At 41.0% G+C, this 59,657-nt stretch overlaps 2 protein-coding genes across 2 annotated transcripts; both read left to right on the plus strand.

Annotated features, from left to right (window-relative positions):
• Positions 1 to 5,136: 5,136 nt before the first annotated feature.
• On the plus strand, positions 5,137 to 15,918 carry med1 (mediator complex subunit 1; the record flags this gene model as incomplete). The annotated part of the gene is made up of 16 exons (XM_079214285.1): positions 5,137 to 5,257; positions 6,574 to 6,680; positions 7,067 to 7,145; positions 7,508 to 7,562; positions 7,798 to 7,930; positions 8,099 to 8,127; positions 8,246 to 8,317; positions 8,428 to 8,502; positions 8,858 to 9,021; positions 9,168 to 9,279; positions 9,494 to 9,618; positions 9,706 to 9,833; positions 10,699 to 10,900; positions 11,072 to 11,167; positions 11,302 to 11,407; positions 11,487 to 15,918. The coding sequence occupies 16 exons, from the start codon at positions 5,137 to 5,139 to the stop codon at positions 15,352 to 15,354; spliced, it is 5,472 nt and encodes a 1,823-aa protein (XP_079070411.1). The 3' UTR covers positions 15,355 to 15,918.
• A 15,085-nt stretch (positions 15,919 to 31,003) lies between these two features.
• On the plus strand, positions 31,004 to 55,163 carry LOC306754152 (SH3 and cysteine-rich domain-containing protein 2-like; the record flags this gene model as incomplete). The annotated part of the gene is made up of 11 exons (XM_079238069.1): positions 31,004 to 31,087; positions 41,579 to 41,945; positions 43,570 to 43,664; positions 50,422 to 50,506; positions 50,692 to 50,804; positions 50,913 to 50,976; positions 51,456 to 51,511; positions 51,704 to 51,792; positions 53,550 to 53,601; positions 54,678 to 54,815; positions 55,065 to 55,163. The coding sequence occupies 11 exons, from the start codon at positions 31,004 to 31,006 to the stop codon at positions 55,161 to 55,163; spliced, it is 1,242 nt and encodes a 413-aa protein (XP_079094195.1).
• Between the last annotated feature and the right edge of the window lie 4,494 nt (positions 55,164 to 59,657).

A 59,657-nucleotide genomic window follows, 5' to 3' on the forward strand; every position in this document is an offset into this window, starting at 1 on the left:
ACCACATTTCACTTTCCAACCCATGCATACATCTGCAGGACTTCATACTCAAACTGCAAATGCCCAGACAAAAACAGGAAGGTTAACATTGTGCGTTAAGTAACCCAAACCGACTTGACATGCTGAAGCAGAAGAGGAACCCCACGACAGAAGGTCACTAAGCTTTGTTTGCCAAAATCCAAAAGATGTGTTAAACTTGTGTTTCTCACCACTTTAACATTGTTTTAAATGCAAGTAAACCTATACAGCACACACATTCAGAGAGGAAATGTCTAAACACAAGGTATCGGGGTTCTGAATAACCCAATTTAGGGCTAGAAACAAGTGGTTTGTATGGCCGATAATAAACAAATATGACAATTATAATAATAGGAGTTTCAATGCTTCTCCTATTAAGAGTAGAAGAGTGGAAAGGCAGAGAAAAGTATTAATGCATAGAATTAAAAAACAAAAAGAGACAACTGTATCATGCAACACAACATTGTATTGCTTCATCACAGACAGGGAGGTCTGTTTGTACAGAAGAAGAAACTTGTAGCCCAGCAAACCAATCACTAATGCGAAACAGTACTTTCTCAATTTATGTTTCTGCACAGTCTCAGATGAATGCTGAGGACAGAAAACAGGAAAGATGCCACCAAGGACGCATCAGATCATGACTTGGCAAACAACGGAAAATTGAAAGCCTGCAAATAAACCAGAGAAATAACAGATCATGTCCAAGTCTACATCAGGGCTTGATTGTGGAATACATTTTTGTAAGTATGTCTTGTGGAGCACATTTCTTGTCGTCTACAAAGCATATTAAGTGATAGCACAGATTAATTTCTCCCATGTGTTATTATGTGAAATCAGCTGTTTTAGATTGGTTTGGAATATTAACCTGACTGAAAATGTATGATAGGGAACATGAAAATATGACACTTTCATGAGCTAAATTGTAAAGACATTGTAGAAAGGCATTTGAAATGTCCATGTTTAATTCATAAAGCAATATTCTGAACATTTCTAATGCATTCGTTTGATAAAGAAGGTAAAAATGTGTATGATTATGGAGTAACATATTAAAGGGAATAAAGTGTAATATAATTGTCTCACTTGTCTCGCCCTGGTAATTATTTCTATCTCCATAAAACAAAAGTAGGTTTATTGTCCTGAGACTCAACTATTCCAAACTGGAACAGAAGAGGTATTGACAGCTTACAGGTTATTGATTCTCACACTTTTCTTCTGTTTTCTTTTAAGTGGCAGAATAAACATCCGGCTCTATATGTAGACTGAGGATTTATCTTGTTAAATATAACAGTGTAAACGGTAAACATGAGGTGTGTGTGTGTTTAGCACACAGTCACACAAACACACGTGGCATTCGGACCGCCATGTGGAGTGTGTGTATGCGAGAGGTGGCGTTGCTAGGAGCACCAGGTTGTGTGCAGACAGTGGCAACAGAGTAGAGACGGCAGCAGCAGCAGCCTGGCGGTGGAGAAGAAAGGAGTGGAGCAATGCCAAGAAGATTCCCCCTGAGAGACCGTAGGAAGGGGAGAAAGAGACAGACAGAGAGGGAGAGAAACATGGAGAGGGCACGCTGATATGATCATGGGTTCTGCACTGAACAATTTAGCAAGACAAACATCTGACGGGGGATATTTCTGTACTCAGTCTTGGATTCAACTCTGAAATAGTCATTAAAAAGCTCACTTCTTTCAGCTTGTAGGAATGAGAATATTTTGACATGGATGCAAGGAAATGGTGATGGTTGAACAGCAGGAGGGGGGAAATAGCTTACAAGGTTGACTGGAGGGATGAGAGAGAGAAAGAGAGCGATGGAGTCAGTCTGTTGGGGCTCATGTTTGCCGTCCCTCCTCGTGTCACCCATCCGTCAGATAAACTGTTAGCCTATTTCCAACCATCCCACGTCACTTCCTCACCTCTGCGTGTTACCCCGCTGCGCCTCTCCCTTGTTTTCTATTTGTTGTCTTCTTTTCTAATTTCTCTCTTCCTTCTTCCTCCTGCGCTCATCCTTCCCTTATTTTGTCTTTAAATGGGAAGTCGTGTGAACAGGCTATGCAAATGAGATGGTTATTACCCCACTGCTCATCAAGCCGCGCAGAGGAGACATTAATAGGCTGATGAATATGCATGTGAATTTGTTAATTAAGTTAATTATTCTGCTGAAAATGCATTCGTCTTCCAAGGACATCTTCCCCAGGATTTCAACCTGCTCCACTCATTAGTCATGCGATATTTCATACACAGAGTGAGAAAAGAGAGAGGGAGGCAGACAGTGGGAGGGAGAATGAAGGGGAGAGGAGACAATGCTGTTTTTGGAAAGTGGGTGCCATGAACAGTTGGCGTTGTAAAAGTATGGGGTAAAAATAATGCATCCTAATGTCATCAGTGCTCACAATGGGATGTGCAGTAACTAGCAAACCACATCCTGGTTTCCAAATATGGCACATTATTCCCTAAGAACTGGAGTTTATACTTTCAGAGTTTTCAGCATCTTTTTTGTGGTTGCTTCTACCTCACTGGTTACTTGTCCCTAATTGCTTATTAAAACCCTCTTAAATGAACTTTTTGTGCCAACTTTCCAACACATTAATTAATTGTTGTAGCCAATTAAGTGCCGTTGTGCAAATGAGCCTCATCACAAATGGTCCTATAGGGCCGACCCCTCCTTTTTCTCTCCCTCTCCCTCTGTCTCTTGCACTTCCCTCCCTCTATCACCCTCCCAGCTAGTCTTCCCAGCTGCCCATGCACGTCAAGGCACTTGGTGCCAAAGAAGCAGAAACTGTGTCCTGGTAATGCTTCACTGTTTTCTGGACCGTTTCCAGCCTTCAGGCTCACTGATCTCAAACTTGTATTAAAGGTGAAAAGCAAAAGGCTCAGTGTATTCCTTTTGTTTGGCACATTTATACAAGAGTCACTGAAATAAACAACGTCAAATATGTTATTTACATTGTCTGGTTATTTCCTCTGGTAGCCATGAATTATAAAGGAGGCATGCATGCATCAAATAGCCTGTTTTTATTTATTCACATCAGGTAAAATGTGAGTTCACCTCGAGAGATAGTGGAAAAGGAGGGTAGTCAACTTCAAAGCACTCAATAAGGTTGCCAAGCTGTTCACACATCTCCATCCCCTTGTGTTAAAGCTGGAACCATGTAGAGGAAATCAAATACATGTGTTTATAGAGATGTTATACTGCCATCTCCCTCAACACTATTTGATTTTGATAATACAAGGAAGTTTGGAACAAAGGATGATCAGATGTTTGTTGGTTCCTTGAGTATGAGTGAATCACAGTATGTAAGTGGGTATAATATATACATTATGCACCGCGTAGTGTGTGTGTGTGTGTGTGTGTGTGTGTGTGTGTTACTTCAAAGTTGTATACGTTTTAAGACAGGGCTTCTTGTATTGTGCGGCATTAGCCATTCACATTAGTTTGCCATTCGTACCAGGATACAATTCTGTTACATATTTGTGTAATATAAGAAAACCCTATCATGCGTAGGCTCCAGGTAACAATCAGCGTAATCACAGAATGTCATAGAGTATATGGCGCACATTTTAAAAGACAGATTGGCCTTATTTTGTTGAATTCTTTCCAAAGACCAGAGAGCACTTAGAATTTTGAGGTAACAGAGTAGGCAACTACCCTTTTTGATCGAAGTCACAATTCTTAAACAGCTTTTTTTTTATGAGAAGCTGTGGTATTTTTCAGCCTTTAGTTTAAATAACATCAAGATTTCTACATCATGATGTTAACAACATGAAGTGACACCTCTTTCAGAATAGGGGCTGAACTTTCTTTTCTTTTCCCCCATATCTGGCTCGGCCCACTCTACTTCCATTCGGAGGTGGCACTGATACACCCACCAGGAGGATTAGGGAAGGTGTAGCAACTGTGCCAGCCTTGCTCCCTGTGCCACCCCTTCCCTCGGCACAGAGGGGGGTCCCGCTTGGCATGGCAAGGTGAACTAGCCTCTGATTGATGGGCATGGTTTCAGCCCGCTACTGTGCTCCCCAAGGCCCGTGCCTCCCTTTCCTTTCTCCTACTGCTGTCTTGGCAGCGGTGCCCACCTCCTCTTCCATGCCAGGCAGCCAGCTAAAGCTCCTGGTGGGCACATCAATTACATCGCGGCACCTCCCCTCTTTTCTTATGTCTATCTGTGGGTCTGTCTACTGTCTCAGACGATGCCAATCTGGTTCCTCTCCATCCCCACTGCTGTCTATAGCTATCTGCTATGTGTGTGTGTGTGTGTGTTTGTGTTTTATACCCATGTTCACAAATATATCTTTGCATATATGCACAAATGCACATGTATTCATGCACACACTCCTGCTCCCTCTCTTAGGCAGGTCATAATGGTTGGTGGGAAAATCCTCCCCAGAGAGCACTCATTGCCACAGGCTCAGCTGTACAATAGGCTCAGGTGTGTGCATGTATGTGCATGTGGTTGCCGCATGGCTGCTTTTTGCCGTTTTAAATGTCTTTATCTACTGCTTAATTATCTATTGCTTCGTATGACTGCCATATAGAGGAGGTTATAAAAAGTAGAAATTGCAGGGGGGGAAAAGCAATCATCATGTGAAGTCTCTGCATTATTCTGTTTCTGAAGTCGATTAACATGAATATTTCAACCTTCCTTTGGATTTTGGCGGCTAGATGCTCTTGGCAAATCATGAATCATTTCCTCGTGGCGATTGTACGCCATCTGGAGTCTTCATCAGATCATTGCTTTTTATTTTAAGCAAGCAGTCAATTCAAGGGATTTGATTTGCTTTTAAAGGAATAAAGGCAACGGCACGTGTCTCCTTAAATTATATTGATGAATAATCAGAAATAATTGTTGAAACCTTATTGTATGGTGGAAACACGTGACATTGCCAATCGAAAACGTATATGTTTTCTATTTTTAAAGAAATTAGTAAAATAGCTCAATAAATAAACAAAAACATAATTCTGAATCCAACGCCAAACTCAACCTCTGGGACTGAAATTAAAGGTGAAAAAAAGAAAAGAAAGGGAAAAGACTTTGACACTCCTACGAGTATAGTATAGTACGGAAGCCCGTGTGGGGACGGTTGGGAAAAACCGAAGTGGGGAAACTGAACTGTTGTTGAGGCACAATGGCGGCGGGGCCTGGTGTTGTTATGCAGAGCGGGAGCCCCGCGAGAGAGCTTTCTCTCTCGGTTCAGCAAGGAGGGAATCAGACCCATGGCGACCGGGTCAAATCCGAAGAGGTGACAGGTAAAAAGTGCTTAAATTTGATCCGGCTGACTGTTTTTTTGTGTGATTATGATGTTCTGGCGTGTTGGGCAAGGCGACTCAAGCTAACGACGGCTAACGGCGAACGTAGCCGAGTATTTAACGTGAACGGTGCTTTTGATGTGTTTTTTTACGTACAGCTCTATGTGTATTTATGAAACAGTGAGGGTGACTCGCTAACCTAGCTAGTTGGTGGAGTTGACAGAGTGTCAGGTTTGGTAAAGTAACGTTAGCAGCTTCTTGTATTGAGCAGCTAGCTGGGTCACTAACACAGAAGTCTCCGAAAGTAGTTACTCTTTTGTCAAGTCCTTATTGTTGAACAATAATGCAAACTTCACCTGCTCTAAGCTACCCCAAATGAACTAACAAGCTGTAGCCCATTATGACGGGTAATAATAACAACACATGAGGATGTTTTTCGTTGACACCATGATGTATTTTTGACCAGACTGACAGATCCTAATGGTGTGATAGTTTTTTTCGATGTCACGTGACTCGAGTGATATGTTGGGTTTTGTTATTCTGGTTGTACTAATGGGACGTCCTATTGACGCCCACATTCATGTGAATTGCACCATTTGTGGGAAACTCAGAGAAACGCTGGTGCATTTGTTTTGCTTTAGCCCTCATGCAAAACAAAATTAGAAGTAAAAGCATGTTTTGGCTTATCATAGATACCTACTCCCTAAAACTGTGTAGTTTTCATTAATTCAACAGAGATTCATGCTCACAGTTCAATTGTTGCTTTGACCAAATTCTGTTATCATGAATTACAATTAACAGTATGCACAATCATGCAATGAATCCAACCTTCATGAAGATTTTGTAGTTCAGTTTTGGTTCACACTTTTTTGAGGTGGTGATTCAATTTAATGATGATTTTGGAATACGCTGCATGTTGCAAACCTAATAAACTGGCTACTGAGTGTATTTTGTCTACGATTGAATATAACAACACAAACAAAGGAAAGTGTGATGGATGAAGAATGCCCCACTTAATTACAATTATGTCGGTAAAGTCTAATTAGATCTTCTGTAGAGATGTTCGGAAGATGGTTAATTATTTTCCTGACATGATGTCTGTGTTCCGTTGTGCTTTATATTTGTTAAAAAAGCTAAGTGAAATGAACATTCTGAGAAATCTGCATTAAGCCCTGCATGCAGATCATGCCAATCTTTAGTTAGATGAGCTTTCTATAAAGGACAGAGGAGATGGAATCAGTGGGATGAGGCTGTGAATACTTGTGATTTTGTTTAACTGTTGTCTCGTATATATATATATATTGCATCTTTTTCAGAGTCAGAGAAACAGAGTCGGATGGCAGCTTTACTGGAGAAGCTTCATGGCAAACATAATGCTGCACGGCCATGGCAGGAGACCTGCAAGGTTGTGCGTCAGGCCATGGTGAGACGGAAACATATTTTTCTGAGATCTTGGCTTAAATTCACAAAGCACCCCTTTAAACTAGGTATCAGGATTCCATATTTTAATAAGTATTTTTTTTAAGACCATGCAATGAAGCCATAAAAGTAGCCCAATCGCAACTTTGACAATCCATCATCAGTACCCACAAGAGAGGCTCACTACCAACCTGCTCAATATACATTTGTAGCAATTAATCACACAAAAGTTTTATTTTTTTACTTAATTAGTGTACCCACTGGGCCTGTGAAACTATAGTGACATTTAAATCCCTGACCTATAATGCTGACTAAGAAAGTGAAAAACTAACTTGTCTTTCCTCAGCTGTATTAACTCATTCCTCTGTTTAACTCCACGCTGTGTCTCAGGAGAAACGCGGTGTGATGAATGCTGCAGGTCACCAGCTCCTGCTCACCTGCTTGGAGACCCTGCAGAGAGCGCTGAAAGGTGAGACTGTCAACTCAAAGGACAGAAACACAAGGGAGAGTAGGGCAAAAATGTTCATGACAATGCGTTACTTTTCATCATTAGACAAGGAAACACAACAGACTGTATGCAGATGAAAAAATTAACTGTTGAACGGTCCAGTAAATTTTAATGAAAAGGGTCAGTGGTACTGACGAGCTGTTTCAGGGCTAACTTATAATGTAACGGTATTTTCTTTAACTCAATCAGCATCAATTGAGTGCAGAAAGCCTCACTTTGGCTTTGAGTGTCAAGCATACAGGAACATTGTCATTAGACAGCAGGAACATAAGGCAACAATGTTATGACGGTCGTTCCCTGTTCTCCGTCTCCTTCTTTTTCAGTTTCATCTTTGCCGTCGATGACGGATCGTTTAGAATCCATCGCTCGGCAAAACCTGTGAGTTCTTTCCCCTTTTGCCAAGTACAGGACATATAGGCTGATAGTAGATTGTTGTCATTGTACTGGCTTCCTTATAATTGCCCGTTGTAGGCTCAGTCAGCAAGAATGATTACTAAACCCATTAAACAAAAGACTTAAGTAAAACTAGTCTCTCTCTCTCTCTCTCTCTCTCTCTCTCTCTCTCTCTCTCTCTCTCTCTCTCTTTTTCTCTTCTCTTCTCTTCTCTGAACAGGCTTGGCTCTCACCTCAGCCCATCAGGGACAGAGTGTTACATCACATCAGACATGTTTTATGTGGAGGTGCAGTTGGATACCAATGGCCAGCTAGTGGATGTCAAGGTGGCTCATCAGGGAGAAAACCCTACGGTCAGTTTACTGTAACTTCCAACGGATCCATAAAGCTCAGCCAAATAGTCAAGTTGGTCGATGTTTATTATAAATTATATATTTGCGTGTTACAATTTTTAATTTCATTCACACACCTTGATGAAGACATTGTCCTCACAATGTTTCATATTATTCTTGATTTCACAGAGTTGTCCTGAGCTGATTCAACATCTACGGTGAGTAGAAATCACACGTTTCACTGTAGGGTTTGGAGTGATGCAGCCACCTGTGAGAACTACTTGTATTTGTTTTTCAATAAGCTGTCTAAACCACCTCCTCTCAACATCTCATTAGGGAGAAGAACTTTGAAGAGTTTTCCAAACATCTGAAGGGACTTGTCGAACTATACAAGCTTCCTGGGGACAAGTAAGTAGACCTTTTAAAGGCACTTGTCTTATAAGAGACATATCCTCTATGATTATTTTTGTTTTCATGTCGGTTATATCTAATTATCTTTATTTATTTCTATTCCCCAGTAAACTGAAAACCAAGATGTATATAGCACTGCAGTCTTTGGAGCTTGATCTCACCAAGATGATGCACATGTTTAGGTAAGCATGTACAAAATAGCACAAAATGGCATTTTTGTTACCTTGTACATCATCCTTTGTATATTTGGGCTACCGGTGTTTAGCATATTAAACATACAGTATATAACCAATATCATTATATTATTCAAGCAGTATTGTGATTGATAGTCATGCAGGAGACGGAAACCTGTTCAGAGTGTTTAAGGTTGCATTTGCTGATTTTGGAGGCAATAGAATGTAATCTATGTAATATAACAACACCTGGTAAAATATTCACCTGCTCAACTTGTAGTATAAAGTAACAATTCTGAGCAAAAAGCCTAATTTGAGCATCTTATTTTGTAACGCAATAACCTTTGATTGATGTGTTTTCTAGGTTGGCTACCAATGCTACTACAGTGGAGACCATTCTTCATGGCAGCGTTGGCTTGCTAACAGCCAGGAGTGGTGGCCATCTTGTTTCTCTTCAGTGTTACCTGTCCCCTTATGACATATTTGAGGAGGGACCGAGCACACAGCTCAATTTACCAGACGGCAATGGTAAGTGCACAGAGAATGTGGGTGAATTCATAAATGTGCATAAGACACCAGCCAATAGCCAAGTGATTTGCTTAAGAATCGTAACTATCCTTGTGTGATCTCTGTCGATTTGTCTCCTTGTCTGGACTATTGGATAATATTTGTAGTTCCACGCTCTCTGGGTGTCGGTGTTTCTGTGACAATTGAGGGTACCTCAGCTGTCTACAAGCTTCCAATCGCCCCACTCATCACTGGATCCCACCCAGTGGATAACAAGGGGTAAGAATGTCTACCTCCCATTATCCGGAAGCTTGTGAAATCCTGCAATGAGCAACCTCTAAATCTGTCTAAGAATGAATGGCATGCAATGTATTAAACATGCACCACTCTTTGATATAATGAGGCAATCATCTTGTTTGTTTTAATGCCCCATTGAAGATCTAGTAGAGACTAGAGAAAGACAGCTGCTGAATTTATTTTTGTTGCCTTTTAGGACGCCTTCCTTTTCCACCGTGACCAACTCCAACTGTGTGGACTTGCCTGCTTGTTTTTTCCTCAAGATGAACCGCCCCATGCCTTTCTCGCTGTCCTTTATTCAGAGGCTTGAAAAGGCTACTTGTGCGTATTTTTAAGTCATAAATATGCACTTTAAGCACAATGCTCGTTTTGGTTTGATCATTTGGACTTTCCATTTTTTTTTCACAGCAATTCCAGTGTTTGAGAGCTCCCCCAGCCTCTCGCCTCTCTACCAGTTAATTGTCCAGAGCCAACACCAGCTCCTGGAGGACAGCAGCTCCACGCCAGCACCCTCACACAACATGCACTTCTACTCTGTGAGCAGACACACGCAATACCGCCACACACACACACACACACACACACACACACACACACACACACCATTAATATGATCTCTTTTTCCCTATTCATTCATTCTTTCTTTCTTCATCCAGCTTGTGCTTTACAGATGCATGGTATGGTTCTGTGGTTACAGACATATATAAGATGCCTCTGCTTGTTGTTTTGGTTGCTTGTATTTATTGTCACCTATTCTTTTGCCTTATTGTGAACCAATGTAAAATATTACAGAGCTGTTCTTACAATTATTATGACATCCTGCTGTCAGGATTACTTTCCCAGTATCTCTCTGTATACTGCCCCTTGTTCTGCCGGCACCAGCCAGGGCCGGAGGCAGTATGTTTTCGAATAGGCCATCCGTGCATCAGTCCGGTCCATTCTCGTGAACTCAGGAATGTCTTAGGTGGAATTTCTTCAAATTTGGCACAAACGTCCACCTAGACTCAAGGTTCAACTGAATGTGGTGGTCAAAGGTCACTGTGACCTCACAAACACAGATCCATTATGCTAATTATGACTGTCACACAAATGTCTAGTATTTGCAGTTTGGACAGACATGGAGGCGGTAAATGTAGTTTGACATGTTCTTAATAAAGGAATATCTTATCTTATTGATATCATCTCTTCTTACTTCTAAGAAAGTATTTAGTGAAATACAATTTCAATTATTGTAAATAGTGGTTTTAGATGGCGCTGTGCTACTCATTAACGACAGCTACATTCATTGTCTGTAGTTTGTAAAAGAGAATGTAGAATAAGTAAAAGTAAAGATATAGACAGCCATTACAGCACATTTTAGATTGTTTTTGTAAGAAATGTGCTTTCTTTGCGCTTTCCCAGTTGTTGCCAGATCAGCAGCACTGTTACTTCCTGAATGGCGATGCCCCGGTGCAAGACGGTCGTTCTCTTCAAGGAGCACTGGTGTCCAAGATCCCCTTCCGCCACCCAGCACAAGTAGCACTCTTGTTGGATATCATCCGACACCAGGCAGCCCATAACATCTTGGTTGGCAGCTGTGTGAAACAAACTTCCATCAAAGAAGGTAAATATCTGCCCCCCTTTTTATATGTACTGAATTTGGTCAATCAACAACATGTATTGTGTTTTGTGTCTTATGCAGCGTTCACACCAAAAACGAAGCACATTTTTCGGTTCGCTTTACGATGTAAAATCTCATTTGGTGAGTGATGAATTTTTGCTGTTGTTCCCTCAGACAGTGCAGGCCTGCTGCAGTTTGAAGTATGTCCTCTTACCGACTCAAGTTTCAGCGTCTCATTTCAGCATCCAGTCAATGAGTCATTAGTTTGTGGTAAGCATCACTTTAACCAAATCTCTAATCCAGCATATTATCGATGTAACTTTAACAATATCCTTGGGTGAAATACATTTTTTAGAATGTCAGTTTTGTGCTTATCTGAGTCCTACCTGACTTCCTTCCTCTAGTGGTGATGGAGGTGATTGACTCCAGACAAGTATCCTGCAAACTGTATAAAGGACTGTCAGATGCTCTGATCTGCACTGATGAATTTATCACCAAAGTGGTCCAGCGGTGAGTTTATAACCTCCTCCTGAATGCATAAATATTGATATCATGTTTTTTATGGTAATTTATTCCTTCCCTCTTGTAGATGCATGTCCATCCCTGTAACCATGCGGGCCATTCGGAGGAAAGCAGAGACCATCCAGGCAGACACTCCAGCCCTCTCATTAATTGCACAAACTGTCGAGATCATGGTGAAGAATAACCTGCCACCCTCCGGTAGTCCCACCTACAACATGGCAGCAGGTGAAGGAACTAACCCTATGGGCCAGCCTGGGCTCGCAGGGGGCAACACACCCACTGGAGCAGGACAACCTGGGGGACCTAGTTTTGGAGGTCCAATTAATTCTCCTTTTGGGGTTTCCCGGACAGAGAGGCAAGCCCAAGGAGGAGAATGTGTTGCCCAAGGAGGGGTGGCTGGCCAGCAACAGTCGCAGCAACAACAGCAGCCTGGTCAGGGCCATTTAGATGACTTCAACAAAGTCACACAGAATCCTATACTGACAAGTCTATTACAGATAACTGGAAGTGTGGGCTCTAGCCCCAGCTCCCAGAATGCACAAGCGCCCCACCAAACTCCTCCCCCAACATCCTCTCCTGCCAGCAACACCAAAAATCATCCTATGTTGATGAACTTGTTGAAAGACAACCCCACACAAGATTTTGCCGCTCTGTATAGTTCTAGTCCATTAGAGAGGCAGAATTCTTCATCTGGCTCCCCACGGACTGAAAGCATGAGTGGAACCTGCCCTGGAGGTAGCACAAAAGGGAAGAAGAAGCGCCCACGGGGGACAGAAAAGGGCGGCGTGATGCCTGGAACTGCCCCAGGTGGTGGGGTTGGCGGTTTAGGCATGAAACCAGGATCTTCGATGCCGCAGCATCACCTGCACCATCAAGTCTCGCATGAGGATGACTTCCACCGGGAGCTCCTCTCTATGGATGTGGACGCATCTCAAAATTCTATCTTTGATGTTAACCTGACTGGTGATGGCCTAGACACGCCCCACAGCATCACTCCAGCACCCAGCCAATGTGGAACTCCGCCCTCTGGTCCCAGTATGCCTTATTCGCAGTCTCATGTTCAGTCTCAGCAACAGCAACCACCAGGTGCTGTACCGCCTCGTATGGTCCGCCTCTCTAGCTCTGATAGCATTGGGCCTGATATCACAGAAATCTTGTCAGATTTGCCCGAGCAGACAGGCAAAGGCAGCAGTGGGAGCCATGGGCAGCACCCAATGGGCAATGGTGGGGAGGATGGAGGCCCCCTAGGTACCCCCATCCGTGACTCCTCCAGCTCAGGTCAGGGCAGTGCAGTGTTTGACTCCGCAGACATCTTCAACACCAACAGCAATGAGAATCCTTTTACTGATGCCGCTGACCTGATAGCTGAGGCAACTGCTGCCACCCCAAACAGTGATTCTTCTTCCACCAACTTCTTCCCAGATGCTGCTGACTTCAACCCAGACCTCTTGACCTCAGGCCATGGCTACTTTGATGACAGCTCTCCAAGCGCAGATGGAGACATGGACCTGGTCAAGGGTTTTGGGGGAAGTAGCCAGCAGAATACCCCATCAGGAACACCTCAGAATCCCACTCCACATAGGCAGGGCACCCCAGATCCATCAATGAAAGACCCTTTTGATATTGGGATCGTTTTTGGAGGCAACAGTGGTGGCGGTAAACCGCTTCTGGGACAAGCTCCTGATTTGGGAGACACACATGGCGGAGGCTCCCAGAGCCCCCTCATTATGGGCCTTGCAGCGGCATGTGCAGAATTTAAAAGTGCAGAACCCAAAATGAAACAGCAACAGGGACCCATGCGACCAAAAGATGAAAATGTGGGTAGTGGAGGGAGCAGTTCTGGGATGGGGAGCAGTTCAACGGAAGGCAAACAGGTCAAACGTAGCAGGACCCCATCAAGTGAGGGAAAGTCTAAAGAAAAGCCTCCCAAACGCAAAAAGATGGACACAGATGGGAAGTCCCCCTCGCACAGCTCAGGGGGACGCCCATACACGCCTCCTAGTGGTGGTTCAGGCTCAGGGGGAAGTATAAGTGGAGGAGGCTCCAAGTCTCCTGGTAGTTCTGGGCGTTCGCAAACTCCTCCCGGTGGTGCCACACCTCCAATTCCCAAAATCACAATTCAGATCGCAAAAGGGACCATAACTGGGGGGAAAACATCATCCCATAGTGGATACACCTCCAGCAGCTCAGCCACAAGCAGCACAGGTGGAGCTGGGGGAACCAGTAGCAGCAAAAGCCATCATTCTCACTCATCTTCATCTGGAAAGATCAAGTCCAAAGAAGGCTCCACGACACAAGGCAACAGCTCCAAGCCAGGGACCACAGGAATAGGAAGTGGAGGTGGGTCATCCCTGTCTAAAGGCTCCTCTCAAGGAATGGGTGTTGGCAAACCAGGATCCTCCCCAATCACCAAACATGGGCTGTCTGGGCCTGGAGGTAGTGGAAGTGGAATTGGAAGTGGTAGTAAAATGAAGCCTCAGGGGGGTAAGCCTCCTGGATCTCTTATGAATCCCAACATAAAGCCCAACATCTCCCCTTCTCACTCCCGCTCCAGTAGCTCTGGTGACAAATTGTCCTCCCCTATGAAAATGCAGCAGTCCCAGGTTCCAGGAACACCTCCTTCTTCCAAGGCCAAATCGCCAATGGGCTCTGGAGGTGGTAGCTCTGGGCTGTCCAAGTCTTCTGGTGGAGGCATGAGCTCCCAGAAGCCAATGGGTGGTAGCTCTTCTGGTTCCACATCCTCCTCGTCATCCTCAAGCTCGTCCTCTGGTTCCATGGCCTTCTCAGGAGGCTCTCAATCTCAGTATGGGGGGGGAGGAGCTGGAGGGGGAGGGACAGGTGGAGGAGGTGGAGGAGGTGGAGGAGGTGGAGGCGTAGGCGGAGGTGGAGGTGGAGGAAGCAGTGGTGGAGGGTCTGGTCAGAACAATGCAAACAACCCCAACGCCAAAGGGAAGTCTCCCAGTCGAAACAAGAAACCCTCTCTTACAGCAGTCATAGACAAACTGAAAAGTGTAGGTGGAGGGGGAGTGGGGGAGGATGGTTGTGAGGTAGGGCCACCAGCAGGGGGAACTGGTTCGGGATCTGTTCCTGGTGGTGGTGGTGGTCATGGAAATGTTCCCAGTAGTGGACCTCCAAACTTGGGCCCTTCCAAGCATGGATCGTTGTCCCAAAGTGGGGAGTATAAGCGGGAAAAACCGGATAAAGAGGCAAAAGCAAAAGTGTCTGTTTCTGGTGGGAATAGTGGGGATAAAAAGCTGATGGACCCAAAAACAGGAGGTGGGAGTGCAACCGGCTTGGCCAAAATCATCATTAGCAAACCTGATGGTGGCTCACCAAGCATCAAGGCCAAAGTGACCCTTCAGAAAGCAGGGGAAGGGTCTGGTGACCCCATGCGTCCACAAATTTCTAGTCTCAAAGCATCCCCCCTTTTCAGTGGCTCTACTCCCAAGCATGATCGCTCCTCCCCGAGCCACAGTCGCTCGCCCGGATACACCCCACTCAACCACGACAGCGAGAGCGAGTCAGGCAGCAGCTCGGTGGCCGAGAAGTCCCACCAGAACAGCCCCAGCTCGGACGACGACCAGACCGTTCGCCCGCTTCCCCCCCAGGACTACATGAGCGCCATCCCTCTCAGCACGGGGGAGAAGCACAAGAAGCACAAGAAGGAGAAGAAGAAGCAGAAGGAGAGGGAACGGGAACGGGAGAGGGACAGAGACCGAGAACGGGACAGGGACAAAGAGAAGAAGAAGTCCTCTATGTCCATGGGGCCGTCCTCTCATCCAATAAAAGCAGACAGTTGGTCCCGGTCACCCATCGCCGCCTCAGACTCATCTTTGTCCATGCTGGGTTCAGAGCGGCCATCCCGGCCCAGTCCAATGTATATGAGGAATGAAGATGACGACCTCATGGACTCAGCCCTCACTGGCAACCTTTAATAATTTTTGTTCTCACGTTTTTTGACACGTGCCTTTTAACATACAAATGAAACTTCTATTTATTTAACTCGAGCCACACATTGGAACTGGATTCAAGACTATTGTGGCTGATGAGTGATCATTGTCCTGTTTAAGCTGCATTTTAATGTTTATATTTTACTGTTTCAGTATCAGTGTATGATATCTGGCGATTGGATGCCAGTTTTAGATGAAAGTGGTGATTCAAATATAGAAATACTTCCTCAAGCTTCATTAAGGAAATGGATTTAATGGATTTTATTTTCAGAGAAATTGACTTTTCTTTTTCTTGTAATGTTTCTTTTCACATTTAATGCATTTCGCAGCAGTTCATAAGTCATTGTTGTTCAAACGGATTGCCACTAAATAAGTATGTCTCCTGGTAAAAACTAAGTATTGTAAAGCAAGAAGGATACAGTGTTCAGTTGCCCTGTTTTTCAACTGGGATTTTTTTAGATTTTGATACATTTTAAACAGTTAGTGGAGGTAAATAAGACTGCAACTGATGACAATGGTGTTGATGATGATAATTCCTGTAAAAGTTTTGGAAGATTGAAATAAACATTTCAGTTCTGGAAAAAAATTCAGTCACATTTCTGTGTTTTGAATTGTATGTGGTAGGATGTAGTTCATATGTTGTAACACATCAATGTGTCCGTATTCATTTGAATTGAAAGGAATCTAAATAATACAGTTATACATTTTTTTTATATCTCAACCATCTTTATATTTCTTGAATGAATGGGTAGAGATAAAATAGGTATTTTACTTTTTCCTTGCGCAAGAGTCCACAGCTCAACCAACAAGCTACACTAGATGGCAGCAGTGTACCAGACTGTTCAATTAGTGTTAGCAACATCATGTTACTTTGTAATGAGTTACAGCCCCAGAGGTAATGCTTAGAGGTTAAATTAAATGCCACGCCTTTATTCACATGTATTACAGATGAAGATATGTGAAATCACGCTGCCAAGTAGAGATAAAAAACGCAAAAGATGCACAAAACAAATCACTTAGGATATTCACACGGAATTATATCATCTAATAAAACAAAAGATGAATTATTAAACAATACCAATGCATCTTCCAGAGGACTTCTCTGTTACAGATACAAAAAGGTAAACTAAATATCTGAATGAAACTTAAAAGCACACATTAAAAATACTGCTAGAAATCTGATGATTTTTGTGAGTTACACAGTGTTTGCAATTGTTCAAACACAATTTCTGAAACTGGTCCTCTTTGTTGAAACTACACACAAATACAAAAATTACCAAATATCTGACATCTTTTTAAAATTACATTTTTGCATCACAACTCTACACGTAAACATGAAATCGATCATTCTGTCCACATGCCAATTAAACGCTGTTGTGCTAAATATATAACACTTATCTCTATTATCTAGAGTCTTTGTCAATTGCATTTGTTGCATTTATGCTAAACTCATAACATTATCTATCAGACACAAAGTTCAGCAAAATAAATAATGTAAAGTGAAAAGTATACAATTTAAAATGTAATTCATAGAATAGAATAAAATATCCAGTGAAGTGCTTTGTAGTAGCGTTTAAATGGTGATTTGTTGATGAATTTACAGTCTTTTTGAAGAGATATTTTGTGTTCGCTCCTTGTCACAATCCACTTATTATAGAGCATTGGTTATGAAACTTGTGACCCTTTACAATAAATAACGTCGTAGTGAACCGCATATTTTGAGTTTTTACCATGCATTCTATGGATAATGTTTAGTGGTAAACTCATCCAATTATTCTTAAAATTAACTGGTACATCTTTTCTGCTTTCTTATTATGTTAATCATTTTGGCACCCTTCAGATTTCTCAACCTCCAGGTTTAGAATGATTGGTTTACAAGTGGCAATACAATGCCAGCATGTAATATAGTAGTAAATCAATAGAACATATTCCTGCATAGGCAAAAAAAAGAAGATAAAGTCCCCCTTCATGTCCCAGGTGACAGCATGTGAAACCAAACATGACTCTTCGGCTTCCAGTCAGATATTCTGACCCATCGCCTCACTTTTCCCCAGATTTGCTGACTGGCCTGTTTTTCTTCGTCTTTTTCTTCCAGAGGCCCTGCTAAACTGCTTAGCTGACACAATTAAATGGAGTCTCTGTATATTGAAAAGAATATTTGATTACGGAGTCTTAAAAAAAAAGTGGCGCTCAGCTCAAATGGCACAAGTGCATCATTAACCGATATAGGCTGCAGCTTGCATGGGTCCGAAGCATCCAGCTGAAGGGCCCCTGAGGGAGGCCCTCCAACCCTTTGTACTGTATATATGTACTCACTTGCCCCAATGACAGATGCTGAACAATGTTCGGTTCAGCTAAATACTACACGACATCACTGCAGGAAGTTGCTTGAATGTCATAACCTCCATTGTGGTTTAACCCAGACGTTGGCATGCGCCATATCAACATTAAAGTAAGCATCTGTTATTTTATACCAGTCATATAGACATTGTGCATAACAACATTGTTAAAAAAAATGTTTTCCTATAATCATCACATTGTAATTATATATGAGAGCACTTTACAAGAAGGCTGCCATCCTTCTCGAAACATCCACATCATAGTTGAAATCCGAAACCCTACAAACCTTCTGCCCATCGTGTTCACAGCAATAAACTTTAAAAAGCCAATCAGAGGCAGAGTAGGGTGCTTTTTCTCAGAATCCATCAAACCACTGTGAATAAGGCGCTACCATGTTATCATGGTGGCTGCGTATATCCCCCCCTCTGCTGACGCCAGTGGTGGATTGGCCATAGGGAGTACCGGTCAGTAATGGGCAGGCAGTGGCTGACCTTTTTTTTTTTTTTGTATGTAAAGACGCATAAGAGGCCCAGTGGCCCTATGATAGGCCCAGCAGTCCCGCTCACGCATTTTCCAGACCCCCCCCCCCTCGTCCAATCACCTTTAATGATGAGCTAATGACACATCATTAACAATCTGTGAGAGAGAAGAGAAAGCAAACATGGAGAAAAAACGAAAAGGCGGTGCAGAAAAACTGAGGGAAAAGAAGAAAAAAAACTCTCGCAACTGATGCTGCTAAGAGCAGAAATATAATAAACATGTTTGCTGCTGCGGGGGCCGGCGGCGGGTCCCTCTCAGGTGTCGTCGGACAGTGAAAGTGAGGCTCCCGCTGCCATGGTGGCACAGTGTCATGAAGGGGAGCTCCTAATGAGGACCAAGACACGTCTGGTATGAACTATATATATATATATATATATATATATATATATATATATATATATATATATATATATATTCACTTTACTGGTGAACTGCAGTATTACAACTGTTAAAGCATTGAGAACGCGCTCTTGCACCCGACATGTGTATATTTTCCACACGTAACATCAACATTGGTTAGCGTCAACAAGCACGTATCATTGTACTTTCTGCCTTCAAAGTAAAAGCACTTCCTGTTTCCATGCTCTTCACAATAAGAGTAAATAATGTAATAAAACAAGTTACAACATACAGGAGGGGGAGGAGGAGATTGGTGGTGGTGATGGCAGGTGAGTGAGCTAGCTAACATGTTGATGTTGTGGATAAACACTCATTCACTAAATGTTCAGAAACGTTGTCTATGGACTTTACTTGACATAATAGACAGCGTGTGGTGTAAATCTAGTTCTAAAATGTTGGAAAATTATATACTATCCTAATTAATTAACCACTATTTTTCTACTGTTGTGTACTGGTTTTCTTGACATTGCCTTCACTTCCTCATTGTTTGTTGAAATGAAAACTGAAATGAAACTTCACTTTTACTGTCTTAAACATTTAAGGTGTATTAACATTGTGGATAAACTGAGAGCACTGTAGTTGTTCAATAATACAATTAATCCTAAAAAAAACTCCTTTCCTAATAATTGTGCAGTGTATTTATTTTACTACCACATATTATTTATCAAATTTCAATTTTTTTTCTCAGTTTTTTTTAGTCTCCCTAAATCTCAGAATTACTGTTGTCTTAATACGCCTGACTTGAGCCTTTAAATTAGTTATTGTATTAGCTTGATTTGTTCCATGACTTGTTGTCTGTGCAGGTTTACATACACATGATCAATACATGTCTTTATGATGATCACATTGCATCATGTCATTTATTTGACAAGGATTTTGCTTGTTAGACTGTAGGTAGATTTAATGTAGTTATTGAATACAAGTCAAACCAAGAGTGAGATCAATTAGTTAATGAGCCAATACAGTGTTAATATTTGAATGGGCCCCGGGACACTTTGTACTTGAAAAGTTGGGCCCCGAGGTCAAAAAGGTTAAGAACCCCTGGATTAGAGTATTTAAGTGGTAATCCTTCCATTTTCTAGAAAACTTAAAAACTTTATTAAACCAAATAAAGAAATATTCTATTTATTCATTATTATTATTATTATTATTATTATTATTATTATTATTATTATGCATTATTTGTTGTTGCTATTTACTGATGTTCTCTGCTATTTACTGATTTCCCCTGCTACCACATCCTCGGTTTCTCCTAACTTCCAACATCAGAGGTTTGCAATAAACAGGAAGCCCTTTACAGATGTTCCTGCTGGCGGACAACCCGGCTCTAAAATGGTGAATGAAATGATCCAACACAGCAACTCGCAGTAAGATCTAAATTCCAAACTGAATCAATAATTCACACGAGGGTTTGGATTTGTCAGCTTCATTCAGTCACGTTAGCAGCAGAGTGTTAGCTGAAAAGGCCTTGGAGTGGAACAAAGTATGCAAGACGAATGTAGGCGCTCCCAACATTTCTCAATGCAATTGCTCCCATTTGTATACTATATGGCTCGACTGGAGACGTAGAATATCCTTTGGTATATTTCAACATTTTAATTTCTCACAGAAGACATGTCACAGTAGGAAAAGCACATGTGTAAAGAATAAGATTATTAACAATTGAGCTCCATTTACCTGCTTCAGTTTCAGGGTCTTGGTATTGTGCAGGCTGGCAGAATGGAGCCATCGTTAATCTTATTATTAGCAACACCTGTGCTATTCCGACTGACTGGTTCAGACCTATCGAGTACAAACTTTCTCCCACGGTGGTTTCTTTTTACTTCCACACTTAAATACTACCAAGCACTTCATTACAATCAATGTACTCATTTCTGGCAAGCCTTTCCAACCAATTTGTCAAATGCCAGGAAAATAAAAGAAAGCCTGAGACTGCAAGCTCTGCTCCTCGTTTCTCCCTTCTGTAGCTCCTTGACTCTCAATTCACTGTCAACCTTTTCAAACTGCTGAGCCGCGCTTTTCTTCAGCATTGCTAATTTCTCTATTGTCGACACTGCCACTCAAACTTTCTGCTTGGCTTTACGTTCAATCTTACTGCTTGAAATATATCCACATCATTCCTTTTTTTCTCCCCTCATCCTTTTCATCCCGCGCAGACTCTTTCATCGTTCCTCAAACACAAGCCTGAGGCCGACTGCAGGTCCCTGTGATGTTACTGAGTAGTTTCCGATTTGCTCGGCTGACATAGGCTATACACAAAAGTCCTCTATTTTAAATCCTGGTATTTTCATTGATAGTCACTTTCTCGCAAATGCTCTAAGTAAAAAATATTTAAAGTTCTGAAAGCTGTCAACATTTCTAGACTGTCCATCTTGCTGTATAATTCCACTTTAACATATATTTTAAGCCATGATACCAGTATTGCTCTGCAATGTTTATTTTGGCAGCTATTTAACATTTCACATTTTAGCAATTTTTATGACTATGATGAAGATTTCAGTCCAGTTTTAGTCGTCAAAAAGTAATTTCAGCTTTTTTGCTTCCTCTACTATCTATATCCTAGACCTCCAGTTTCGCCCCACAGATAACTATTCTTTATTTATTTTTTATTTTTTTGTTGGCCAAGATAAGAAGCAGCTATGCTCATGTTTCCCTCGATAGTTTGTGTTACAATCTCATCAGGTTTCCCATCACTATGGTGTGCAAATGTATTACATTTCAGTCACGTGAGCCACACAAATTGCCATCTCCCCTTCAGCACATAAGGAAGGTTTGCAGTTTGTGACTGTTGATGAGCCGTATAGCATCGAAATAACCTCCCAGCTTATCCTCTAGATAAGCAAGCAAGGGAGGCAGCCATTTGCCAGTTAGTTAAGCTTTATAGCTGCTCACAAGGAGGGAAATGGGAGAGAGGGAAGTGGTGAAAGAAGAGGAAGTAATAATAAAGGAGGCAAAGGGAGGAGGCGAGAAGAGAGCATAGATGTATTTTCAGCCGGAGAGTGCTACATCCTTAACTAAGGATAGTATTACAGCAAGAAACTCCAGCTATGCTCTCTGGAGTAAGGCAGCAGCTTACATCATGAAGGCAGTGCAACATTTTATCTTTGCTGTCTGAGCAAATTGAGTCTTAAACTGAATATCAATTTCCTGGTTTTACTCAACATTAATAGAAAAGCAATGGTGTCACTGTCCCGCTAATTTGTATTTTTGTGTGCCTGCTCATGTAGATCAGCATCAAGCACTGAATAATAATTGTTCTGACAATAAATAGAATCACAGCTGAATAAACTGAGACTGAAATTTAATTTAACACACATTTAAATGTACAAGTTCCTGCAACTGAACTATGAACAGTGTGAATTAATGTGTTTGATGGCACAGAATTTATTCCTCAGATGGAAATGATCGTCGCAGTGTAGTTTTAAAATCACATTTTACCTTCACATTCTTTGTGGGATCAGTTTATGGTTTAATGGCTTTGCAGATCTATTTAATGCAGTGCTGAGGCAAGTTTCCATAACTGTATCAAACTCTAGAGTAATGCTGAGGCAATCTGAAGTAAGTGGCTGTAAAACTGTATTGCTTGCAAAACATCAGCAAAACTGAAGGAAGTGAAGGTACACCTAAGTTCATGGCTGTGTGTGTTGAAACTGAGCGTTTCACTGTAGTTGTTAGTTGGCTGCTACTTCTATTGCATTGTTAATGGGAAATATTTCTACTTTGCAGGGCTATGGTACGTTTTCAGCACCACGGAGAGATCCACACCACTTACTTACTGTTAGCTATTATGACAATATACAGTAAATTGAATAAGTAATATTCATTATAAACATTTGCTTGTATAATATAAGATTATCGCTCACAATACATTACATAAACAAACAATTCCAACTGGAAATGTTGAGCTTGAACCTTTCTCCCTGCCTTTGGAAATAGCACTTTTCATCACAAGGTCCACTTACTTGGCTTTTTCAGGGCTTTCGGTGATATCTCAAGGCCTTCACCAGTGAAAATAATTTGATCAAACTGATAAGCAAATTACATCTGCTCCATCTTAGACCTTGTGATAAAAAAAGAAGTTTAGTCAAACAATATAAAATAGTTTTTTAGTCCTGTTAGGTAGTTTTATTCACCTCTTGTTTTTTTTCCTCCCTGGATGAGCTACTTGATAAATCCCTGGCATGAGTAGCAAAAGGTCAAGAGGAAATGCCATCATTCTCCTCTCATTTCTAAGCAGGAAATTAGTAGTAGTAGGTAGTTTAAACTGACTGGCTATAGTATCTGTGCTAGACTGGGTAATTGGGCCTGTGTCCTCCACTCGTGTCTCCTGTCAGTAGCTGTTTTTCAGCACAATGATGTGTCTGTAAGGTTATCTGTAGTGCTCATTAAAAAGAAATGAAAGTCTATTGTCCCAATAGTTCCTTTGCGGCTGGGGGCGTGAGTCAGCAAATGGCAGTGCCAACCCCTTTTGGCATGTCCAACACAAACCCCAATGTCCTTCTGGCCACATGCCCATCCTCTCTGCCTACCGCTCCCTCTTTCCATCTCTTGCCTCTCTCATAGATTCCCTGCTGCTGATAAGACATCTTTTGACGATGTCGCCGGAGAAACATCACCGTTTTACTCCTGTAGACACTCACAGAGATGTTCTGTGCTCCAGGTTTATATAAACTTTATTTTTCTTTATACTATGATGTCTATTACAGTACTTTTAGTTGTGCCGTAACACTTAATATCTTATAATGTAGTGCTATTAACGTAAATTGATTTAATTCTTTCCTGCACTAATCATTTCTGTGAGTCACATCCCCGCTATGATGTGAATGTTACAATATGTGTCGGAATTTCAGCCAATTAACTATAATACTAACTATTAAACTATAACTATGATTAACTCTTTGAGCATGAAGTGACCCTGTAGGCCGGTGACGACCTCTGTTTGTCTGTGTTGTACTGGTTCTAGGAACCCCAAATTAATCTCAAAAGTAGTGTTTATTTATATCAAATTAATCAGCAAATTCCTAAAAAGAAAAAAAAAATATTTTGACCTTAACTATGATATTGTTCTTTTATATCCCGGCGTAAGACTTCTTTGTTTTGCACCTTTTAATTATTTTTTTTTTCTTTAATTAATATTGTTGCATTGCACTGTAACTGTGCTGAAATCAGCTTTCATTCTAGCTTTTTTAAATATTGTATTTTGTTTTACTCTTATAAATCTTTTTTTCTTCTTTTTCTTTTAATAATGGCTTGTATTTCTTTAAAAACATTCCTGCCTTTTGAACTCACATGTTGTTGACAGGTGCTTTACAAATATATAGTTTTTAAGGGGAAATATATGTATCTTTTCTAAATCGTGTTTTTTATCACCAGGCAGCCGGGGTCTTACATTCATTTCACTACAATATAGAAACAATTTCATTGTGATTTAGATTAGGAGAGCGAGAGAGAAAAAGAAAGAGAGAGAGAGAGAGAGAGAGAGATTTTGAACACACACACACACACACACACACACACACACACACACGCACACACACACACACACACACACACACACACACACACACACACACACACACACACACACACACACACACAGACGCCACTTGCTACAGCAGGTCTGCCTCTGGAGCTAAATATAGCTGTCACGTTTGTTAAGCAAGTTATTTAAAAATTGGTTCTACGAGTGAATCTGGCAAATCTGCAATGGGAAAAAGCAAATTTCCCTCTGAAATGTAGCAGAGTAACACAAACTGGAAAGACCCAACTAAAGTACTCCACAACTGTATTCAAGCAAGTACAGTGGACATTTGTTTCCACCTGTTCATGACATTAACATTTTTGCTTTTTTCCAAGTAGCTTCCTTAGCTAGCCGTTTGTTCGCTACCTGACTCTTTTTGTTAGCGTAATGGAGCGGCCACGGTCGGGCCGTCTGTCCACCACATGAGTCCAGACTGAAATATCTCAACAACTGCCACATTTCATAATTCTGGTTCCCAGAGGATGAACCTGAATTACTTTGGTGATCTTTGACTTTTCCTTTAACACTCCTATGAGGTTTTGTTTTCCTTGAAATATTTCAACAAATGGTGCATGGAGCAACAACTTTCCTCTCTCCTGCCTCTTCCTCGCCGGCGCCCCCAGCAGGTCAGATCTCTCGACCACATACTAGCTACGCAAATGTCAGTGTTTATTTGCAAATGTTAGCATGGTATCACGCTAAACTGAGATGGTGATCATAATCGCCTCAACATTAAATCGGCTTAACATCAGAATGTTAGCCCTGTTGTTGTGACGTTAGCATTCAGCTCAAATGCTTGTGAAGCTACACCTCCAGAGGGTTTTGTTTTAATGAAAGACTAAACCCAAGGCACAGTTTCCCCTGACACAGTAACCTACATTTTGTTGGGATGAATCTACATTATGATGTTGTTTAGTGTTACATGCTGTTAAACTGACATAAAGCAGCAATACTAAGATACCTCTCCAGATAGAAGCAGTCTCTCGACTAATTTGGCCCACATGAGGGGAAGTGTATCTTCTATACAGAGAACCCATTGGTAAACCACATTATATTCATCTTTGATTGCTCACTGAGCGTGTCAGTATCCATGTTATTGTGTGAGGCAGCACGTAATATGTTTTCTAGCTGTAATCAGGTCTGAATCATTTTTGATACAATCAGGATAAGGTTAGACATTTAATTTCTTGTTGTTATTAAGTTATAATCATTTTATTTTCTTATAATGAGGTTAACGTCTGAGTTGTGATCGCTTCACCTGCCACTGCGTCTCACTGTTTACATTTGCCTCATAACACAAACACACACACATTAGACTGAATCTTTTAATTTATCTCACAGTCGGACACAAGCATCTGTTGAGCACATGTAACACTCATACCTTGTATTCCATTCCTGCGTATTCACAGCATTTTTGTTTTTCCTGCGGGAACTGTCGCTTGTGGTCTTACGATGCCTATTCTTGTGATGCATATTACATAATTTAGCCTGTTTGTCAGATGTTGCTTTCTATATATGGTTGGTTAGGAAAACATAATGTGATTCTTTTTAATAAAATCAGGATTTCACACCTCAAGAACGTCCTCTGTTTGGTCTAACCTTCTCTTCTTTCTCTTGCACCAAACTCTCTCCTAACGTCTTATTTTTTTGACGCCCTGAAAGCTCTGCTCGCTCAGTTATTTTGTAATCGCTCACACTTCTTTATATTTAATAATTCACAGTTAACCTGGTGGGAAAAAAAAATCTTACAGCAGCTATGCAATTGGTTCTCACGTTGTCATCAGATTCTGACATAGTGTAAAATTTCTCATTCTTTTTATGAAAAGAGACACACGAACGTCTGAATTTTAAAAAGCAACATAGATCCAACACATAAACGCAGAAAGAACTGGGCCATGTATTCCACAAGGAGAGGGCTCACCGTGAAAAACTCTTCAAAGTGATAAATAAAAAAACAAGGCAGCTTCGCACATGAGCAAACGTTTGCTCATGAAAGAGATTTGTCTCCTATCAGAAATTAGTAGGTTAACGTTTGACCCAGATACAGCTGGGATCTGTGCATTTGCATTGCATCAAAGACTTTAAATTTCTCATTTAAATAGAAAATGATCTTTAAAATAACACACTTGTTTCACCTCTTGGGCTTCCAGCTTCAAGCAAGACTGAGTGACTTGTAGCTTTTGTTTGTCATTGTGAGACAACAAGGATGAGTAGTTGTTCTTTATTTCCCCCTGAATATTCAGATTCTCTCCAATCTTAAATTCATGATGCCCTTGAAACCTACTCTCCAACACAACTACAACTCCAACATACACTCCAGCAGCACACATTTAATCACTTTCTTTGTTCATATTTCCATCACAAACTAGCTACAACCAGAGAATTGCATGCAGATGTGTCCAGATTCCAGTCATAAAGTTCAAATCACGATGGCTTCGACAGTTCTGAGTCTCAGTTGGGAGGCAAGAGATTTGCATCCTAAACCTTGCTGCTCACCACAAGATAACATGTGGCAACTGTCCGCAGTGACATCCCCGATTTTGCACATACCAGCTCACACTCTCCGAGATCTTGAAAATCTATAGTTTGGGCCAACTCAGGATTAAATTCACAATCTGAATCATGCAGTGTGTCTCAGATTTTTACTGGCATGTGGGAAATGTGGGTGCTGAGAGCGTCTGGCAGACATGGCCAAGAGTGGAAGGAATCTGATGGAATTTAGTTGCTAAATCACATGCTTAGTTTGATCTTTAAATGACCTCAGCATTGATTTAGCGTTGCACTGGATAGTGTTAAACAATCAATGCGGCGGGACCAGATATAGTGTCTTTTATATACCATGCAATCTTCTTCTTTGTCAAAATGCTGTCTACATGACCTACATTACCCACAATGCAATTCAACAGACAACAGTTTGGTCAGAGATTCCTGTGAGTTATGCTAAATGGACTAATGTAGGGCCAAGCTGCTAGCCTCAAACAGAGATAAGGAGTGGGCTTCAGAGGTTTGAGAAGCTCACATCGACTTGTGGTCCTCAAGTTGACTCAAGTGACATCACTTGAGGCAATTGATCAGATTTGACGGAGTTCCTTTTCTCAGATATGCAGTGGTACTACCCTTTAACTTCCACACCAACCAACTCCCTACAATGACTGCAACTACTGCCAGACATGTTACATAAACTTATAATCTCCTATAATTGTATTCTATCTGGTTAGTAATGTAACAGATATTAGTTTGAGTGTTTAATGAATCCTTTGTATCACATACATATTAGATTATTCTGTTCAATGAAGCCTGAGGACACACCTAAAGGGCCAAGACTGTGAGTGCATTAAGTGATGTAAGTGAGGATGATAATGACCTGATTAATATTTTAAATTATTATTAATTGTTCTGAATTGTGACATTTTTATTTTTTAAATTTCAATATATATAGAACAAATCCATCCATCTATCCATGCGACCTTTATGGCCACTGATACTGTTCATTGTTTGACCTGTTCAATGAGCCAGAGCTTCCACCATTACTGTAAAATATGAATTATGTATTCACTACTATACACTTTATTCCCACATTTCTTACCTTTAACTTGACCACTACATTGCATTATCTTTTAATGTTATGCTGTTGATTTTCCCTCAAACATCTAGTATATTTACTTTGACAAGGTCAGCTGCTGACAAATGCATTAATTACCCACATTCATTCTGTGGAGTAATTGTGTAATGAAATCTGTTGGCACCATGCAGGGAAGCTCCCCGAGCCCTGGATTACATGTGTGCAAACTTCATTTACTTTCCTGCACTTCCTTTTGAAGTTGGGGATAAGATGATAAAGAGATAATGTGCATTACAGAGGTCATTCCCCAGTATAATGTTCTTATTATGGCCAAGATGTCCCTTTCAGTGGAGTGTCTGTGCATATGATGAGGAAGAATAAAGCTTTTGGATTGTGCTGGTGCATGAGAACAATTTACCAAAGTTACTCAAGGGATGTTATGGTTTGTTTTAAATAATAGTTTCATGATAATATTCAACCATACCTGTATGCATCATCAATGTGTATGCAGTTACAGCATAGATTTTACAAAACAACCCACATCTAAAACAGTCAGCATCTCTAGTGCTTCCCCTTCTTTTACTGTGGAGATGGATCTGTATTGAATGGTGGCCAAGCAGCACCACATGGGAACCTGTCAGACTCCAGATAAACCACAAACCAAGCAGAGCCGAACCAAAGCAATAACTAAAATCTCTGGCCACCCTGCGCTGAGAAACAGCTGACGTCAGCTGTCTCACCAGACCGCCTGCTGCTATATGGCTCCTTTTCCTCTGGAAATAGATGAGATACAAAGTTGGCATACATGACGAGCAAACAAGATGGAGAGTGTATTGACAGATTTGAAGAGTGCAGAGCTGAAAAGAAGAGAGGACAGATATGCGGGAAGCAGAGAGTGAATTTTAGGTAACAGATATGCAAATGCAGTCAGACACCTGGTCACCCGTGTTGTGTATACTGCCCTTCAAAGAGAGTCCGATGTGGTGTAAAATGTGTGTGTGTGTGTGTGTGTGTGTGTGTGTGTGTGTGTGTGTGTGTGTGTGTGTGTGTGTGTGTGTGTGTGTGTGTGAGTGAGTGAGTGTAAAAGAGACAGAGAGAGAGAGAGTGAGTGGATGGAGGGTAGTTTATTGTAACTAGAGCGAAAAAAAGTTCCCCCGAGCAGTAAATAAAAGATGATACTACAAAATGGATACCAGCTAGAGCTCCGACATGACAAGGGAGAAAAAGATATGACTGTTTTTATTCTTTCATCTGTTTTCCATGTGTTTTGCCATGAAAGATTGATGCTGTTTTTGATGTTCTTCAGGGACCAACCGTTATGAAACTTGCATACATAAGACACAAATAGCCATTGGGCTCCTCTCCTCACACACACACACACACACACACACACACACACACACACACACACACACACACACACACACACACACACACACACACACACACACACTCAAAACATTATATGGTGGCTGCATATATGCAGTAAGGTCACACCCTCATCAGTTCAGTTCCCCAATTGTATTGTAAAGCTGATAGTTCTGTCTCTGACACACACAATTACACTGAGAAGCCCTTCAGAGGTCCTTATCAGCGGTTTCACGCATTTATGATAAAATAATAGGGTCTTTCATTACCAGCCACAGTATTATTTCAATGATGGAGAATGGCGGGGGCTTGTCAACCTGCTCAAGGTTGGCCATGATTGTTTCAGACAACTGCTTCTAAAAAAAACTGGGACATGGTGTATAGACCCACTCTGCCTCTGAGAGAATACCTCACTAAACAGAAAAAGAAAGATGTGTTCGCTTACAGACAGACAGACAGACAGACAGACAGACAGACAGACACGACAGACAGATAGATGCTGTGTTTTGCCCGTGCTCACGGATAAACTGGTGAGTTTGAGTATATTAATGATATCCAGTGCTGAAGGCAACATTTTAATGGCTATTCACTTATCCAGCTAGGGTTGGGGTTATTATCATGCACACATGCCTATGCTTGGGTGAGAAGCAAAAAAAAAATAGTAGTCAGCGCCATTTCTTTCTTCCAAGTTGTATCTATATTTAGCCCGTACTCTTGGAATACAGCACATACTGTAGACAAAGAAATGCACAGTGTCTCGATTAAAAATAAACATACTCTGGTGAGTATGAAACCACACAGTTTTATGACGGGAAGACTTACAAATAGTCACATGCAGAGGCAGGCAGGCAGAGAGGAGCTGTCCTTAGTGCTGAAACAGCCACCTATGCTTGTCGACTGGTGCTTTCTTCCTCTGGTCGTCTGTGGCTCTCAACAATTGTGCTACACATCAGCATTGCTTGCCTGATAAGTTGTACAGTCTGCTTTTACCTACTTTAAATCAATTTCAGCATGAGCTAAAAAGAGCATTAGCAGCTATTTCCTATGTGTTTTGAGTATTTGATTTACTGCTCTATTCACAATAGTTTGGGATTGTATTTCATTTTGCTAGTAGTTTGGTTTGTTGCTGTTTGTTCAGCAGAACTTTTATCTCAGGTTTCTATATGCAAGGACGGGACCAGCATGATGAGGGTAAATATTTTATATTTTTTCTAGTTTATAGTTTTTTGCACTATTGTTTTCATGCTTGTCAATGACAAGGGGAAATTTGGTCAAACATATTGGTATGAAAGTAAATTATGTAATTGTATACTGGAAAGTAAAAGGATAGCTTTTACAAAGCTGTATCCCAAAAAGTTAAAAAGACGTAGAATTAAATCTTAAATCTTGTATCACCTACTTCTCCAAACGTCATCATCCATGAGCCAATAAGGACGCGCCCCACCGGTCCCACGAGCGGATTTTGAGACGTCTCGACCAATCAGAACGAGCCAGGCGTTTCGTCACGGCGAAATCAAAGTTGTTGTAAGAACGCGTGCGTGCGCGAGCGGGGAGGAAAACTAGCCGGTGGATGGAAGAAGCGCGAGACAGCGAGGAGAAGTGGACAAACCGGCACCGACTACCGGCTCGGCTACCGGATATTTCCTCACAGCAATTAACTTACATCTCCATCGGTCTTTTCTGCACACATTTCGACTCCTACGCACGAAATAAGGAGCACCTTTTCGTCGGAGCGTCGTATCGTTCCGATGAAAGATTACTTGACAGTTCAAACTACAGCTCTACCTCTCCGGACTGTGGCGATGCTGAACCCTCTGCGTGCATAATTCCCTCCAATCCTCTGTCACCGTGGACTTATCCGTTTGGTTCGGTTTTGCTGTTGAAGGAGCTTTTGCTGAACCGATATGACGGAAATCAGCGAAAAGGAGAACGAACCACAACACCTTCACCGACCTCACGCGACCGTGCCCAGCCAACCCGAGTCAAAGGTAACGACACACCTGTGTAATCAGCATGTTTATAGGCTAACGCGCGTTTGTCTCGAAAGTTACTGCTGTCTTTACCTTCAACGGATTTGTATGGCATTGTTTGACTGAGGTGGTTTCTGTCTTACGAGGCTAATTCTGTAGTGGTTGCATAACAACTCTAAGCCGCTGTAATAGCAGCTTTAATGCTTGTAATATACCTGACCTCAGAGTTAGCAGAGGGCATAGATTACCTTACATGAGAGTGTGTGTAATGAATATGCATGCATGCAAATATTAAGGACTCCACTTCAAGAAACTTGAGCTACAATGATGTAATGAACACAGGTTAAGTCTGTGTTAATTACATAGTGTTGCTGTTGGGCTTCAGATCAATATAAAGGAAGCGATCCATAATGTTGTGTACATGCAGTAATGGAGATACTGCGTCCAAGCACATGAGTCTCTACCTTTTTTGGGGGGGGCTAACATCTTTTCTCTTGCAAAACACATGGCACCGTCACAGGTACCAGGATGGCAAACATAGAAGAGGCATTGACAGATTCAACTGCTTTAAGGCTGCAGGTTCCCTATTAACTTCACATTATCTGTCACCTATTCGTTGTTTCCTGTGCTGTCCATGCTGAAATACAATCCGCCACCAGATTAGCTGAAGGAGTATGCAATTCATAACCATCTTGCATCTTGAGTTCATCTTTCACTCCTCATCCCTATGGTCAGAGATGGGAAAGAAAGCCTTCATGTGTTCTGCTCCAGCCACATGAATCTGGAATATTTGGCATAATTTGGGACCATTGACATTCTTTGTTGAATCCATGTTACTCCTCTCTGTTGTCAGCTTACTTGCAGTCTTTTTTTAGTGCCGTTACCTGTCTTGTTCTTTCTATTTCTGTTTGTATTTGCAGCTTGTTTCTGCTGCTGTTGTGGCCCTCTTGCAAAATAAGTTTCCAATGTCAATGGGACTAATGCCAGATGGTTTAAAACTAGATTTTGACTATCCTCAAGAAGGTGCCCCAAGATTAGTAAAGCATGATCCACCTGAAGGCATTCATCATGATATCAGGTGTGCATATTACCGTCCACATTTTTAATTGAATTAGCACAAAACCAGGAAACAGCTTTCCCAAACTCTTGGCCCCCAGGGCAGTCTTCTTCTTTGTTGGTAAGAGTATAATATCCGCTATAAATCTTATCTTCAGTATTTCTTTAAAAAAGAGATGGACTCATTGTTGCTGCTTGATCTTTCTTGACAAAAAAGTGCGGCTGAACGTCAAACTGAGACAATTAATGCTCACTTACTGACCTGACCTTAATCTCCCGCTTCACATTTATTTTTTAACATTGTCAAATGAGCTTCAAGAACGACCCTAATTGCAGCGGCAATCGCCACAACAAATCACATTAAGGTTGGCTTTTGTTGGTCGTCACGACAGGGACCCGAAACAAGCCCGGCTGGACGGGCCTCTTGCTTTTTCTATTTTACTACAGACAAACACAATGGATGGTGGTCGTCGAGGTGCTGCATGGATTTACGAGCCAATCAGCTAGCACATGTTTGCTGTGTCTTGCTGGGGGCTCGGTCATAATTCACACAAATGGTCGACCGGACGAAACCAAACGGGGAGGAAGCAATCCTTCGAGCTGCGTCAGCCGTGTAGCTCTGTGTTTGCAGAGCCCCTGCTGGCAGCCGCGACCGCTCCACATCCCGCCGAAGAAGAATGAGGAGGGAAAAAAAAGAAGATTAAATGTGTGTTACAACTGCGGGGTCTCTTTTAAGAGTAGTCTGCTCGAGGGTATCTCTAGAGCTTTACTTGTTTCTTCCTGTCACTCTCAATCCTCTCACTTCTGCGTACAGTGCTATATGCATTTCATAACTATTTCAATACGCTGATTTCCCTCTTTTGCATTCATGTCTGTCTCCCTTCCCAGTTCTTCTTACCACCTCTCTCTGCAGTCTTTCTCATCTCTTCATCAGCTCTCTCTACTTCATCTCTCACTCTCCATTCCCTCTCCGCGCCGCCCCTCGGCTCTCAGAGTGTTTATTACAGTGATAAGTGGGCCTACCAGCTTTCTAGAGTGCTTCTAATAGATGCTGTGACAGAGAATGAATAGTTATTCCACCTCATACACCTACGGGCAAGGTGATGGTATTGTTATTATTATTCCTCTCTAATCACTTGGAGAGCATGCCATTCAATTGTTTCACATATAGTGGTTCGGTAAGTACAATAAAGTAGAAGGCGTGTTTGGAAAGACAAAGCAATGGTGAAAGGAATACTTCACCCACAAAATGATCATGTGTATGTCAGTTACTCACTCCGTTACCTTGAACTCTTGCCTGCGCGGTGAACAGGGAATCAAAGAACGGAGAAAAGTCTGTAAATGGGGGCTGCGTTTAACAACTGCAAAACCTCATCAAGACATCTGTTTACAAACTCTCATACAACCATGTATGCATTTAAATAGTAAGAGTTTAGCAACAATGCATGTGTTTGGGAAGTAGTGAGCATACGCTGCATCAATGAGACTTGGCTTGCACTGCACAAGTTTTTAAACGGATGTTTTCGGTGTCTTCTCATCAAGACTTACCTTCGTTTTTTCATTCTTCGTTCGCTATGGAGTCATGCGGGGAAAACAAATGTTTCCTCAAGAAGCCGAGGTAGCATTTAACCTGTCACATGACCCATTAAAAGGCAAATTGTCATGTTGTATGGATTAAATAAAGAACATATAATGAGTTCATTATTGAGCTTTGGAGGTGATGAGAATCAGATTGTTATCTTTGGACAGTCAGGCTAGCTGTTTCCCCCTGTTTCCAGTCTTTATGCTAAGCTAAGCTAACCGGCTGCAGCTTCATATTTACCATACTAACATAAGAGTGATATTTATCTTCTGATCTACCTGTCGTCATGAAAACAAATATTTCCCAAAATGTGGAACTATACTTCAAACTGTATGTTTATTGGTGGAGGAAATGAGAGCTGTGCACAGAATCAGCCGCCACATGAAGTTTGATATTCACAGACAGTCTGCGTTAATGCTGATAATATATGGTGGTGCTGTGCTCTGGTCCGCAGGGCCTCCACACAGCCCGTCGCCTTCTCAGACAACACAAAGACGTTTTTATAAGGGAAAATTATGGCAACTGCTTCTCTCTGACTTTGCCCTTCACACTCACTTCCTCAGGGCTCCTCCTTTCTGCTGTTCTTCTCACTAACTTTCTTATCAGCCCCTTTTTCTCCTCTCTTCGTCTAATGAATTCATGTCTCCCCATTTTGAGTATGTATTTCCTTTCTCTGTCCTATTAACTGCGCTTGAGAGGATAAAAGTGGTTTAACAATAGGATAGCCAGCCTGAGGTCCTGCCAGGAACGAGACAAATGTAAAGAAAGAGGAGAAGGCTGAAGAACAGGTGTGAGGAGGAAAGCAGGGAGGTGGAGATAAGAAACTGTAAAAGAGCAAATAATGCCAAATTAATACCAGAAAAGCAGAAGCGAGAGACAGTGAAGACATGTCTTTTCTTTTTTTTGCATGAAACAAGACAAGGGTGGCCAGTTCAGTCAGTTAAAGCCAACTACAGTACACATATTGTTTGATTAATACTCCTTTAATTCTCAAAAGGACTTTTCATAAATGTGCAAACATGAAAACAATCAAATTTCAATTTGTTATTTCTTCAGTTCATGAAACGCATCATTAAACACAAACATGTCGCTATAAATTGGGGAATGATATCGTTGTATTTAATTAGTTTTGGACACGTTTTGACTTTGGAGACATTTCATTTCCTCTTGGTTAACTTCTGAGGTCGTCTGTCAGAAGGTATCTAAACTTCTTTAATGAGCTTTTCTGATGTGTGCCACCATGCGTCCGCGCCATTCATAGGATTTGACTGTGCCGATGACATTTCTGAACAAAACGTGTTCTGCCTCCTTGTGTTTGTTTCCTCCGTATCGCCGTTAGCAGGAGGATACATCACTCACTCCTGACAGATCATGATATGTTTCTGATTCTCCTGCCAGAATGATTGACTTGTGCCGCTGACCTTTGAAACAAACTATAGTCTGCACAGAAAACAGATGAAGGGTTACAGAGTGACAGACACAATGAAGGATATTCAGAAAGACAGAAAACAAACAAAGAATAGGATACAATACTGTCGCTATGAATGAATGCAAACCAACTTTTCCAACGTTGTGCTTGTGTATCCAGCACTGTTTGGAATTGTGATGACGTCATTGAATTGCTGTCCTTGATTGAGTCCTAAAATGCTGCTGATCCAGCAGAATCCCATGTGCAGTGTCGGGGTTAGAGCGGAGTCATTTGGGAATACATATGGCTTTTATCGAGTCCTTTTGTCTAAAGTATGACCTTAGGTTGGTGCTTTAGGGACAGTGGACTTTCGGACTTAGTTTTGTCCCCTGAAAAATACTTTTTTTTTTTAATGATAGTTCTGATCTCCAGCTCCAAATGGCCGACCATGAGAAAAACGGTGAAAAGTACACATGTAGCTGCAAGACCTTTTGAATATTTAATGAATCAGCAAATAATCATTGAGCTTGTGTTGCTTAGCAACTATGATGTCACTTTATTATCAACTCTTCAAGAGCGTACTGCAAGTAAGTTACTGGCTTGAAATAGCATTGAATTATTAAAGTACAAAAAAAGACATACGTACTCTCCTCTGTGGTTTGTCATTTGAAGATCTATCCCTGAATCTCGCCTTTTACATCTGTCCCTCATTTAACTGAAATAAAGATTTCTGAATGTAGAAGTCAATTGCGAAGTGTTTGCTTTAAATATGAATTTAATGATCTTGTCCTGATGTAGATGTAAATTAATATAGAAAAACAAGACGATATTGTCCACTTGCATTACTGTATGGTAGCAGTTATAGGGCTGAGAAGGCAGCTTACATTAAAAACCGACATCAGTAACCAATCTTTTACTTTTAATCTGTGTTAAATGCGAGACAGTAAAACATTATAAGACAGTATAAACATCCCAATGAGTACTGTTCCTTAACCATTGTGTTGAAATCAAAGAGCCTTTGTGGCAGTCACCTAATGCTAACTGCAAAAGCTCTGTGTGCAGTTAAGCCCTTTAAACGGATGAATGAGGAAATGCAAGCTTCTTTTGCTGCCCACTCGGGGAGGCAGCTTGTGAGCTGGAAAAGTATTTGCAAGCAAGAGTCTCATGCATCACGAGGAAACAGCCCTCCAAACTATGGACAGGGTTGTGGGAGCCACACAAAGAGCTCTGAATGTGCCAATAAGAGGAGGGTAAGAGAATAATTGACCTTGATTCCCATCTTTTCCTTTTACTTAAGATAGTATAGCAGATCAGTGGTGTAATAGATCACAGAGACACCTCTGATGCTTTAGGTTCATTTTAGGTTCCCTTTGCCATCTGGAAAATGCTTAAAATGAAAGCCTTATTTTAGCTTGTCCTTCCGTCTGTGAGATTGTAATTGCCTCAATCTATATTCTCTTGAGTAATAAAGTTTTTATGTGTGTAATTTGGAAAGTAATGCAGTGGATATCAAATGAGCCATATGTCAGATCAGATCAACCTCCCGAGCGTTTTAAAACTTGTATACAAAAGTAATGTCATTACATCTGAATGTGATTATTTAAAAAATACTTGACAGAAATACTAAGGGCTTCACCTCTCATACACATGCTTGTTGTATGGTGTGAACCCCCCCAAAATAAATACATCCCTCATCGACATTGATAGAGGAAATATCTGTTTTGTCAGTTCTGCACAGTTCTAGGAAGTTTTCACGTTATTACAAACCCTACATTGCAGCTTGTGCTGTGAGGCATTGCAACTTTCCATTTGCACAAAAGCTTTTGCCTAATGAGGTCTCCTTTCATTTAAAGCTTGGGTCACTGCAGGAAGAATGCCAAACTTAATCAGTTTCCTGTGTGTCCAGTAATACTTTTTAATACCATGAGCAGCTAGAGATGTCCTGTGAAAATCATTGCAGTGGGCATGTTATGTGCAAGAGTTGGCTGGCCTTAGGGAGCAATTTGCCGTCTTCCTACTGCAGCTAATAGTTGAACAATTACTATTCCACACAGAGACAGGTGGAAACTGGTGCATTAGCTCATATTTCAATACTGTCATATAAACTGCTCAGTTAGGTACTAGTACACCAAACCAACATTTAGAAACATGTTGGAATAGCATGCACAAAACACTGTACATATTTTACTAATATTGTCAAAATAAGAGTAATTCATTCTGGATCATACAATGTATTTGAATGTATTCATATTTCTTCAATGAATAGACTGTTACAGCTCTCAAAAATGCAGTATACTGATGTAATGGTTGTGCATATTAAGGCACAATAGCCGCTTTGGCTCTGCTCATGGATGTCACTGGTGTAAGATCAAGGCTAAAACAAGCATTCTTATTCAAACCAGGCTCATATACCTAATATAATAAGTGGTTATATGTATTTTTATTGAGTTTTATGTATCTGTACAATGCACTGATACCGTGAGTAGATCAGACCGCCAAGAGGACATGCGCCCACTGTTTGGCAGCTGAAACTGCTGGCAGATATTAAGCGACAGGATTGTGTTTGTTTTATTTGTATTTCTGTAAAGAAAACTGTAATTACAGTCCAACAATACACCATGGATAGTCTGATACCATGTATCACAGCAGGATTGATTATAGATTGATCATAAGATGGAAGCCATTGTGTTCAGAAAGACTGCAGTCAAACGTTTAGACTGTATGTGTTTTTAAGACATAACCTCAAAGCATTTTGTCAACATGTAGAACTATAATCAGGGATATTCGTTTAAAAAAGCATGGGAGATGGAACTGTATTGTAGTGGCAGCAGGATGACTTTTTTTGTCTTCCATGGCATCTTGTGTGAACACCCACCCCCCACTGCTTAATCATTAATATATCCAGGCATTCCACACAACAGTCTATTTATAGAAATCTTCACCAAACATCCCTGTGCTCTGTGCTCATTTTCAATCGGCTGAAGAACAAGGCTGAGATGTCTGCTCTATCTCCACTGTACCATTTGTCTGTCAGAGGGGTGATAGAGAAAGGCCCTGGTGTTTGGGGCTTTCAAAGACGAGAGGGCTGGATGGCAATGGTGAAGTATTTTCAGTCCATCTCTTCTCTCACTAAGCCTTTTTCTTCTTCAGTTTTACTTATTTTTTGCCTCACAATCTTTGAGTGCCCTCATACTTTTTTCTTTTATTCTTCGCTTCCTCCTCTCTCTCTCATACACCAGTCTGCTCTAGTACGCCATACTACGTTCACTGTGATGAGCTAATTGCCGTCAGTAGTGATGGGTCTCTAGTTCTGTGATCCATAAATAGACTTTTCAAAACCTTACAGAGAGATACAAGAGGGCCATGGAGAAATATAGAGATTTGCATTCATTAGCGCGTTGCTTTTGATTTCTGTTCCGTTTTCAGCCGACGATGTTAAGGATATAAGAAAAAAAAAACACCAGAAGCTGTAGTAGCATACATTATAACACAAAGCCACACATATAATATGAGCAAGAATAATAGGAGATAATCAAGATAGTGGTGTGGGTGATGCCCTGCAGCTCCCAAATTTGAGAAACTCGGCAAGCTACAATAATGATTTTGTCGTATTAGTACTTGTACTGTGTACTTGGTAGAGACACTTGCTAATGCACTGGGTAGCACAGCGCTTCAAACTATGACGGTTCATGTTCTGTACTTTTGCATCAATGTCATATGCAAAGAGGCGTGACAAAGCATTAGTATTTGATGCCCTGGAAATGAGACCAGGCTGAGATTAGATGTGATGGATGATTTATGGATTTATTTAGTACTTCTCTAAACAAGCTTGCCTAACTTTGTTGAAGACCCCAGGTTAAACCCTGATTTTATGATCAGATCCCTTTAACAGGCAGTGTAGGCTCTTTTGGCACGTACTGGCTTAACCAATCAGAATGAGCCCACCACACCTCCTATAGAATTATCTTTAAAGTATACTCTATGGCTATGCTGTAATACCCCAAACCATAGTTGACCGTTTGGAGCTGGCTGGAGGACAACGCTTATGAAGAACTGACCGTGGTCCTGAATGTGAAACCACTACTGTGCATGCCCCTAAGTGCATGCAAATTAAGTATGTGGAACCTGCACATTAGAACAGACTTTTGTGATTGTTGAGCAATTCATTTTGCAAAACCAAGGACATTAACAGCCGCTTCTTCTTTGAGAAGAGTGTGGAACCTGGCTGCAGGGATTTGCTCCCATTCAGGCTTATAGATAGTGTTTCAGTTTTTGGAAGGGTTTTATCTCATGACTCTATTTAGGCCAGTTGGACCTCAACTTGTGCATCAGGGCATTGTCATTTCAAACAGAAAAAATACTTTTAACAAGTTAGAAGCACACATGTGTCCAGAATGTTGTATTCTGTAGTGTAATATTTCCCATAATTTAAAGTAAGGGGCTAACCAAAAGTACACAAATGAACCAGGATGTCCACTCACTTCTGGCCATTCAGTGTAATTCATCTTGGCTAATGTCAAACTGTGAAGGTGCCCAGAGTGGCAATTACAATACATTGCATCTTTGTACATTTTGATCATAAAACTCTTTTTCTAGACTATTTTCTGTGACGGTATCTTAGATTAACCTTTATAGGACAGGATCAATGGGATAGCGTACATACAGCAATATATCCAAATGATGAACTGTATAAAACTGCACACGTACATTTTATTTGTTCCATACGTATGTATTACTCTTTTCAGTGCAGGTTTGTGGCTACGATATTGATTGGAAGGTAAACTGAGTAGCCGATTCCTATTTTCTTGATTAGTCAATGTTCTAAAATTACTTAAATACATGTGGCATTAAACAAGCTTTTGTTCTTCTTTATCTTCAGATGAGTCCTCTGTGTTTTTTTAATCTTAGTCAAAGCTCAGGGAGGTATATTCAGCTATTGATTATCAGTCATGTGTTGCCTACTCTGTGCCTCAATAAATTGTTCCCTTCCGCCTAAAACTGGAGCAAAGACTGGCCTTCACCACAGAGAAGATTAACAAAGTCAGACAAGTTAAAAAGCTAAGAGAGAGGAACATCCATTACTGAATGGGCCACCAGTCGAGCCAAGAAAAGGCCATTAAGGAAAGCATGGACTCAGCTCCCTTTAGAAAACATTTATGAGAGGCTCTCGCTAATGGGTCAACAGAGAGGACTCTTTCATCACTCAAACTAATTGGCATCTGAGAATCTGTAGCTTAAGGAAGAAAAAGAGGAATGTGCTCAATGCTATTGATCAGATGGGTTTTACGATGGCTTTCAGAGGTACAATGGGCAATGGGGATGCTACCTTTTGTAGCAGAGGGAACATTCCTACAAGCAAAAATCTGTTAACACCACTAAAAAGACAACCAACTCCATAATTAAATAAAACTTTGTATAAGTTTGAAGTCAGACGCAGGTCTCTGCTTATCAACCCAGTCGCTAACACAGACAGCTAATGAGCTCTGTGTAATTTGAGGAGGTGCTCTTCAGTCTCAGGGACTTATGACATCCTCGTCCTCCAGGCAACTCTCTCCACAGCAGGTATTACTTCCATTTATTGAATCCCATCGCTCCTAGGTCCCCGTAACTGTTTGTCATTATCAGTTCCACTTTATTGTAGCCAAAAGCACTGGATAGCAAACATGCGAGAAATTGAGGCCGGCAGAGTGAAAGATAAACACAGTGTTTGCCGTGCATCACTGACTGCTTCAAATACGAAGGTGCAGGCCGCTCAATAAAACTAATCAAACGTGAATTTTAAGGGCTATTGACGCGTGTGGATTCGCAGGGGATGGCAAATTTGTGATCTAAGGAAAGAGGTGAAAAAGCTGGAGATGGATGGCCGGAAGCCAGCCTGGCATGGAAAGGACAGTCAGAGGGTAGAGCTGACAGACCGTTAGTTAACAGATTTCTCAAATACTGCACATTCCCTCGAGCTGTAAACTTAATTTTCTGGCATTTCAAAAGCCACTTCTATGGTTCCTAGTTTAAAATGTCACCCTTTGCTGTATATCATGTCACATTTAAAAGGAAGGATGGTTCTCAAGTTGTATTCAATATTCACTTTAAGACCTTAAAGCTCCTGGACAATTATTTTTCTATAACATGAAATAGTCATAAGACAATCTAATTCAAAGTTAGAGGGTTGTGTTGGTGGGGCTTGTCACATTTTGATTAAATGTTGACAAAAACACATACCTATATTTTGCATGTGAAAACCTTTAACTTTGGTATAGGTTTATGTGCAATTAATTTGTTCACAGCGACTAGCTGATTGATAAAATAGGTTATTTGAGACTTTCAGACTGTTTGAGTGCTTACTGAGGTTGGCTCTCTTACTTCCTTCAGTGGAAACACATTTATATTTAAACCAGTTGTAATTTTACATATTCTTCAAGGTCACCAGTCATGTGTTCTTGTTGTTTTCTTTCTTGTCTTCCAGTTACAGCGGTTGAAGCGCTCCCTGTCCTTCAAATCAGTCATGCGCAGCAAGAGTGTGGACAACTTTTTCCAGCGCAGTAACGGCGAATCCCGCTCTCACTCGGCCCTGATCACCTCACCTCCACCCCCGCCATCTCCTCCCCCCGTGTCAGAGTCCCCTCTGGCCTATGAACGCTCTCCGTCACATTCCCCGTCTACCAGTCCGAACCCCTCACTGTCGTCACGCTCACCTTCCATTAGTCCCTCAAAATCAATGAATTTCAAAACCCAGCCAAAGTCTCAGGCCCAGCCGGTCAAGACCCACTGTTTCCAAGAGCACGTCTTCCGGAGGCCGGCCAGCTGCCAGCGATGCAAACACATGATCCAAGGTAGGTCAGTTGTGCCGGTTATTTTCATCACTGCCATGGAGAAAATAATGTTACCAAAACGCTCGTACTGTAAGCTGGTCAGTGGATTTTTGCTAAATGCCAGGTCATAATTTTTTAGGCAAGAATATTCTTTTTTTTTTTCCATGGTGTTTAGTCAAACTACGGTCTAGCTTAATTATTGTGCTCCTCACCCATGAGAAAATATATCAGTTAAAAATAGGCTTGAGGGAACATCAGCTTTAAAGGGAGCTGCAGATATTTCATGTTTATGCACTGAAGTTTTGTCTAGTGGGAATTATGCTTAATCCTGCTCCCAGAATAATGAAACCAGTTTTGTTTGTGGTTCTAAAATGATTGAAGAGCGTTACTTTGGGTCTATGGCTCTATTTCTTTAGCATAAAATTGTCCCAATGGAAATTATTGAAAGCAAGCACTGTGGTCAATCATGTTTACATGCCTCCCCGGGGGAGTTGTATCTCCTTTTCTTACAATTTGGCAAGCTGACATGTTTCAGCCGTTCATGAAAACCAAGTCAGTTGGTAAAAAAAAAAAAAACTTGCTGTGGATCAGGATCAATTTAGGATTGATAAGTGTTTACAGGTGTAACAGGCCGGTACAGAGGACACACAGAAGGTAGGGCAGTGCAGCAATCACAGGCAGAGTCAGTTCTGCAGGTTTTAAAGAATTTTAATTAAACAAACACAAAAGAACTGAAAATATAGCTCAGTCCAGAGCTCTATCAATAAACTACTCAAACTACAGTATCTCAGCCAGGCCACTAGCCGACTTACCGGCTCAAGCCTCTCTTCTCCTCTCGTCGCATGGTCCCCTCCTTGGCTTTTGTTAACCTCCCTGACGGGGAGATCAGGATCAGGTGTGTCTCGTCCCACGCCTGATCTCAATGCTGTCCTGACGAGTGGGTGGAGCCTTCTGGCTGGACTGTAGATGCCACTTCCCCTCAGGCCCTTACAAGGGGACACATTTGTTAACTCTAAATGCTTAATTACTTGCAGAGCTGATCTTCACAATTCAATCAAGACCAGCGCTTACTGTGCTTTCATTGTTTTAGCTCAAATGCTTGAGATGAGACTAATTATTGAAATTAGGAAATTATTAAACAGATACATTTAACATACTGTACTTTACTGTGTAACATACAGGCCAGTCCACTAGAAACAATTGCATGCGTAACATGAAACATGCAAGTGTCAAAACTGATAGTTAGACAGTCTGCTTTAGTTATGAATTTGCAAACATGTGAGGCAAAAATCTGGTGTGCATAGTTTGCTAAAATAAACTCAGAACAATTAAAATTCAGTTACAAAGCATCTCTGGAGAGTCTTTTTAATTGTTTGAAGCGCCTACAATTGCAATTCCTTTACAACATAAAAACTAGAAAACAGTCACAAAGCTAGAAAATGTGATTTATTAAAAACCATTGATGAAATACTGGCAGAAAATGCAGCATTTCCCTCACTAATTATACAAAAGATAAAACCACTCTGGACAGATAACGCTGAGCGACAACAAATAAACAACGTTTTGCTTAATATAAATATAATATATAAATATTGACAGCTGTCTTCAGTCTACTAAGATGTGTTGAATTGTCTTGGCTCTACAGGAAACTCCAAGCAGGGGCTGCGTTGTAAAGCCTGTAAGCTGGCGACCCACCTCTGGTGCTCGTCGGAGCTCTCTAAGCAGCCCTGTAATGGCAAGGTAAGAACACCTCAGACAGACTTTCCATTAAGTCCCACTCCCGCTATGCGCCTCTATGAAGCTAGTAGTCATACTTTACGGCCCGCATAAAATACATAGTAACACTCAAGTGAACCTGGCAGCGATGGGACGCCCAGAGATGTGGTCTTCCAGCGTTAATGGGGGTGTGAAACTCTGAGATGCTCTTCCAAAATCTTCCAAAAGTTGCTGCATGCTCATTGAGAGAGCAGGGAATTCTGTATAACATATTGCTATTATATTATTATTAGTCTTGATAATATTTTATCACATTGTAGTCATCATAATGATTAACCTCAAATCAGAATCAGAACCATTCACTGATCATTCATTGTTTGGAACTTGTTTTTAATTTTTTTCCTCATGATATTGAAGTTCTTAGTTGCCTTATTTAAAAATGATAATGTTTTGGTATCATAGTTTCCTTGTATTTTCTCATTCTCCTGTCACCTATCCCTGAATTGTGAAAGGCAATGCCACCCTTGAAGGGACAACTCTCATTAGCATAACATTCTTAACCAGGGGTCAGGGCAGCTGTGTTAATTAAATTCAATGTACCCTTGTTGCCCTCATTTGGTACAGTTATCTCCCAGTAGCCAGGCTTACGACGGGCAAAACATGTCCTCACATAGTTAATCACATTTTTATATTTTGTGTATTTGTTTGTCAAATGTGCTGGAAATGCTCGAGTTCTCTGTTGACAAGAGACTAACCCAGAATGTATTGTGTCAGCAGAATTAAACAGCATCTGGATGCTGTAAGTGTCTGTTGGCATAGCTTTTAGTCCCGGTAATATGCTTAGCCTCAAAGCCCTCGTCTTGTGAGGAGAGGATAAAGCCAACCAGCAGAGACAAAAATGTAGAGGTTATAAATGGAATGTGGGTTGACCAGGGCTTTCAAAGCTAGACTGAGGCGCTGCTAAATGTGTGAAAGGGCAGCAGTTGGATCATCTCCCAACTATAAATGCTGAGGAGCATGACACTGATAAAGTTTCAGTGGCCAGGTCCCATCATTTGTTTTCACTCAGCCTTTTTGTCCTTCGTGCCGCGTGTGCTGCTCTTCTCACATAACGCCATCCAATCTTCCTCTCTCTTGTCTGGGTGCTACATTTCCTTCCTCCCCTCTCAACTCTGTTGGAAAATCAATATCTCCCTGTACCAGCTGGTCTGGCTAATTCAGTGTGAAATTCAGTGTGTTTGGGAACGCACACAATCCCTCGAGGATATGACACGGCCAGCTCTCGCCAAGCCTTCCGCGGTGTCCTTTTCGATGACTGCACACTCATCAAAGCAAGGATTAGGCATTTTACGAACGCTGGATGGAGTGCGAAGCCCCTTCTTATGCGCCTACGTAACTTAAGGTCCGGGGTTCACTGACTCAGCCGAGGTGCGTCATCCAGCTTTTGTATGCAAAAAGGTTGCTTGTGAAATGTTTACCTGTAATTGCTTGCAGTCATTTGTATTTTATTTATGTGTTAACCTTCATCATACAAATTTTAATGAAATGGAAATGTAGGAAACGGAATGTTTTGAGCAACAATAGCATGTAGAAGAAATGTTTTAAATGAGTTGGAAGTCCTGTGATTGGAGGGAAAACTTGTTTTTCTGAGTAGAAATGCAGTCAGACTCGAGGACAGACGCAGCAGTGATGGAGTCACTGCAGGGAGAAGAGAGTTCATTAGAGAGCAGGAGGAGCAGGCCATCCTAGCGTGACTAAACTTGAATACATTACATCAGTGCATTCATTGAAGGTGACTTAGTAATTAAGTACACTTTTCAGGTATTTGTATTCGTCTTATGTAATACTTCTACTTCATTACGTCTCAGAGGGAGCTCTTTTTAATATACTGAGCTACACTTAATTTAGCACACATTGCAAAAATCGACCAACTTGTCGATTTGAGTCCCAGATTAACCCAGAAGTCTAAGATAACTTCAACCTGTTTGAATAGAAGTCACCTTGTGTCATGAAAATGTTCTCACACTTATTTCTCGAAAATGAATGTTACAGGTTCATATATTTATTTTTATTTAGAATTTTTTACAACTACAGAACTAATTTATAATTACTTTGCAAGATGGATATACACTCACCTAAAGGATTATTAGGAACACCATACTAATACTGTGTTTGACCCCCTTTCGCCTTCAGAACTGCCTTAATTCTACGTGGCATTGATTCAACAAGGTGCTGAAAGCATTCTTTAGAAATGTTGGCCCATATTGATAGGAGAGCATCTTGCAGTTGATGGAGATTTGTGGGATGCACATCCAGGGCACGAAGCTCCCGTTCCACCACATCCCAAAGATGCTCCATTGGGTTGAGATCTGGTGACTGTGGGGGCCATTTTAGTACAGTGAACTCACTGTCATGTTCAAGAAACCAACTAGAAATGATTCGAGCTTTGTGACATGGTGCATTATCCTGCTGGAAGTAGCCATCAGAGGATGGGTACATGGTGGCCATAAAGGGATGGACGTGGTCAGAAACAATGCTCAGGTAGGCCGTGGCATTTAAACGATGCCCAATTGGCACTAAGGGGCCTAAAGTGTGGCAAGAAAACATCCCCCACACCATTACACCCCACCACCAGCCTGCACAGTGGTAACAAGGCATGATGGCTCCATGTTCTCATACTGTTTACGCCAAATTCTGACTGTCTCAACAGAAATCGAGACTCATCAGACCAGGCAACATTTTTCCAGTCTTCAACTGTCCAATTTTGGTGAGCTCTTGCAAATTGTAGCCTCTTTTTCCTATTTGTAGTGGAGATGAGTGGTACCCGGTGGGGTCTTCTGCTGTTGTAGCCCATCCCCCTCAAGGTTGTGCGTGTTGTGGCTTCACAAATGCTTTGCTGCATACCTCGGTTGTAACGAGTGGTTATTTCAGTCAAAGTTGCTCTTCTATCAGCTTGAATCAGTCGGCCCATTCTCCTCTGACCTCTAGCATCAACAAGGCATTTTCGCCCACAGGACTGCCGCATACTGGATGTTTTTCCCTTTTCACACCATTCTTTGTAAACCCTAGAAATGGTTGTGCGTGAAAATCACTGTAACTGAGCAGATTGTGAAATACTCAGACCGGTCTGTCTGGCACCAACAACCATGCCACGCTCACAATTGCTTAAATCACCTTTCTTTCCCATTCTGACATTCAGTTTGGAGTTCAGGAGATTGTCTTGACCAGGACCACACCCCTAAATGCATTGAAGCAACTGCCATGTGATTGGTTGATTAGATAATTGCATTAATGAGAAATTGAACAGGTGTTCCTAATAATCCTTTAGGTGAGTGTATATATATATATATAAATATATATATATATATATATATATATATATATATATATATATATATATATATATATATATATATATAATAGTTTAATTGAGCCTCATCCTGATCAGCTACATCATTCAAAATAGCCAATATCAAATATAATATTGTAACACTGTGTACGATATTACAAAATGTGTACTTTTAGTTTTGATGACTTCTTAACTATTACTTGAGAAATGTAAATACAGGACTTTTACATGTAACAGAGTATTTGCACAGTGAGTTTTTTTTTTTACTTTTACTTGAATAAAGAATCTGAGTCCCCACTGATCATTCATAATAACAATAAGGCACAACTTGAACAAGCTAGAGTAAAGTAGTGTAATTAAAAATGAAAAAGGAATATCGATGGCTGCAGTTCTTCTGGCTCGCTCTCAATCCATTTGCTGAGTGCACCCGTATATGACCGATTGCTTTAAAAAATGGTTTTGGAATCCTGACAACATTCTGCTAATCAATGTTAATTAAACTTAAAGATGTCTAAGCCTTTGATTAAAGGAATGGGCCTGCTGAGCACTGCACAAAATAATTGCTTCTGCGGGAAAGCTTTACACTCACGTCCATCCTCACTCGAATGTATGTGAGTCTTCTTCAGAGTCCAATCTTGCTCTCGGTGGATCTCATCTGACCAAAAAATGAGATTTCAGCTGGTCTGCTCGCTTAAACTGTCCAGTCATGCTCCACAGTCCCCATTACTGCTGTTGATCAGTAATTGGGGGAGAAGTGACCATTGCATGTGAAAGGGATGTTCAAGGTTGCTAATGCTGAAGAAATAATTCCTCTACCTCCACTTTTGAGCATATCAATTTGTTTCAAGCTGGAGCACTGACAATGAGATATCATATTGTAATTTAACAGACAGTAAAGTCTTTAATTCAGTTTCTGTGCTTTGTTTTCTGTGAAGCACTTCGTGGCAAACAGATTTAAAGGAGAATGATGAAAACATTATTCAGCATGTCTTAGTGATCGTTTGACTGACAAAAAATGAACTATGTTTGGATCATGACTTGATATTGTTTGATTATAATTGCTTCCATTCTCAAGTTCAAATAATTGTAATTTGAATATGTCTGCGTTTGAGACGATGCACGCAGTTTAATGATGCCATCTTGTACTTAATTGCATATTTTACTTTTTTAGATAAAAATACCCTTTGCAGCTCTACTTTAGAGTTTCATGCAGTTATTTCAGTGTCAAGGTGAAGTTTGCGTTCTGTGACGAAGGAGATAAAGAAGAGATTCTGGGCAAATTCTCGTCTGTCAGTCCTGAACAGCGGTCACACTCCCAACGAGCCTTGAAGCTATATTTCACTTTTGGATGACTTTTGTACTTTGCAGAAGGTCTACACTTACAACATCTGCCAAATCGTCGTGGCACGTCATTTTTATTGGTTTCCCTTTTTTTTATATATATATATGTGTATATATATATATATATATATATATATATATATGTGTATATATATATATATATATATATATATATATATATATATATATATATATATATATATATATATATATATATATATATATATATATATATATATATATACATATATATATACATACATACATACATATTCCTTTACTATGACTTTCAGACACAAGCATAAACAATGTTTCTACCTCACATGAACCCTTTATTTAAATGACTGGTAATGATCATTGATAGTCAATGTGTAAATTATATTGATACATCATGACACAGCATATTCATGTGTTTTTTTTTTATTCAGACTAATACAAGTTTTGCCTGGATAAAAGGTGACAAGTTTAACATGGAGCAAAATAATACATGGACCTGTAAATGCTGTTTTCATTTTTGATACAATGAAGGTAGTTCATCCTCTGAATGTACCACAGCTCGGCAGAGAAATAACCCAAAGATTAAAGACATTTCTCTGTTGACATGTTGCTATCAGCAGGTATCACTTATTGTAAAACAGATGAAAAGAGATGCAGAGATTAGATAAAGCCAAGATACTATCTTTACCAACGGTTTCTATTTGGAGCAGACGGAACATATTCATCAGAGCGTCTGTCAGAAACAGGACTTTGTAATTGTATCCCTTAGACGGATGAGTCGTGTACTGTAGCTAAACATATTTTCTCGCTAAAGAAAGAAACAAAATTTGATATCAAAGTTGTTCAGCGCCACGTGTACAATTGAACAAAGACAGACGGACCACACGGATGAATAGGCTCGAAGGCAGATAGGAAAAAGGTTTAGACATACCCCATTAGCCATGCAACCGTGTTGGGGGACATTTTGCAGAAGCTCCCTGTCAAAATTAATGGGGAGTGTACTATTGCCAGTGCCACCATCAGTGGTAAGTGATGCAATCATAGTTCATATGAGCTGATCTACCCTACATGTGTGTGTGATTAAAATCATGACAAAGGTTTTTATTTTTGGATTATTAGTGTTGGGTTTATGTGTTCTGGTATTTGTGGCCACGCCGCAGAAAATGAGCAAAACATTTTTAGATATCTACTTGCGTGTGCAACTTTCCTGCATCAGTGATTTACCGTCTATGCCAGGTGTGACATTTATTTAAGTGCAAAAACAATTAAAGGGATGCTGTGTATTCTTTTTTTATTGCTGTTGTTTGAGATACTTATCCATAGACGGTGTATTATCGACAGTGCAGGGCAGTTTTATTAAACGGCCAACAGTAGAGAGATGTTAGGTAATGAGGCAAGAGAGTTTAACCCTGACCTCAATCTTCTCCGAACCATAAAAAGCATTTCTGCATGCCTGCACCTTCACTGTACGTAAATCATATGTTGGTATACAGATATTATAGCGGAATAACTTACACATGTTAGCTGTGAAAGTATTGCAGATATGTAAACAAAAAGAGGTCTTGTAGCTCTCTTATTATCAGATAAACGTTTGAAAGGGTATGAAAAATAAACATCTGAAAAGCTGTCTGATAAATAAGGGTGGATTAAAAAGTAGAATATTTCCCTTTTGAGATCTAGTGAAGTACAAGTATCAAAATGTTTAAAATGTAAATTCAAGTACCTTGAATTTGTACTGAAGTACAGATCTTAATTAAATGCACTTCCTTACATTCCACCTCTGTGTGTTGTTGTCTGTTTTGTGTTGTAGATCTTTACTACATTCATACAAAATAATTAATTATCAAGTACCATAATTCACATTTTCCCCCTCAAAGCATTTCTGAAATGCAAAATATATCGGCATGTATAGGAGATTTCCGTTGATACTTGCACATAATCTCACATACTGAAGGCCCATCTCTCTCAGATAAAACCACATGGGTATGACTTCACAGCAAAATATTACATCTGTCCTTTGTCAATTTTCTCTGCCTCAAGTAACATTTCTCCTTCCTCTGTCCTCTCTCTCCTGTCTCTCTTCCGGCTTGTTAGACGGGAGCTTTCAAGAGAAACTTCAGCTCTCCTCTGTTAACCACCGATACGCTGGGTGTGGTCAGAGAGGCTCCTGCTGCCCAAGGTGAGTTATGGAAACACTGGCTGTCGGATTTGTCACAAGACAAACAACTAGAATCTCAGGATGACTAATGACCATGTCTGTGGCCTTCAATTCTAGGTGGCCTCTGTGTGCATAGGGTTCTGTGTGTGGGTCAGTATCGTGTCCGCTATAAAACTGCACATGTGTTGTTCTGTGTCTGTGTGTAGAGGCAGATAATGGCATTGTCGACCCTGTGTATGAGGCACTGCGCTATGGGACGTCGCTGGCTCATTTGAGTCGCTCCAGCTTCAGCAGTATTTCAGAGTCGCCCTGTCACGAGGTATACAAACACACATAAAACCACAGTTGTTCATATAAATTCATGTTGACATTAATCATGCCAAGAATATTGCTGACTTTGCTGGCTGCAACTCTTTCTTTATGACAGGAGGAACAACTGCAAGACCAAGTAGAAAACCAGCCAATAGCTGAGGAGGAGCACATCCCAGGAAGTAAGCAAATCATTTAAAATGTCATTGCATCTGAGCTAAGAATCTCTGAAATCCTGTGATGTAGATTGGAAAGAAAACAAATAAGCAGGGGTCCTGTAGACAGATGGTTCATCGTCAATTTACTGTTCAAGTCTTGCTGAATGTTTCCTTCAAAAGATTGTTTGTGGCTAAATGTCAGAATGACATACTGTGTGTGTGTGTGTGTGTGTGTGTGTGTGTGTGTGTGTGTGTGTGTGTGTGTGTGTGTGTGTGTGTGTGTGTGTGTGTGTGTGTGTGTGTGTGACAGTATTCTAACCTCTGTAAATGACCTTGACTTCTGCCTTCATTCTGTTTGCCTCAAAGACCTCTCTCTGTGTATCCCTCCCTTTTTCTTTTCTTTTTGCACCTGCACTTTTCCCTCTTTCTCTGTTTTTTACAATCCTTCCTTTCACGCATATTGCCTTTCCTTCCCATTTTCTTTTCCCTCTCTGTCTCTCCAGTGCTCACCCCTCCTGAAAGCGAGAAGGCTGATTCAGAAGACAGGGTCAGCCTGAAGGTGTGTAGTCAGCACTCTTCTCTTCTTTCAGCCTTTCTTTCCTTGTTGAACATGCACTCTGTCAACCCCCGTCAAACTCTTCATCCTTTTCACTCAGTTTCAAACTTCCACATGAGAAATCATGCAGATAACAATCTTATCTCTCTCTCTCTCTCTCTTTCTCTGTCCTTTGATACTCCCTCTTCTCATCAGACTCCAAAGAAAGTAGAGGTCCACTCCATCCACACATATGTGGCTCTCTACAAGTTTCTGCCTCAGGAGAAGAATGACTTGGAACTAAAGTCAGTCCAATTTATTTGCATACTCTACTGATTGTGTACATGAGAGAAATCAGATGAAAGAGGAGGAAGTGTGTACCTGGCCAAAATGTAATTCACACACCATCTGCTTGCTCAGCAGGAGTATTGTAGGGGGGTTGCAGGGTTTGGATTGGGAGGGGGGATGCCGAGAAGGACAAACCACTGTGTTGAGTGTGTGAGATGAAACAAAAAAAAAGTCTTATGTATGTTAGTAGGTGCAGGAAACTGCTGAGTGTGGCATGACACCCACCACTAATCTGGAGGATGCGTCTGTGCAAGAGGACCGTGCACGAGGTGTTTTGTCACGTTCACAGAACAGTCCAGTTTCCTCTGAAAAATAGATTATGTCACAGTGACATTTACAGTACTATACATAAAACATTATGTATAAATTAGCTATATATCGCACTTTTACGCTGAGAGGTAGAAGATTGACACCACTTTCATGCCTCGCTCAGGAAGCTAGAGGCAGCAGCCGGTTAGTTTAGCTTAGCATCAAAGACTGAAAGAAGGGGGAAATAGTTAGCCTGGCTGCAGCACGAAACTTCCTAAAAATTCAAGTTTGTACAGGCGAAAGAAACAAAGATACGGAGCCAGGCCAGCTGTTTCTGCCCGCTTCCAGTCGTTATTGCTGGCTGTAGCTTCCTATTTAGCACACAAACATCAATTCAGCAAGAAAGCATATTTCCCACAAATGTGGCGATAAATGCTTTCCCACGGGACCTTATATAGGTTGAATTTTAGACATGATAGTTAAACTGTGTAAAACATTACAATAATCATGAACAAATATATTGATGTTACACATCAAATTAAACAAGAGAACCTGGGCTACAATAATTAGCCATTTCAGCCATTTCAACACAACTCAAACACCAACTAAAATAATTATTCAAATATCATAATCATAATTTTGTCATGAGTCAGCCCACTCGGCATGTTTCCGGAAGCAGCAACCCGTAGCTCGGTGCTATCAGAAAACAACAAATGGCAATTCCACACAGATTCCAAATCTATTCACCAAATCCCTCTGCACCAAAGCATCACCAAGATATGAACTAAAGAACACAGCAACATGAATCGCTGAGTCAGCAAATGCTGCCTACCAAATGCATTTTCCCCAGTAAATCCACACTGATATAAGTTTATTGAACACCATAAGTCATATACAAGTTAAATATAAGGTTTGGTACATGAAAAAATTAAAATGTCACATATGCGCGCAAATATGCGCAACTGTGCCCAAATGCAAATTTTGGAAACCTCGCCTGAATTCTCTCTGTACTTTACCTCTCTGACTTTGTTCTGCTTCACTTTTTCAAAGTCAAACTTTGCAGAGAGACTGTTCACATATTGTGCTATGATTTGGGAGATTTAGACCTGAGTGAAGCATCATTTCAAAGAGATAATCATCCTGAAAGTGCTTTCTTTTATAGGTGGACCTGAAACTTCTATTTTTGCTGTGTTTCAATATTTATTGACTCTTAACCAGAAACATATATACTAATATTTACACATCTGAATAAAAGCTCACATGGGTTGCCTTTATTATAACTATAATATATTATACTATATTGAAACTATTCAAATAGCCCTTGTGGTTGCAGAGATACACCCTTTTTAGTTTGGGTATGTTATTTCGAGCAGAATCCTAAAAAATGCCTTGGGGCTTAAAAGGTTAAAAGATTCTATACAGGTCTTGGCATCGAGCCCTTTATTTGACTGTGTTTTTCCTGCAGGCCAGGTGACAGAGTTCAAGTCACAGATGACTCCAACGAGGACTGGTGGAAGGTGAGTTGTGGGAAAAAATATTTCTATTCAAATGCACTGTAGTGAATAAAATATTATCACTACAAATCTCCGGCATTACCTTTGAAGAGATATGACAGGAACACACACATGGAATTCAGTTAGACGGTGGTACAATCAGTTGAAGTTCTGTCATTCAAAGCTGAGTTGTTCGGAGACAGTAAACTAAAGAGATGGTGGATGTGCTTGAAGGACGGCAGGTGTGGGTGTTAGCAGAGCTGCTTATCCCGAAGACCGATTGCAGTCAGTGTTTAATGAGGCATCGGAAGATCCTAACCTTCACCTGCCGAAGGACGGACAGGTCTGTCACCAGGGAAAAGTACAGAGACATCCACTTTAGTAAATATATAAATAATAAGCAGATTAATCATATTTCTTATAGCCTATATTACCTGGCGACCTGTCCACGGTGTACCCTGCCTTCGCCCAATGTCAGCTGGGATCCACTCCATATATATGTAAAATAGCAGATTTGAAAGTAAACTTAGATGAATGAACATTATTAATATAGTATTGAGAGTAATTTCCACCCATGCAAACCCATTACACTACAGAAGACTGACACCTAAACCCCGCTCCTGCCATTATTCGTGTAAACATGCCTCTGCTAAATGTGGAGGAACCAACATCAGGACGCGAGCAAAATAGCCGACTTGGCACCCAGAGGCTTTGCACGCCTGTGTGCCTCTGAAGAGAATAGAGGGGGATGAGGGCTCCGCAGATGCTTTTTGGTCTAGTACTGACGTGGCTAATTAGAGAACAAAAACTATCTTTTTATTTCTATTTCTCAGCTAATTGTGATGGTTTATTTAAATTCCAATGTGTAACTGTGATAAAAAAAAATAAATGTGATGCATATTTTGGCACCCGTCCAAGTAAACAGAAATGAAAACGCAAAGAATCTAATAGTGTATGCTCAGCCGAAGACTGTCAAGGGCCGTTTACGCTACTTCCTGTTTGTCAACAAGGTGGCAAATTGTGGCTGCTAACAAGAGTAGTCAGCATCATCAATTTTTGTACTACATGCAAGAGTGTGTGTGTGTGTGTGTGTGTACCAGGGGAAAAGCAGAGACAAGGTGGGATTGTTCCCGGCCAACTTTGTGCAGCGGGTCCGACCTGGCGAGCGAGTGTGGAAGGTCACAGATGGTTTCCACGGCAACCGAGACAAAGGCCAGATGACTGTAAAAGAGGCCCAGGTGAACACACAATTTTCCTCTCTCACACACATACACACACACACACACACATTGGATGCATTTTTTTAATGTATGCAAATTCATGCAGAAAACTGCTGAGATTACAGAGGACAGCATGTTATGGCTTCCAATGCTGCTCACTTTTCGCCTCAGTCCACAAACTCTCTCACATTACTGAATGTCACTTGCTCCTCCTCCTGATCCATGCTCCTCGCTCCCCTCCCTCCCTCACCCACTCTCCCTCTGTAGATCTGTGTGGGGAAGAACGAGGAGATTGACGGTTTCCTCCGGCTGAGCAGCGGGAAGAAGAGAGGCTTGGTCCCTGTGAAGAATCTGCTCGAAATATGATGGCGGCACATTTCTCCTTGACCCTCAGTTCAAAAAATAAGTTCACTATGACGGAGGTATACTCAGGAGTGTTTACCCGACACCTCACTGACCGCCAAACACTCACCCGCACCCCTCGAAAAAGTGTCCGTGAATCTGCAGCTTGTGTGGACGACGAGCCACAAATTAGCTTTTTCCCGCGGAAGCTTTTAAGACTTAAAGGAGGTGGCGGCTCCTTCAGAGCTACTTCTCTTGTAGCACAACTTTACTTTGTGTGGTTTGAATCACACTCACAACAGAAATGTAGCATCGTGTTGAAGAGGATGGTGTGCAGGACATCTGGCTACCTCACTAGCCATTTCCATTGGTCATCCCTCTGCGAAAGATGGGAGAGGACTACCTTACTTTGATGTCAAGGCGTGTCCAAGCCTTGTGAGCAAACTGTCTTCATTTCACTGTTTGTGTAGAGAAAACAAGACATAAGAGATTGTGAAAGATTGTAGCTGTTTATTGTAGTGGCTTGTTTCATTAACTTTAAGAGATTTGGTATAGTAGATTCAACCGAGGGTGTATGATGATCCATGTTTGTGTGTGCAGACTGCATCTGGCGTTGTGCACACGTCTGCCTTTGTCATGTGGGTTTATGATTTGCGTGTGTGTCCCTCCTGCTCCGACTAGAAAATTATTCAGGTATTACATTGTGTGTATGTAAAGATTTAAAAAACAGTCTTCTATGCTACATCTTGATCCAATGAAAATCATAACACACACACACACACACACACACTGGATTTTCTATATTGCTCTCCAGAGATTAAATTACTGTACATTTGTGCTCTTCACATCTACGATGTGACAAATGCGCTGCATGCACCTCTGGGAGCTTTTTCTCCCTCGGTACGCCTTTCAATGACACTTTCCCTACACACACAGATTTTTGTCGCTCACTCTGTCCCATGTAACTGTAAAATCAACCACTAGTATCTGCTTCCTGCCATTACATTGTAAGTGTTTTTTTTTTATCTGTATTTAAAGTCATGTAATATTCGCATCATATATATATTTTTTATTTTGTTTTGCTCCAACTTGAGGATGGTTTGACTTTCTGATGCTTTTCTTGCACGGAAGAGCAGAGCATTGAAATACTGTCATTCAGGATGATGGATTAAAAAACTATCTCCAGTGTTATTTGTCAGAAAAGTGTCGAAGGCTTTTCAAACGTGGAGTCTCTCAAAAGTTCATGTTCACATCTCCAGCTGTCTAAAATGTGCTGAATTCTTTCTGAATAGCTGACGTTTCTCCCAGCACATGTGACTACTTTTAAGTAACTCTGAGGAACTGTTATTGTTTGTGTTATTTAATTTGCAAAATCACGATACACCATTTGATTTATTGCTCTGTAATTATAAACAATAAGGCAGTGACAAACTGCCTTTGTTGCGGCAATAACTGTAAATAAGGATATGACAGTATTTGTAAATAGCCTTATGAAGATACTGTGTGTGTGTATGTATGTATGTGTATATATATATATATATATATATATATATATATATATATATATACACATACATACATACATACATACATACATACATACATACATATATACACACGTGTATATGCTCTGAATAGCTCTCTGACTAAGAGGTTTGCAGCTATCCATGAGCCAACTAAGGGCATTAATCTCAGTTATAAATTACAGGAGATCATTATTTATTGTCCCACTTACCAATGTATGCATCTCTTTGGTCAATTACCATTCAGCCCTGTCAGCACAAATCTTTTCAAATACTATGCACAACAGTTCTAGTCACTTTATTTTGTACTCAGCTTATTTCTTGCGTAGCCACAAACAGGTCTGTATATACCTGTGCTTTTGCAAAAATTTGAACTTGGACTCCATCTTTTACAAAGTGTCCATCTTGGATCATTCAGCACCGTGCTAATCCTAAACATTACCTTCACTGGCTAGAACCAAGATTGGCTCAGGATCAGTATTACCCAGGTGAATTCCCTTTCTCACCTTAATGCACACTACCAGGCTAGTTCTTTGCATGGCTAGCTGTCCTTTGATGCTCACATCTCTCAATAAAGTCAGACAAACTATCAAATTGTGTGCTCTTTTATTTGAGAAGTAGGTCATACTTTGTTCCTTCATTCTGTTCGTTGTGTTGCTCTGGCAAACTGAATTTGTTGTGGGGATAGTCAGCTTTAGCCGCCGAGTCAATATGTTGACGGGAATCGGACATACTGGTGGCATCCTTGTGCCGCTGCCGCTTTACAGGTCTACGCCCTCTCTTAACCTAACATTAAAATGATCCACTCTGGGCTCTCCCCACAAGACCTGTTTGCCTACCAGGGGCTGATGCCCCAGAAAACATAGCTCCCGTGATCATTGAGCCACTCAAAATGTTGCGATTCACGGAGGAGAAAAATACATGCTTTTATATTTGGGTTGAGTCCAACAGATTTAGCCGGTGAAGAGAACACTGGAGAACATGTAAACTCCAAACCAGAGTCCAACCGGGATCCAGCGTGTCAGCAGTAGAGAGAGGGGTAGGCGGCAGAGACGTTGGTGTCCAGGCAAACTTGAGCCCGTCTACACCCTAAATGTCTAAATAGCCGTTAACTGAACACTAACCCTAACAATAACATTATCACTAACCCTAAACAAAAATTAACATTACCGTAACATTCAAATAACATTAACATAACATTAACACTTACCCGAAACTAACATCAACATAACATTAACACTACTTTTACAGTACCAACAGTACAGGTTGAATCATGGGATGTTTTTCCTTTTACAGTACCAGTAGTACACGTTGAATTATGGGATGTTTCTACTTTTACAGTACCAGTAGTACACGTTGAATTATGGGATATTTCTACTTTCATAGTACCTGATGAATTATGGGATGTTTCTACTTTTATAGTACCTGATGAATTATGGAATGTTTCTACTTTTACAGTACCTGATGAATTATGGGATGTTTCTACTTTTATAGTACGAGTAGTACACGTTAAAATATGGGATGTTTCTACTTTTACAGTACCAGTAGTACACGTTGAATTATGGGATATTTCTACTTTCATAGTACCTGATGAATTATGGGATGTTTCTACTTTTATAGTACGAGTAGTACACGTTAAATTATGGGATGTTTCTACATTTATTGTATCAGTAGTACACATTGAATTATAGGATGTCTCTACTGTATTATAAGCTTCAGTTTCAGCTCCTCATTCATTCAGTCTTAGGTAACCAATGATTCCAAATATGGTCGTTCATTGGTCGCGAATAAAAACAACGTAGCGACGGCCGTAATCCAAGATGGTGATGGGCAAAATCGCCAAACTCGAGGCTTCAATGTCTCACGTTCAAGCTTTTCATCATGACATCCAGTGACACCTTTAATTCTCAGATGTTTGTCTGAAGACGTTGGAAGATGCTTTAAGTTAACTGAGTAATTCTACATTGTTGGATTTCTACTAAGTAAAAGGATCTGCTGGTCAGAATTATGGTTTTAGTTGAATTTGCCAATTCCTTTTGCCAATGTCAATTTCATTCAGTAAAATACACAGCATATAGCACAGTGGCGGGCCGTGGATTTTGTACCTGCGACTTCAGTGGATCAGCTATTCCTAAAATCATTTTGTTGGCACTAAACATGCCAACATAAACAAGACAAAAAGTGTTGTCTGAATCCAAAGTTACAGTTCAGATATGCTGCTGGTTTGCACGACAGGAGTCTGGTGGGGTATCATCCCACAGGAAGCCTGAAGATGAGTTTTGAGGCAGACGGACACAAGGACTTCCTGCCCCCTGGTTAAGCATTGGAGACTGGCTTCTCCTCATTACCTCGCTGCCTTCAGCCACTCAAGCTCCAGAGGAACGAGTCCGCAGGGGCTTGCCTCCCAGAGCGACAGCTGTCACCATGCGGGGCTTAGGAGCGGGACTGCGTCTTCTTCCAAACACCCTCCGTCAGCTCGGTTCTGAGAAGCCAGGGCTACTAACCTGGGTGACTTCTAATCCCCGGATAGCAGTACTTATAGAAGTTGCTTCAGGTCACTCCCCAAACAGCTCAACACACACAGTGCTGCTAACATCTGCTAACATGAAAGGGTAACACCCGACTGAAATAGATTGAAGAGTGCAACTTGATTCAGACGTCTCCCAGTACACACTAAGTGACCTGCAGGTGTCTAGACAGGTTAAAGCTATATGTTTGGTAGAAAAGGCAAAGACATCTGGACACGATGTCTTAAATAATTTCAACTTTCTCTGCCAGAGTTTATCCTGGTGATAACCTGCCAGTCATGGAGAAAGTATGCTAGTACTAAAGAACAATACTTGACGTAAATGCACTATTCCTAGACAGAATGGACCTAGACAACTGACTTAAAATCAGCAGTACTTGGGTTCGTTGCATGCAGTATAACTGTTGTTCAGTCATTTCAGTGAAATGTTCTAGAAACAAAGTTAAATAATGCCTGACGCCTGAAAAT

Source organism: Taurulus bubalis (assembly GCF_910589615.1).
Source record: "Taurulus bubalis genome assembly, chromosome: 2".
NCBI lineage: Eukaryota > Metazoa > Chordata > Actinopteri > Perciformes > Cottidae > Taurulus > Taurulus bubalis.